At 47.8% G+C, this 68777-nt stretch overlaps 2 protein-coding genes across 2 annotated transcripts; both read right to left on the bottom strand.

The window, feature by feature from the left end:
- Nucleotides 1-12259: 12259 nt before the first annotated feature.
- LOC123153230 (uncharacterized) lies at nt 12260-13467 on the bottom strand. Its single transcript, XM_044572447.1, has one exon. It carries the CDS (start codon nt 13376-13378, stop codon nt 12260-12262), a length of 1119 nt encoding a protein of 372 aa, XP_044428382.1. The 5' UTR covers nt 13379-13467.
- A 27502-nt stretch (nt 13468-40969) lies between these two features.
- Nucleotides 40970-42129, bottom strand: LOC123153231 (protein NTM1-like 9). The gene has a single exon (XM_044572448.1). The coding sequence runs from the start codon at nt 42044-42046 to the stop codon at nt 40970-40972; it is 1077 nt and encodes a 358-aa protein (XP_044428383.1). The 5' UTR covers nt 42047-42129.
- Between the last annotated feature and the right edge of the window lie 26648 nt (nt 42130-68777).

Consider the following 68777-nt stretch of genomic DNA (forward strand, 5'->3'; position numbering starts at 1 on the left):
CACGTAAGCATCGCAACCCCAAACTTTCAGAAACGACAGCTTAGGTTTCTTGCTAAACCACAGTTCATACGGTGTCGTCTCAACGGATTTAGATGGTGCCCTTTTTAATGTGAATGCAGCTGTCTCTAATGCATAACCCCAGAATGATAGTGGTAAATCGGTAAGAGACATCATAGATTGCACTATATCAAAATAAAGTACGGTTATGACGTTCGGACACACCATTACGCTGTGGTGTTTCAGGTGGCATGAGTTTGTGAAACTATTCGACATTGTTTTAATTGAAGGCCAAACTCGTAACTCAAATATTTGCCTCTACGATCAGATCGTAGAAACTTTATTTTCTTGTTATGATGATTTTCCACTTTACTCTGAAATTCTTTGAACTTTTCAAATGTCTCAGACTTATGTTTCTTCAAGTAGATATACCCATATCTGCTCAAATCATCTGTGAAGGTCAGAAAATAACGATACCCGCCGCGAGCCTCAACACTCATCGGACTACATACATCAGTATGTATTATTTCCAACAAGTCTGTTGCTCGCCCCATTGTTCCGGAGAACGGAGTCTTAGTCATCTTACCCATGAGGCATGGTTCACAAGCATCAAAATGATTCATAATCAAGTGATTCCAAAAGCCCATCAACATGGAGTTTCTTCATGCTCTTTACACCAATATGACCTAAACGTCAGTGCCAAAAATAAGTTGCACTATCATTATTAAGTTTGCATCTTTTGGCTTCAATATTATGAATATGTGTATCACTACGATCGAGATCCAATGAACCATTCTCATTGGGTGTATGACCATAGAAGGTTTTATTCATGTAAACAGAACAACAATTATTCTCTATCTTAAATGAATAACCGTATTGCAATAAACATGATCAAATCATATTTATGCTCAACGCAAACACCAAATAACATTAGGTTTAAGACTAATCCCGAAAGTATAGGAAGTGTGCGATGATGATCATATCAATCTTGGAACCACTTCCAACACACATCGTCACTTCACCCTTAACTAGTCTCTGTTCATTCTGCAACTCCCGTTTCGAGTTACTACTCTTAGCAACTGAACTAGTATAAAATACCGAGGGGTTGCTATAAACACTAGTAAAGTACACATCAATAACATGTATATCAAATATAGCATTGTTCACTTTGCCATCCTTCTTATCCGCCAAATACTTGGGGCAGTTCCGCTTTCAGTGACCAGTCCCTTTGCAATAGAAGCACTTAGTCTCGGGCTTAGGTCTAGACTTGGGCTTCTTCACTTGAGCGGCAACTTGCTTGCCATTCTTCTTGAAGTTCCCTTTCTTTCCCTTTGCCCTTTTCTTGAAACTAGTGGTCTTGTTAATCATCAACACTTAATGCTCTTTCTTGATTTCTACCTTCATCGATTTCATCATCATGAAAAGCTCAGGAATTGTTTTCGTCATCCCTTGCATACTATAGTTCATCACGAAGTTCTACTAACTTGGTGATGGTGACTAGAGAATTCTGTCAATCACTATTTTATCTGGAAGATTAACTCCCACTTGATTCAAGCAATTGTAGTACCCAGACAATCTGAGCACATGCTCACTGCTTGAGCTATTCTCCTCCATCTTTTAGCTATAGAACTTGTTGGAGACTTCATATCTCTCAACTCGGGTATTTGCTCGAAATATTAACTTCACCTCCTGAAACATCTCATATGATCCATGATGTTCAAAACGTCTTTGACGTCCCGATTCTAAGCTGTTAAGCATGGTGCACTAAACTATCATGTAGTCATCATATTGAGCTAGCCAAACATTCATAACGTCTGCATCTGCTCCTGTAATAGGTCTGTCACCTAGCGGTGCATCAAGGACATAATTCTTCTGTGCAGCAATGAGGATAATCCTCAAATCACGGATCCAATCCGCATAATTGCTACTAACATCTTTCAACTTAGTTTTCTCTAGGAACATATCAAAAATAAAACAGAGGAGCTAAATGCGAGCTATTGATCTACAACATAGATATGCTAATACTACCAGGACTAATTTCATGATAAATTAAAGTTCAATTAATCATATTACTTAAGAACTCCCACTTAGATAGACATCCCTCTAATCATCTAAGTGATCACGTGATCCATATCAACTAAACCATGTCCGATAATCACTTGAGATGGAGTAGTTTCAATGGTGAACATTACTATGTTGATCATATCTACTATATGATTCACGCTCGACCTTTCGGTCTCAGTGTTCCGAGGTCATATATGCATATGCTAGGCTCGTCAAGTTTAATCTGAGTATTCCGCGTGTGCAACTGTTTTGTACCCCTTGTATTTGAACGTAGAGTCTATCACACCCGATCATCACGTGGTGTCTCAGCACGAAGAACTTTTGCAACGGTGCATACTCAGGGAGAACACTTATATCTTGAAATTTAGTGAGAGATCATCTTATAATGCTACCATCAATCAAAGCAAAATAAGATGCATAAAAGATAAACATCACATGCAATCAATATAAGTGATATGATATGGCTATCATCATCTTGTGCTTGTGATCTCCATCTCCGAAGCACCGTCATGATCACCATCGTCACCGGCGCGACACCTTTATCTCCATCGTAGCATCGTTGTCGTCTCGCCAACTATTTCTTCTACGACTATCGCTACCGCTTAGTGATAAAGTAAAGCAATTACAGGGCGATTGCATTGCATACAATAAAGCGACAATCATATGGCTCCTACCAGTTGCCGATAACTCGGTTACAAAACATGATCATCTCATACAATAAAATATAGCATCATGTCTTGACCATATCACATCGCAACATGCCCTGCAAAAACAAGTTAGACGTCCTCTACTTTGTTGTTGCAAGTTTTACGTGGCTGCAACGGGCTGAGCAAGAACCGTTCTTACCTACGCATCAAAACCACAACGATAGTTTGTCAAATTAGTGTTGTTTTAACCTTCTCAAGGACCGGGCGTAGCCACACTCGGTTCAACTAAAGTTGGAGAAACTGACACCCGCCAGCCACCTGTGTGCAAAGCACGTCGGTAGAACCAGTCTTGCGTAAGTGTACGCGTAATGTCGGTCCGGGCCGCTTCATCCAACAATACCGCCGAACCAAAGTATGACATGCTGGTAAGCAGTATGACTTGTATCGCCCACAACTCACTTGTGTTCTACTCATGCATATAATATCTACATATAAAACCTGGCTCGGATGCCACTGTTGGGGAACGTGGTAATTTCAAAATTTTCCTACACACACACATGATCATGGTGACGCATAGCAACGAGAGGGGAGAGTGTGTCCACGTACCCTCATAGACCGAAAGCGAAAGCGTTAGCACAACACAGTTGATGTTGTCATACATCTTCACGACCCGACCAATCCAGGTACCGAACGTACAATACCTCCGAGTTCAGCACACGTTCAGCTCGATGACGTCCCGCGAACTCCGATCCAGCAGAGCTTCGCGGGAGAGTTCCATTAGCACGACGGCGTGATAACAGTGATGATGTTGCTACCGACGCAGGGCTTCTCCTAAGCACCACTACGATATGATCGGGGTAGATTATGGTGGAGGGGGGCACCGCACACGGCTAAGGGATCAATGATCAACTTGTTGTGTCTATGGGGTGCCCCCTCCACCGTATATAAAGGGGGGAGGAGGAGGGGGCCGACCAAGGGGAGGAGGCGCGCCCAAGGGGGGGCAATCCTACTCCAAGTAGGTTTTGCCCCCCTTTCATACTCCAACTAGGAGAAGGGGGAAGGAGGAGGTGGAGAGAAGGAAGGAGAAGGGGGGCCGCCGCCCCCTTCCCTTTTCCAATTCAGATTGGGGCAAGGGGGGCCGCGCGCCACCTCCTGCCGCCTCTCCTCTTCCACCACTTGGGCCCATGAGGCCGGGGGGGGGGTTCCGGTAACCCCCTGGTACTCCGGTATATACCCGATAACCCCCGGAACCATTCCGGTGTCTGAATATAGTCGTCCAATATATCAATCTTCATGTCTCGACCATTTCGAGACTCCTCGTCATGTCCGTGATCACATCTGGGACTCCGAACTACCTTAGGTACACCAAAACACATAAACTCATAATATAACCATCATCGAACTTTAAGCATGCGGACCCTACGGGTTCGAGAACTATGTAGACATGACCGAGACACGTCTCCAGTCAATAACTAATAGCGGAACCTGGATGCTCATATTGGCTCCTACATATTCTACGAAGATCTTTATCGGTCAAACCGCATAACAACATACGTTGTTCACTTTGTCATCGGTATGTTACTTGCCCGAGATTCGATCGTCGGTATGTCAATACCTAGTTCAATCTCGTTACCGGCAGGTCTCTTTACTCGTTCCGTAATACATCATCCCGCAACTAACTCATTATTTACAATGCTTGCAAGGCTTGAGTGATGTGTATTATCGAGTGGGCCCAGAGATACCTCTCGGCAATCGGAGTGAGAAATCCTAATCTTGAAATACGCCAACCCAACAAGTACCTTTGGAGACACCTGTAGAGCACCTTTATAATCACCCAGTTACGTTGTGACGTTTGGTAGCACACAGAGTGTTGCTCCGGTAAACGGGAGTTGCATAATCTCATAGTCACAGGAACATGTATAAGTCATGAAGAAAGCAATAGCAACAAGCTAAACGATCAAGTGCTAAGCTAACGGAATGGGTCAAGTCAATCACATTATTCTCCCAATTATGTGATCCCGTTAATCAAATGACAACTCATGTCTATGGTTAGGAAACTTAACCATATTTGATTACGAGCTAGTCAAGTAGAGGCATACTAGTGACACTATGTTTGTCTATGTATTCACACATGTATTATGTTTCCAGTTAATACAATTCTAGCATGAATAATAAACATTTATCATGAAATAAGGAAATAAATAATAACTTTATTATTGCCTCTAGGGCATATTTCCTTCACTTCCTTGACCTTCGCCTAGATGGGAGAAGGGTTTCCCCTCTGGTCCATGGCCTCCATGGCATGGGAGGGGCGAGAGCCCCTCCGAGATTGGATCTGTCTCTCTATCTCTCTCTGTTTCTTCGTTTCATATTCTGTCTTTTCACCATTTCTTAAATTCCCGGAGATCCGTAACTCCGATTGGGATGAATTTTGGACATGATTTTTATCCGGATATTAGCTTTCTTGCGGCCAAAGAAGGGCACCAACCGCCTTACGGGGTGGGCACGAGGGCCCAGGGCGACCCCTGCCTCGTGGCCCCCTCGGGCATCGTCTTGCGTTGATTCTTCTTCCCAAAAATCACATATATTCCAAAAAAATCTCCGTCAGTTTTTATCCCGTTTGGACTCCGTTTGATATGGATTTTTTGCGAAACAAAAAACATGCAACAAACAGGAACCGACATTGGGAACTGGGTCAATATGTTAGTCCTAAAAATAGTATGAAAAATTGCCAAAAGTAAATGAAAGTTGTATAATACTGGCATGAAACAATCAAAAATTATAGATATGACGGAGACGTATCAGCAATTGCCCGGGCGACGACGATGACGGCAAGCTTGACTTCGTCATGCTGGACGGTGCAAGTGACGACGAGTAGATTGGTAGTTTTAAACAAGTTTTAGTTCAAATTTCATTCCAATCTTTGTAGAAAATCCTAAAACATGGATTATGTTCAAATTTGTCCATTTGACTTTTTTTGGAAAAAAAAATAGAAAATGGCCGCAGGTACCGTCCAATTCTCATTTGAAATCTCTATATGAAAAAAATGCCCGCCAAGCTAGCAGAAAGTTATAATTTGTGTAAAAACAGCCCACCCGAGTTGTCGGGCCCTACTAGTCCCATTCGGTATCATGCCTAAACAGGCGACAAGGGATGACCTTTCTAACTGGGCAACGCAGAGACATGTCCACAGGGGACGTCTGTAGGACATCACGTTTTGTTAGAGGAGCTCGACGTTTCGGGGCTCGCCTGACTATTTAAGTCGGTCGACGGACCCCTCGCGCTGCGAGGTGGTACTAAAGTACTGGGCGTTTCGTGTGGGGTTGGGGGATAGGAGACGTGGACGACGGGCGCTGGGCTGGCCCGTTAAGCGCGTTAGGCGCTGGCTTTGGGCCGCCCTAGTGTCGGTACAACACTTAACGCGACACACCGCACCCATGTTGAACACACCGTCTTAGCTGAGCTGGTCCAAGCGAGTCATATACATTGCATCGGTGTGGGTTTGAAACCCCGCTCGCACAAGCAAGGATGCACGCCCAATTTTTTGCTTAACTAATGGACCCGTTATGTCAAATGACACAGAGATTGTTGAATTCATGTGCACATTGGAAAGAAAATGCATGGTTTAATTGGTTTAGTTGTGGGCAAGCACATATGATAACAAATTTAACGCCCGTTGCACCAAATGGCACATAGTCCTATTTAAAAGCACGAGTGCTTTGAAAATATTTGTTTGTGTTGATAAAATTAGGTTTTAGCAACCAATTAGGATGCCAAATGCCACAAGTCATATTTCAAACCTGAAGTGTTTGAAAATGTTTGTCTTTGTCAACAAAATTTGGTTTTATGAACCACTGAAGTACCAATTCAAACCCTTTAAAACCCCCTTAGATGCCAAATGATGCAAAGTCCCAATTTAGACCAAGAGTTATCTAACATATTTTACAGTTATCCTTTAGATATAAGTGTTAGATACAATTTCACTGCACATAGAAATTTTCAAGCTAAAACAACGATATATTCAAAAGAAATAACTTGATATATAGGAAATTATGCCTATTGCTAAACCACGACTTGACAACATTAATGTAAACACATATGACCAAGTCATATTTTCATAAAACAAAATCAAGTAACTTGATAGGAAATTATGCCTATTGCTAAACCACAACTTGACAACATTAATGTAAATATATATATAGGGTCGCGCTATTCGTCATCCTGGGTGAGGAATAGTTATTCTTCACCCACCTCTATTTTACCATCAATGCACCGTAATTTTACGTTCCATAAGTTTTGTCTTATTTCCGACGCAAAAAGGGATCGTAAGAAAATATATAATCGACGTAAAAAATATTTTATATTATGTAAAATTACAAACGTAAAAATATAGTCTAAAATACACATAAACTGCAAATTTTCTTGTCTTATGACCTATATTTTTATTTTTCTTATGTCAAATTTTACATAGTGAATCAATAAGAATGTAACTATTTGAATTCGAAACGTAATTTAATTATGAAATGATCGTAAGATTACCTCGGGTGAAGAATAACCTATTCTGCACCCTGGGTGACCAAGTCATACTTTCATAATACAAAATCAAGTAAAATGGATCCATAAAAAGTTTTAGCTTCAGAGCATGATCCTTTTTTTTTGACACGTCAACGGCAGGCTCACGCTTGCCTGAACTTTATTACCAAGTGAAGAAGCCATTACAAGAGTTCAGAATTACATAAGGGGAGTGGAGGGATGAAGGGGAAGATTATAAGTTAAGGTACAGAAACTATAATCTCTCAGCAAGGTGGGTCAACATAGAGGACCAAGCATTGAGCAGAGTTCGTTTTGGAATAATTTTGCAGTGATGCGGCCAAAGGTGGAGGTCGTCTGCAGCCGCCCCGGTGATGGAGTGAAGGCCTTGGTGCTCGGCTCGAAATACCATTGTATTGCGTCATTTCCAGATGTTCAATAGAATGGCCATGAGCACCATGGAGCGGGTTTTATTTGTCAGCTGGCCATCCCAGGCGTGAACCAGCCGGCCATTCGTCTGCAGAATACTGATCTATCTTTATCTACATATCCTTTTTCTTCTCCGAACTCGAGTGTGATGCCTTTCTCCTATTCATGCCTCTTGACCGACAATTTTCGAACCATCATATTTAGCTTTTCATTCCATGAGAAATTTGTAATGGGTCTTCACCCATGTCATTACCAAGTTTATGAGGGAAAGAAAGCGTTGTAACTGGATTGTTGCTTGTTCAGTTTCAAGTTAGCATTTCTAGACTGTTATGGTAATTAAAGCTCGTATATTGTTTTCAAAAGCCAAGCTAAGAATGAAGTACACAGTACTATAACTGGGAAAGTAGGAAAATCATATCATATACTTTGACACATATTGCAGAAAGATAAGAGTGAACATTCATTTCTGTTGAGCCTGCTATTTATCTACGGAGGAGCATGGATAAGAAAAGACAGAAATTTAGAAAATGTATGCAAATTCACATATACCTTTTCTAAAATCCCATGGTAATGTGTTGGTCCACGGTGTATTCTCACATTACAGGGAATATGAAATTCATACAAAAAGAAAACATGGGACATAGATGGGGACTGTCTTTAAGGCAAAGAAAGTAACTAATCAAGAAAGAACCTTGCACATTCAATTTTCTGGGAGTAAACATTGCAAAGTCCCAGCTATTAAAGTTCCCATCTACTCCCTTCATTTCTAAATATAAGTCTTTTTAGACATCTCAAATAGACTACAACATACGGATGTATAGACATATTTTAGAGTGTAGATTCACTCATTTTGCTCCGTATGTAGTCACTTGTTGAAACCTCTAGAAAGACTTATATTTGGGAACGGAGGGAGTCTCTACTCCTAATGGAGCAGTTGGTAGTCTCGTTTCCAGGTTTTTTTTCGTCCCACCACTTTTGTCCGGGTTTTTTTCATAGGTTAACCGTCGTAGATTTTTTCGTCGCCTCCCCCACTTCATCGGTTTATTTTCACTTCACCCTCTCACACAACGAAAAAAACTGAACGGATCAAAACTTTCCATACTGACGCAAATTATTTAGTAATGTCTTTATGTAAAAGAATCAATCACAATCAATCTCTAAAGATCAAATCTAAATTAATTAATCTTCATAACGTTTGTTTCCTTTCGAATCACGTCCATAACTTTCCTTCCTTGTTTGGGCAGAAACTGTTTGGTAGCAGAGATTAGGAAGCTTCCTATGAGTGTAGTAATAGGAAGTATTCTTTTTCTTGATGATTTGTTTCCATGCATGATGATAGTAAATTAGGCCAACATTCACCACTATTTATCAACGTCATCAATCGTATCCATTCCTACCAGTTTTAAGGGAATCTGCTCGCTATATCTTTTTTAAGGGGATTCGCTCTTTAAGTCGTCGTCGCACGTTATTTTCACAAGCAATTCCCCTAAAAAAAGGCGTGGGTATTGGTAGTTGAACGCCCGCTAGGTTTTCCGCCTGTCCCATCCTCGGGCTGTGCCGCCGCCACCCGCCGAATTTCCAGCCGCCCGAGCCCGTTAACTTCGCCAGCCATCGGGTCGACTGCCCCCGCCCCAAACCCCCATCCCCGAGCACTAGCTATCGCCGCGTTGCCGCCCCAAGCTCCACGCCACCGGGAACGAATCAAGCGCCGTCCCGACACCGCCGTCGCCGGCCCAGCACCTCCACCCTTGCATGGACAGCTTCAATGTGCAGTCTCCCTTGCTGCCTCACCTTCTGCCAGCGCATGCAGCGGCGGGGTTGGACGCGTGCGTGCTTACTAGCTTGCTCTCCGTGCGTACGTACTTGCTCTGCGTGCGTTGCACCGGCCAATGCGCATGATGCGTGTGTGGCTGCTTTTCTGTATGCCAGCGTGATGCGTGTGTGCGTTGTTGTGTGTGTATGATATAGATGGCCCGAGTGTGTGCATGCTGTGCTCTGCTCTCTGCTGATCTATGTGTTGGTGCTCCTGCTATATGTTCATACCATATAAATGAAATTTATGTTAATCTTCTGACATGTTGAGTTGGTTCTCTTTGTCTTCTGAGGGGATGAATGCAAAGCAGTCTATTAAACCACGCACTATTGCTGAGCTAAATTGACAAAAAAATATTGGTAGCCATAGTTGTAGTTTAAGTAGTAGCGAGTTGTCTGATATGTATAAAGAGCCCGTTGCAACTGAGCCCGTTGCTAAATTGACAAAAAAGGTCGCCAGTGTCACTTGATATGTATGAGAATATTAAATGTATTATTAACATGATTAATATTGAACTCTTAAAGTTAATGTGGCCCCGTTGCAACGCACGGGCGTTCTTCTAGTAGTACTTAGTATTTGACAATGGGACAAAAAATTAGCAGACTGCACAAGCACCAACTTACATGTATGAGGCCCTATTAAGTAAACATGATTGAAGGTTATTTACCTGCGCTCGACCAAGTTAGAGACAGTTTTAGTCCCAGTCACCTTAAATAAATTTGTATGGAATTCTCTATAGATATCTGAGAAGTGTTTATTTGCTGAAATAGGTTAAGCGGTTTAAAAGCTATGAACAGAATAACAAGCGAGTCAGTAACTCAATTAAAGTTTCAGCTAAACTTATAACTGGTTATTTAGGTTTTTGCTTGAGGAAAAAATAATTTATTCATGAAATAGAGATTTAACCTTTTTTGTATGTAAGCTGATATAACTTTTATGTACTGCAGGCAGTTTGTTTAAATCCACAAAACAGTCCCTTCACTAGGTTAATGATGAAAGTTCTTTTTTGCGGGTATTTCAATGATGAAAATTAATGACTAATTATGGTGCAAAATATCAACGTTCCTTCACTCTTTTGAACTGCAGGGCGTAATTTGCCCATCCAAGTTCAAATTTGAATATGTGGGTTATGATAAAACACAATAAGGTTTTGTTTGTGTCCAAACATACTTTTTTATGATTGTACTTCTGAATCCCTGTATGAAAACCTTGCTCCACTTGCTACTTTGTCAGGCCCGAGTGGGTTGAGGCGCTAGCAATCGATCAAATCAAGAGATCAAATGAGGAAATCAGGCCTGAATCTGGATGTATTACTATAAAAGAGGAACTATAGTGTATATAGTGTATGTATTCATAGCCAGATAGGCAAACTTGGAGAATAAGCATGAATGACTAGCCAGCCACAACCCGGCTGTTAAGTAGGTGTGCTGTCCCCGGCAACGGAGTGAAAGGGAACAGTTACTACGCGGTAACGTTACAGTAGGGATCGGACGACTCGCGCGTTTTGTCTGAATCTTCAACAGTTAGCTGAAGAAAGCTACACTGCTTCAGTAGGCGTAACACACCTCACGTAGGCCTTTCAGATTATAAGTCGGCATTGCCATTGCAGTTATTGAAGATCTTCGCGTATAGCTTTTGTACCAAAGTCGAGCATTTCATATCGCCTTCACGTATACCAGTAAAAAATACAACTAAATCATGGGATTCATGCATAGTCAATGAAACTACAAAAGAAAGTCCGGAACTGTCAGAAAAGTTCAGACTTGAATGATCGACAAGTACAGAGTTTGCACTAAAAATACAACTACTACATTGGCAATGTAAACTATTATCATTTGTACTGTAAAAAAGGTTAGAGAGAAAAGTTAATAAAGATGAGTCACATAAAACCTAGTCAGATCACTCCCTCTACAGCATTGGCAATGCTCACTACATCTTTATAAACCTGGGTACTTGTTTGAGATAAAAATAACAAAAGGGATTTCAGAAAGGAGTTCCAAACATATAACATTGGAGGGTTAGGTTCAATTTAACCTCTTGTTCTTCCTGTACATGTGTGAATTAAGGAGTAAAAAGCACAGGAACAACAAAATTAAGGCACAAATTACACAGAACTATGGAGCTAAAGTACAACTAGCTAGATCAAGGCATTGTTCAAAAAGACAACATAGTTCAGTAAGTCATGAACATAAATACTGCAGAATTTGGAGATCACTTAGATACTGTAAATTCAGTTAGCAACAAGACAGACAGATTGCACTTAGATTTCAAGGAAAAATATGACTACACCACACTGTAAATCATGAACATTGACACTGTAATAACTGTTTACTCCACACTGTAAATAGACAGAACAAATTTTCTTTTTTGCCACAACTTGAATCTGCTCTGCAACTTATGAACTTGTAGGTGTTCTGCAAATTATCAAGAGTGGTGAAACAGTTTTGATTTACAAACATAGTTACTCCTACTACTTATCTGTGGTTGGCCAGATCATAAGTGCATCATGCTTGCTTATGTGAGCCTAATACAAAAAGATAAGAGCAGTTTTAACATGGTCCATCACAGGAAACAGAGCAGAAGTACTAGTGCAGGAGCGAATGCAAGGTTCAGAAATCCATCACAGGAGCAAGAAGAACAACAACAGTTTTACTAGCTTGCATGAACAAGTGGAGCAAATTGCTCAGAGGTACATCCGTGGCGATCGTACATGGACGAACTATTACATCAGCCAGTGAGTATCCTCGTATACACTTTGAAAGCAATTTCAACATCGGACTTAGTAGACACTTGCAGGCGAGAAGAAGTTGCTGTGCCCTCCAGCGTGAAGATTGGCCGCGGCATTGCAGCTCTTCTCCTTCTCCAGCGCCTCTTCGGCCTTCCACGCTGCTTCAAATGGATCATGGAAGATGATCGGCGGCGGCGGCTTGTAAGTCCCCACGTCTTGGGCAATGGATGACTTGTCGTTCGTCGACTCTTCTGCTTCTTCATCGAGGAAGGTCCTAAGGAACTCCAGCTCGTCAGCTTCGAGCGGGACGATTTCTTCTGCAGCATCAGCGAAAAGCCCCTCTGGTTCCAAGTAGAAGTTCTGTTCGATGCTGTTAGTAGCTCCGACCGGGAGATTTTCCTCCGCTTGTGACCCGAGAAGCTCATCGATTGTGCAACAGAACCGGGCCATGTCGTCGTCAGCTTCAGGTACGGATTCATCCGGCAAGAAAACCGGTGCTGCAGCGGTGAACGACGATGTGGCAGGTGCCGGGACCGGGACGGCACCGCGCATCCTCTTCTGAGGGCGCGCCGGATGAGGCTCGGCGGCGGCAGCGGTCGCTGGCCTCTTCTGCGCGTGCGTGCTCTGGGTCACGGCCTCCGGTTGCGGTTGTTGAAGCTTGTACGCCTCCGATTCCTGTCGGGCCGCGTCAGGGGCATGCTGAGCCAAGTGCATCTTGCAGAAGACCTTCACCCCGTCGCTGACGGTGGCCTCCGGCAGCAGGCACCGGTACTCCTCCATGACCCAGCCGGTGGACTTGCCCTTCTTCTTGAAGGACAGGTTCTTGACCTCGCCGACCTTGACTCCCGCGTGGCAAATCTCCGTGGTCTTCTGGATGGTCCAGGTGCCGGTGCCGGCGCCGCGCACGCTCTGGTGCTTGCTCCCGTTCTTGCTCTTGCACGTGGTGAAGAAGAACCGGTCGCCGCTGCTCACGGCCTGCGGCACGGGCGCGTACCGGGCGGCCAGATCCTTGGGCTCGCAGCCGGAGATGTTGGCGCGGTGGATGAGCTTGTCGACGCCGTGCAGCGTCTCGCCGGAGAGGAGGCGTGGTAGGTAGTAGGTGACGGCGTCCACTTCCGTAGGGCTCAGCCGGTAGTGGTGGAAGACGTCGTCGACGTCGAGCCCCTCCATCCCGGTCGGCGGCTGCCCGATCTACTGCTAGGGTTCTAGCTAGGAAAGGGTGCTGTCGATCGAGGGCGGGCGGGAGAGGTTTGTCTGCGGGATCGGGAAGGTGTTGTGGGACGCGCAGGTGGTCTTTGCTGATATTTAAAGACGCTGGCGCGTCAGATTTCTTTATCTGAATCCGAAAATGTCCCCAGTTCAGTTTGCCGCTTCCGTTTGCTTTCTTGATTCTTTTTTGAGTAATAGAACCCCTATTTCTTTTTTTGGCTTCATTTCTTTGAACCATACTCTCGGACCTTTCATCCATGGCAACATGTACTCACCAAAGCAGTCGAGGCCAGAAATAAGGCCAGAAATCTATGATCGTCACTCATCAGGGTACACTACCAAACACTACCAAACCCCTAACTTTTACAATGCACAATCTAAGCAAGACATGTCCGCGAAGAGCATCTCTAACAAATTCCATAGAAAGGTCCCGAAATTGTAAAATAACCACCGTTTTATGACAGTTTTGAGTGATAAAATGTCCATTCCAGATCCCGCAAAAACGGTCGGTCCTGTAAAAATTTATATAGCTCCCCCTAAGAAAAATCTTGTTCCCAAGATATGGAGTTTTGTAGGCAAAATTTTCAGCTCCATCTATACCAGAAAACCGTTGATGGGAGGGAAGTTTCATGTCAACCGCCACCGCCCCTGCCACCAGCTCCTGATTTCGGCCGTCCCTTCCTCGCGGCTCATTCCTGACGGCCATCGCTCCCCTCCGCTATGGATGTGGGCTCGAGGTCACCACCAAGGCCCGACGACCATCGCGCCCCTCAAGTTCTTGGGTGGCCGCGGTAGCTCGGCCATGGATGCGGGCTCGAGGTCGCCACTGGGGCCCGACGGCCATCGCGCCCCTGAGCTCTCGGGTGGCCGCGGTAGCTGCCATGGATGCGGGCTCGAAGTCGCTATTGACGCCGGATGGCCATCGCGCCCCTCAAGCTCTCGGGTGGCCGCGGTAGCTCTGCCATGGATGTGAGCTCGAGGTTGCCGCCGAGGCCCGACGGCCATCAAGCGGAGGAAGCGGTCGCGGCTCCTTGTGCGGGTGATTTGGGGAAGAAGATGGCCATGTAAATGTCGGGGTTGCAAATACGGGGTAGGCCCAAGTATACGAATGGCACATGACTCATATAAAGTACGACCCAGAAAGCAATGGGCTAGGGGGCTCCACAGTTATCCCACCAGAGACAAGGAGGGTGGCATGAGACCACACTAAGTCCCAACAGTCAGATGCCAGGCCGCCCGACTGTCGAATACTAGCACTCGGCCGGAGACAAAGGAAGCAGTCGGCTAGGCCATGAGACGACGGCTCCCTAGATTCCTCTCGGCCACGACGCCTTAATGATGGCAGTTACCTAATGGTGGTATAATCTAACTAAATACAGAAGTTACCAATAGTAAATGCCATGAAACAGTCAGCCACACCCGAGGCCATGAATAGCATTAATACCAACTCATTATGTACCCCCTACTTGGTGCACTCTATATAAGCTAGGAGAGAAGCCACAGGCTGATGGTTGAACATCCACACTTTATACCTTATATATGCCAAGAGCTAAGAGACCACAGGAGTAGGGTATTACCTCCATCGTAGAGGGCCCGAACCTGTATAATTCCTTGAGCATACTCCCAACTGCACTGTTCACTAGATACAATTGCCTCTACATTCATAACCCTTCTAGTATTGTTAGGATTATATCCACGACAGTTGGCTCCCACCGTGGGGCAAGCTTCTAACGATGATATGTTGCGTTTGGCTTTCATTATCGGTTCCCGCTGGCAGCATCCGCTTCAGAGTTCTCGAGTTCCCCATCGACGTGTCGGCATGGCATCTTGATGCCCGGTTGAATAGCGCTGACATGTCGGCTCGGGGGAGCACCCACTACCGAGCCAATGACTCGGGGGGGTCGGGCTTACATCTCCCATCGTCATACCGGTCGGCAGCTGGCGTCGCTGGAAGCAATTCGGCAAACCTCGTCCTTAGTTCGGTCATCCCGCAATTCGGCTCGTGGGGATGATGGACTCTGAGTCTATTTATCCTCTCTTGGAGTCCGTCTCTCAGGGAGAAGAGATCTGCGGATCATAGACATCTGTGGAAGAAGCCTTCATGGTTGTCACGTCACCACCCGAACCGAGTCACGGGAAGGCTACTGCCGACCCAACTACAACAATCGGTGGAAGCGCAACTGATGAGGACCCGGCCACCAGAGAACATCGTGAGGCGGCCGAGCGGGTCCTTCACACCCCCATTCCGGGTGATTCGCCGGCTGACAAGTCCCTTGAGGCCCACGCCAGGAGATTCTGGCGGAGCGTGCCCGGCTGGCTCAGACTGAGAACAACCTGATTGTTCGGGAGCATGATCTGCTGGACAGCAGTCGGCCGCGGCACCCCAACCCTTCGGTAATCCCACGAGGGCGGGACTTACACAACAATTTTGTACTCGGAGGCCCTGATGATCTCCAAATCCTTGGCACCCCGACTGACAATGTCCGGCCGGCGACCAAGCTGGCTGATGCTATCCAGCACCCTGCTAACGGGGTCGTCACAGAATGAGCTCATCTCACTGTCTCGTGACCGGCTGGCTTCACGCAGTCGGATCCTAGGAGGGACCAAGAGCCGAGTTCCCACAGTGGCTTCGTCACATCCTCGTCACACGGCTGGCCAGAGGACTGCAACTCGGATGGATACCCCGGTGAGAAGGCCGTCCTATTAGACCTGGCCATGGGCAGCCCGGCCCGAACGGCCCGACCCGACCCGGCCCGAAAATCTCGGGCCGAGCTGAGCCCGAACATGCCATCGGGCCGGGCTCGGGCCTGAAAATCAAGCCCGATGGGTTGATCAGGCCGGGCTCGGACCTGTGAAAAATGGATTTTTAGCCATGGTCGGGCCGGGCCAAACAGGCCGTGTCGGGCTTTTCTAGGTTCGGGCCAGGCTCGGGCCTGATTTAGTAGGCCCGATGGCCGGGCCGGGCCGGTCCCCAATTATCGAACTGGTCAGAGACACCCATCACCTTTGACCGGCCGGATCACCCAGCAGATATACCTTATCCCGGACGCCAGGCTCTCGTGGTGGACCCACTCGTCAATGGGGTCCGACTGCGAAACATGCTGATGGACAGAGGAGTTGGACTGAACATTTTGTACACAAGTATAATGGACAAAATAGGAATTCTCCTGTCGAAGCTTAATCCGACTGGGATGACCTTCCATGGGGTGGTCCCTGGCATGCGTGCCAAACCACCCGTTCAAATTTCCTTGCCAGTCGCATTCGGCGACGAGAAGAACTACCGCAAAGAGTCCTTGTCCTTCATGGTCGTCGACTTCAAGAGTGAGTATCACGCCATCTTTGGTCGGCCGGCCTACGCGAAGTTCATGGCCCGTCCATGCTACATGTACTTGAAGCTTAAAGTGCCAAGCCCCAAGGGTTGCGAATCTAAATGCCAGCATGGCAGATGCAAGCATTGCGGAGATGGATTTCGCTGCATATAAAGTCGTTGTTGATCCGACTGAGATGCCTTTGGCAAAGAAACCGGCTTCATAGTCAGCCTTGCAGTTGACGACCGGCACAAAGAAAACCAAGTGCACCCGGACGACCCTTCCAAGACGACAGATGGGGCATTACTTGACTTATTGGAGCTATCTTCATCATAGGCACTTATTCACCAGCCACCACATTCTCAGATACATTCTGCATTACAAATTTGCAACGATGAAAGTTAATGACTCCCTCCGTTCCAAAATAGATGACTCAACTTTGTACTAACTTTAGTACAAAGTTGGGTCATCTATTTTGGAACGGAGGGAGTAGTTGCAGTATAAACCATCACTGTCCTTCACTGTTTAGAAATGTAGGCCGTAGTTTGGCCATCCAAGTTTAATTTTGACCAACAACTAATCTGAGAATATGTGGATTATGTTGAGGCACAATAAGGTTATGTTTTTCCAGAAGTACTTTCTTGTGATTGTGATTTGTAATACTGTACTTCAAACTTGGATAATAAATTAACACCTTATAGATTTCCTACTGGAGGGAGTAGTTCCCACAGCGAGAATATTGACTCTTGTTTTTCTTTTCAGTCGGTAGCTTGTTGGTTCAGATACTGGGATCATTTCTTGATATTGATGTATCAGAGGACAGTTACCAGTTGAGCAGCTGATACATAAATCGTAAAAATACGATTAAATAGCTCAACAGTCTTGTCGGCGCCGACAAAGCAATTTTTCATATGATCACTACTGCGACGTAATATGCCAAATAACTAGTATGACACTGCAACAAGATATAACTACAATTACTGCCAGTTGCTACTGCCAGTTGCACAAGGAATGGAAAACTCACTAGGCTGACAAAAATAGGGGCGGCTCACTGGTGGCTTGAGCAACTGATGAAAACAAACTGTGGTGCGTTATGGCGTGGAGAACACAGCTACAGAAAATGGTGATGTGTATCACTTGACTAAACGCCTAGGGTAGCCTGATTTCGTATCAATAACATTCTAATCCCCTTTTCTCTCAATGTAAATCCATCTACATGATGTAGTATGTAATAGATTACTTCATGCTGATTCTGCATCAACCTTTGTTTTAGTACGTTATTGTTTATTGTCAACTAGATATATGTCCATAAAACTAGATTGTACCACTGACGCATAGCTTATAAATTCTCCATGGGATCAGAACTGCAGGAGTAGTATATATCTCGAAGCATATTCCAGCCCAATACACAAAAAAACAAGATTATACTCACACGAGTAGTATATATCTCAAAGCAGAACAGAAGTACCATTCCAGACTCACAGAGCAAGAAGTAGAGCAACAGTTTTAGCTTGCATGAACAAGTGGAGGTGGAGCAAATTTCTCAGAGGTACATCCGTGGCTACCCTTTACCCCTTTCAAGTTTCAACTCCTTCTATCAATGCAATGACACACAAGCTTTCACGTATTTGAGAAAAAAGTAATGCAAAATAATATAACAATTCAGGTAGCAAATACTTCTAGTTTCTAAATGCATAAGCACATAGTACCATTTATATACAACATTCAAATATAACAAGATGCATGCTAAAGATATTTCCAATAATCGAACTAAGAACAAGGAACCACGCCAAAACCAAACAACTGACCACAATGGAACTGACTGTACACATGATGGTCTAAACTTTTAGCAATCATGTCCGCTTATCTGACCTGAATTCTGCATTTGTGGAGTCTAAGTAAGCTAGTGGGACTAGAGCTCTAGACTATTGGGATATACGAAGCTGAATCTCAAATTCCATTCAGTGTAGCTTTCGTGAAAGCAGTCACGGTTCAGACCTCAGACTTTTTTTTAGGGGGTTCAGACTTCAGACATGGACTGGCGGAGCTATGTGTTAGGAAAATGGGCCATGGCCCCGCCCAGCCCATAGCAAACACAGTCTGGGACAGAGAGCAATTGACCCATGAGCCATGGCCCGCCCAGTCCATAGCCCGTACCACCACTTGCACCGTCCGCCCGGCAGGCCACCATGGATCTGCTTGTCACAGTCGCCAATACGAGGCAGGACAATCGATCTGGAAGTGCGGGTTAAGACTCAGCGGTCAGCACGAGACGAGACACCATCGATCGATCTGCTGTCACCGGAGTAGTCCTAAGTTAACTTCTGAATCCCTGCATGAAAAACTTGCTCCACTTGCCACTTCAGTAGGCCTTTCAGGTTATAAATCGGCATTGCCATTGCGGTTATTGAAGATCTTCGTGTATAGCTTTTGGATCAAAGACAAGCATTTCGTATCGCCCTCGTGTATACCAGTAAAAAATACAACTAAATGATGGGATTCATGCATAGTCAATAAAACTACAAAAGGAAGTCTGAAACTATCAGAAAAGTTCAGACTTAAATTATCAACAAAATCAGAGTTTGCACTAGAAAGACAGCTACTACAATCTGTAAACTATTATCATTTGTACTGTGAAAAAGGTTGGAGAGAAAAGTTAATGAGGATGAGTCACATAAACCAATTCAGATCACTCCCTCCCCAACATTGGCAATGCTCACTAGATCTTTATAAATCTGGGTACTTGTTTGAGTTAAAAATAACAAAAGGGAATTCAGAAAGGAGATCAAAACATATAATATTGGAGGGTTAGGTTCAGTATAACCTCTTGTACCTCCTGTGCATGTGTGAATTAAGGAGTAGCAAGCACAGGAACGGCAACGTTCAGAGATGACGGAAAATCAAGGCACAAATTACACATAACTATGGAGCTAAAATACAACTATTTAGATCAAGGCACTGTTAAGAAAGATAACATAGTTCAGTAAGTCATGAACATAAATGCTGCAGAATTTGGAGACCACTTAGATACTGTAAATTCAGTTAGCAACAAGACTGACAGATTGCACTTAGATTTCAATGAAAAATATGACTACTTCACACTGTAAATCATGAACATTGACACTGTAAGAAATGTTTTCACAGAAGAGTAAATGGTAAGAAGCGTTAAAGAAGGGGAACAGTGAGAGAACACAACATGTAGAGGCGCATAAAGGACTTTGGTGGATACACTAATTCCTTATTGTTCGACGATTCTTAGAGGAGAGGAAAAATGGCGAAGAATCCCTCAAAATTTGAAGTGTGGACAGAAATAGTAGGTGGAGGACGATTAAGGAGTTCCATTTATCAGTAAAAAATGACAATGTTGCTTGAAGGATCTTTTGTTAGCAAGGCGCAAGAGAATCCTAAGGATATATGTTTGTCGTGTTCGGTGTTGAGCCATTTAAATATTTATACCCCCATTGCAACACATGGGCAATTAACTAGTCACTACAAAAAGGTTAATCCACATGTTGCAATGTTGTAATGCGAAATAATAATAATTCAGATAACAAGTATTTCTAGTTTCTAAATGCATAATTACAGTGTACCATCAATATGCAACATTCAAATAACAAGATGCATGCTAGAGATAATTCCAATAGTCGAACTAAGAACAAGGATACACCAAGCCAAAACCAAACCGAACCAAACAACAGCCACAACTGACCACAATGGAACTGGCGGTACACAAGATGGTCTAAACTTGTACTCCCTCCATCCCAAAATGTAAGATCATTTTTTACACTATGATACTGTCAAAAATGATCTTATGTTTTGGGACGGAGGGAGTAGCAATTATGTGCGCTTACCTGACCTAAATTCTGCATTTGAGGAGTCTAAATAAGCTAATAGGCCTAGAGCTCTAGACTAATGGGACGAAGAGCTTAAACTCAAACTCCATTCACTGCTGCATTCCTAAAAGCAGTCATGGTTCAGACATGGACATGCGCCAGTCGTTGCATTGGAGGTCTGTATATGTTTCAACTGGCAAGTTACAAAATGATGATTGTCTGACCCCAAACATTTCGATGACTCATTGAAATTTTTAAATACTTTGGCATCTCCCAGAAGGATCAGGCTTTAGTTGATGATAAAAGACATGAATTCAGCGACGCAAAATAGACAGAACATTTTTTTGTTGTTGCCACAACTTGAATTTGCTCTGCAACTTATGAGCTTGAAGTTGTTCTGCAGATTATCAAGATCAGTGAAACAGTTTTGATTTACAAACGTAGTTACTCCTACTACTTACCTACGGTTGCCCAGATCATAACTGCTTATCTGAGCCTAATAAAACAAAAAGATAAGAACAGTTTTAACATGGTCCATCACAGGAAACAGAGCAGAAGAAGTACTGGTGCAGGAGCGAGTGCAAGGTTCAGAAAATCCATCACAGGAGCAAGAAGAACAACAACAGTTTTAGTACAGCTTGCATGAACAAGTGGAGCAAATTGCTCAGAGGTACATCCGTGGCGATCGTACATGGACGAACTAATACATCAGCCAGTGAGTATCCTCGTATACACTTTGAAAGCAATTTCAACATTGGACTTAGCGGAGCGGGTGGCGGAGGTGGCTGATGCGCTAGGGTTGGCGCCGCCCGCCCTGCCCTTGGGCCTGCTGGGGGCCTCTGGGCCTGGGTCGGCCCAGCCATGTCCTATGGCCGTCGGGCCTTCTGGTGGGGGGCCCCTGGTGATGGACCTGGCCCGTCAGCCCACGCGGTCGGCCTGCCCCGGGAGGGGCCCGGTGGCCCGCCTGCCAACGCTTTATATGGCTGCGCAGGGGCCTCCGCGACCCCTCGCTAGGGTTTCCGGCTCATTCCAGTGAGGTGCGGCGCCATCGTCTTCCCATTAGATCTCTCGTTCCCCTTCCCCCTCCTCCACCTCTCTCCCTGTCCTTTGCCGAGGTGACGGCCATGGGCGACCGGCACGCGGACAAGCCCCCGATGGAGCCCCCGCTCTCCGAGGAGGAATGGCGGCGCGAGAAAGCCCTACGGGCGCAGGCAAAGCATGGCCAGCGGGCCAAGGCGGCAGGGCGAGCGGACGGTGGCGGTGGATCTGAGCATGGTCAAGACGGCGGTGCTGGTCGGGGCTACGGTGGCTACCAGGGCCATGACACAGGATCTGGTTTCCACGGGCGCGAGGGGGATTGGGGTCCTCCTCCCCCCTGGTGGGGCCAGCAAGAGAAGAAGCAGAAGCGCAAGCATCGCGGGCGACGCCGCGAGCTGGAGCGCAAACCAGAGCACCCCCTGTGCGGCGGAGGTCATGAGGACCCGCTGGCAAAAAAGCCCCGGGCTTCGGCTACACCGCTTGCGGTGGTCACGCCCGATGCGCCGCAGGGCTCGGCGGACGCTCCCATTCCAGTTGAAGAGGAGGGTGGGGAGTGCTTCAAATGCGGACGGACCGGTCACTTTCAGGCCAAATGCACCTTTCCCCCCCTTTGTGTGATCTGCAAACAGGAGGGTCATGCCTCGGCGTACTGCCCTTCACGGGGCAAGCAGCCGCACCTCTAGATCATGGGCAGCGCCATTCCGGGCGAAGGTTTCTTTTGCATGGAGTTCGAAGAAGAGGAGATGGCGGAGGGCGATGACCTTAAAGCTGCCAATGGTGCCATACTGTCAGCAGAGCCGGGGAGGCTTTCGCTGCGTACGCTCACGCAGGAGCTGAAGCACATGGTGGCTGGAGACTGGGACTGGCAGATTGCGCAGGTTGGCGACAACGACTTTGCGGTGAGCTTCCCCTCTGCAGATCTTCTGCATATGGCCAAGACAAGTGGCAAGCTTTTCCTCTCCATCAATGACATTACGATGCTGGTTTGTGACTCGATCCATGAGACGATTGTGCCCCTCTCCATTCCGGAGGTGTGGCTTCGCCTTCATGGCATCCCCAAGAAACATCGTCGGGTCGATCGCCTGATGGAGGGGCTCAAGATGCTGGGCAGACCTATCGTGGTGGACGAGCTGTCCCTCATCTGGGTGGGACCGGTGAGGATGAAATTTGGATGCAGAGCCCCTGACAAGATGAATGGTTTTGTGCAAGTCTGGTTTAATCAAGAGGGCTACGACATACGGGTCAAGGTGGAGCGACTCCCAAAGCGCCCTGGAGACGGGCCGGCGGCACCTGGCCCTATCATTCCTCCCTCTCACCCGGGCGACAAGAGTGCTGGACCGTCTGGTCCGGGGACCGGAGGGTCAGCTGGGCAGCAGCAGAAAGATCCAGGGACCCAGGGCGGACACAACACTGAGAACGGGGACCGCGCTATGGATGTGGACATGGATGGTCGCGAGGATGAACCTGAGGATAGCATGCCCGACACGTCAATTGACACGGAGACCTGGAACCAATTGGGTATCAAAGAACGCGCGCTCAACGAGGGGAAGGAGAACGCGGAGCCTGGGGCGCTGGCGATCTCGGACATAGCTGGGAGCAGTCCGCACCCGTCCCGCGCTCTGGTGGGGGCTTTCAATATGGTGGGATCGATGGCGCCTCCTGTGGCTGTCGCCCCAGCCTCTCCCAGTCTGCTCGGCTCGGACTCGGGCGTGGTGCTCAATGAACATGCCATCCGCACCCCAGTGTCGAGCCGCCGCAGTTCGGGGGGCTCTGGGCGTGCCCCCAAGAAGACGGCTGGTCGGAAGCCTCCTCTCAAGCAAGCCGCCTTGGCGCTTCCTTTGCCGGTGGCGCCGGCGTGCGTGGACCTTCAGGCTGCGTTGGGCTTCGCGGGCACGGCAACCAAGGCTCGGCGCTCTCGGGCATCTCCGCGCCCCCAGCGGGCTCCCAGTGCCCGGGCCAAGGCGGCGCTGGGTGAATTGTCTTCCTTGGAGAGTGCTCAGCTTCGCCTGGCGGATAAGAACTTGGAGATTTCAGGTAACCCTCCCCCCTCCTTTAAGATTCTGAACGCGTTTACTGATCCGCAACTAGTTTCTATCCTAGACGACAGCGGTTTCGATTTAGGAATGGAACATGGTGAGCTTGTGTCCCTTATTCGTGCTCGCGAGGAGGCCCAAGCGGCTTTGGCAGAGGCCGCTGCTGCGGCTAAGGCCAGGGAGGCCGATTCCACGGCGTTGGCGGTCTCTGCTAACCCAGAGGTTTCGGGTAACCCCGCCACGCTTGTCCTGTCCGAGGGGGCTGTCGCAACCAGGGAGGTTGCCACAGCGCCGACAACAAGCCGCGCCCAGGCTAAGAAGCGAGTGGCAAAACCGGTGACCTCTAGAGGGGTTCGCCTACTGTTGGGGATATTCTGGGCGTAAACCGGCCTATCTGGGCCGGGTTAACTTCGTCAGTAGTTAAGTATGTTAAAGCCCAAGAAGACAGAGGAGGGCTCAAGGCCCATGGTCGGTTCAAGGCCTGTAGCCGTAAACCGGCGTTAGTAGTTAACCTATATTGTAAGTTAGGAATAAGTAGAGACCAAACCGGACACTTCTATGAGCCGGTATTGGGACTCCGTAAGCCGATGGGAGTCACCCGTGTATATAAGGGGACGACCCGGCGGCGGTTCAAGGACAACAGACAACAACTCGAGACATAGGCGAAGCTTGTTTGCTCCCTAGTCATCGAAAACCCCATCAATTCCATAACAACTAGACGTAGGCTTTTACCTTCATCGAATGGGCTGAAGTAGTATAAACTCTCTTGCGTCCTTGTGTCCGCTTTAACCCCTTCAAGCTAACCCATCGCGATGGCTCCACGACTAAGTCCTTTCTCTAGGACATCTGCCGTGACAAAACTACGATAGTTGGCGCCCACCGTGGGGCTATCGCATGATGGTTTCCAGTTCTTGGAGGGCCGCTTTGAAGGACTCGAGGGCTACGCTGTAGGCCGGATGACTAAGAGTCGTCGCAGCAAGCTCTACATCGACGACGCAGGCTGGGGCCCCGAGGCCGGCTCAATTGAGTACGGGTACCGGGTCCCCTTTGGTAGCATTCACGTTTTCATTGGCAAGATCGATGAACCGGGCCCTGAGCCGGACATCTGCACCGACCTCGTTGAGACGGCTCAGCGTGCACGATCCGCCCGGGTTAAACCGGCCATGAAGCGTGCCTTCATGGGAGTCATCCATGGAGGAAGTTATGAGGATGGATCGGAATTTTGCGGCACGACCGTCGTTTGTTCTGGTGACGAATCTTCGACCGGAGAAACCGAATCTCTTTATCAGCTACAAGATGGCCGTATTGGGAGTTGTTCCGATGGCGATAGTATTCCGGACCCCTCTGATCTGCCCAACCGGGTTGGAATATTCATGGCCGGAATGCAAGCAGCGCTTCATTCTTCGATAGCTGCGGCAACAATCTCCGGTTCAGCAACGGCGATGGCTGCCGGGGCAGGAGGCCCTGTGCGCCCGCCGGCTCAGATTCTATCAGAACTATTTGATGTGTTGGCTGTGCTTATGGCGGAAGTTAATCCGCCGGATCAGGACGTTCACAACGCGGAGATTGCAAAGGTAAAGGAACAGATCACCCAGGCCAAGGCGGATCTGGCGGCTGAGGACACCAGGATGGCCGCAGAGCGGGCCGCTTTAGACACCCATGCCTACAAGCTTATGTTGGACCAGACCGCGTCGCATGAAGTCATGAGGAGGAAGCACCGATCCCGCTTACCTCCGGTTTTCGAGGCCAGAGACCTTTTCAACACTCCAGGACCAAGAGCCGGCAATCCGCTGGAGGGAAACTGGGCAGACGCCCCTGGGACTGGTGCACCGGTTCAGCCTCGTCAGATGGACCCGCCTCGTCAAAACACCATGGTACCTCAGGCTGCTTTAACACCCCCGGGTCACTACTCCAACCCAATGGACAATCTTGTTGCCGCTGCTGCACGGCTGGAGGCCATTCCAATTGAGGGTGACTCGCCGCAGGCAATAGAGACGCGACGGGTCAAGGAACTTCTGAGGACAACTTTGGCCCAACAGGAAGCATACTCGTACAGCCGCAACCGGATCCACTCGACCCCTCGTCCAAGACGGAGCTATAGCAGACATATGGATGAACCGGCAGTGTCGAGTAATGAACGATATGGGGCACCCCGTGGCAACAATCCGGCGGGTGGTGCTGATGACGCTCAGGGAGTGGTGGACCGGGCCCGCGCACGCAGGGAGGCCGAGTTAGCCGCACAACATCAGGCTCGGCAGCTCACGCCGGTTCGTCCAACCACCCTGACTGAACCTGGTGTTACTTCTAGTTCTTTGGGGGTGCCTTGCCTTATCCCCGCTTTACGCAACGTGCGTTTGCCCAAGGATTTCAAAGGCCCATGCAAGGTACCAAATTACACGGCGGATCAACCTCCAGAGACATAGGTGGAGAGCTATGAGATGGCCATGGAGATGCTTGATGTGGATGACGCGGCGTGTGCGAAATACTTCACCATGATGCTCGAAGGAACGGCCCGTACTTGGTTAAAAAGTTTGCCGGCTAATTCTATCAGCTCATGGGCCCAATTACGAGCCCGGTTTATCAGCAATTTCAAAGACACCTGTAAACAGCCTATGTCGATAGTGGACTTAGCTGCATGCGTCCAGGAGGAAGGAGAATCAACGACTCATTGGGTGCGCCGGATTTCACAAGTGTTGCACTCCTCAGACCGCATCAACGTTGACACCGCAGTGTTAACCCTAGAAGGCAACTGCCGGTTTGGACCCCTGAAGCTGAAGTTGGGACGGATGAAGCGTCATTGCACCGACATGGGGACCCTCATGGCCGCTTTGGTGAAATATGCTGATTCTGATAGTACCAAGGATCCCGAATCTGATGATGACAAGACAGGGAAAGGGAAGAAGAACAGCAGCTCCAAAGGTCAGCAGCATCACTGGGCAGGCAATGGTGGAGGAGGCAAGCGTAAAGCGGATGATAACATGGACTTTGTGGCTAATACCAACGCACAGGACAATGGCCAGCGACGCAAGGGTAGGCCGAAAAATCGTAATGGAGCGCCCAACCCTAACCCAAACCGCCTAAACTACCTGCTAAGCCAGCCCTATCCAAGACATGGGACGAAGGAGGCGCCGGCAAACCACCTTTGGAAAGATTGCTTTATTATGCATGAGTTCAAAAATTCTAATAATTTCCGGTATGATCACGAATCTGGCGGTGGCTCGGGATCCGGGCCGGGTTACGGTGGAGGAAGTTCCGGTTCAGGATTCAATGGTAATCCGGGCGGACATAATGGTCAAAATAGTCAGAACAACCAGGGTGGTTACAACCAACAACAGCAACAGTCAGGTTACCAGAGCAACCCAAAGCAGTTGAGTAATGGGCAGTACCATGTCTTCACCACTAGCTTGGACAAGCGAGACCGGAAAGTTCAGAGGCGGGCGGTCAACTCTGTTGAACCGGCCATACCCCGTTATCTATGTTGGTCTGAACAACCAATCATATGGAGCAGAGAAGATCACCCTCCCCAGGTCGATAATCCCGGTCAGTTGGCTCTGGTGGTGGCGCCTCAGGTGGGAGGTTACAAGTTCACCAAGGTGCTCATGGATGGAGGGAGCAGCATTAACATCCTGTACTATGAGACCTTCCGTCGTATGGGACTAGCAGATAAGAATCTCAAACCATCTAATACAGTATTCCACGGTGTAGTGCCTGGCAGATCAGCATATCCCATTGGTAAGATAGCTCTGGAAGTGGCCTTTGGGGATGATCATGATTCCAGGTTGGAGACATTGACGTTTGAAGTGGTGAAAATCCAAAGTCCATATCATGCCCTGTTTGGGCGACCGGCCTACGCCAAGTTTATGGCTCGGCCCTGTTATGTGTATTTGCAGCTCAAGATGACGGGTCACAAGGGGACAATAACGGTTCACGGAAGCCGCAAAATCGCTTTGGAATGCGAGTAAGGAGATGCGGCTTATGCAGAGTCGGTTTGTGCCACCGAGGAGTTGAAGTACTATAAAGACAATGTTGATCCGGCGGACATGACTCCGTTGAAGAAGCCAACTACGGAGCATGATCCGTCCCTGAAATTCAAATCGGCAGCAGAAACTAAGCTTGTTGACTTCGTACCTGGTGATTCGTCCAAGTAGTTCAACATCAGTGCCAACTTGGATCCGAAATAGGAAAGCGCGCTCATCGACTTCATCCGTGAGAATCGGGACATTTTTGCATGGAAGCCCTCTGACATGCCAGGTGTACCGAGGCAACTCGCTGAGCACACACTTAATGTGGATCCTAAATATAAACCGGTGAAACAGTTCCTCCGCCGGTGTAATGAAGAAAGACGCAAGGCAATTAGAGAAGAGGTAGCCAGGCTCTTAGCAGCTGGCTTTATTGTTGAAGTTTTTCACCCTGAGTGGCTTGCCAATCCGGTGCTGGTCCTCAAGAAAAACGGCACCTGGCGCATGTGTGTGGATTACACAGATCTTAATAAGGCTTGTCCAGCAGATCCTTTTGCCCTCCCCCGTATTGATCAAATTATTGATGCTACGGCGGGTTGTGAGCGTTTAAGTTTTTTGGATGCGTATTCTGGCTATCATCAGATCAAAATGGCAGTTAAGGACCAGGAGAAGACGACATTTATAACTCCCTTTGGAGCCTTCTGCTATGTGTCTATGCCCTTCGGGCTCAAGAGTGCTCAAGCAACTTACCAACGGTGTGTACAAAATTGTCTTCACAAGCAAATTGGCCGTAATGTACATGCTTACGTGGATGATATCGTGGTTAAGTCCAGGGAGAATGAGACTCTGATTGATGATTTGAAGGAAACCTTTGATAACCTGAGAACATACAAGATGATGCTTAATCCGGACAAGTGTGTCTTTGGTGTACCGGCGGGCAAGTTATTAGGCTTCTTGGTGTCCAATAGGGGAATTGAGGCTAATCCGGAGAAGATCACAGCCATCACCTCCCTTGCTAAACCAAAGTGTATCAATGATGTTCAGCGCCTGGCAGGCCGGATTGCTGCGTTAAGCCGGTTTATCAGTCGCCTCGGTGAGAAGGCAATCCCTTTGTATCATATGTTGAAGAAGACGGATCAGTTTGTCTGGAGTTCTGCTGCTGATGAAGCACTCGAGGACTTAAAACGACAATTGGCCAATCCGCTTGTGCTCGCCGCTCCCATTGACAAGGAGCCGTTGCTGCTATATGTTGCTGCTAATGCTAGGGCGGTCAGCGTGGCTATTGTGGTAGAGCGAAAGGAGGCAGGTAAGGAGCATCCGGATCAACGTCCGGTCTATTATATCAGCGAGGTGCTCATTGAGTCCAAGCAAAGGTATCCGCATTGGCAGAAGCTGGTGTATGGAGTTTTTATGGCAAGCCGGAAGCTTAAACAATACTTCCAAGGGCATCCAATTACAGTGGTCAGTTCTGCTCCTTTGGGTGATATCATCCAGAACCGGGAAGCAACTGGCCGGATTGCAAAATGGGCCATAGAGCTGGGGCCGTATGGTTTGAAGTATGTGCCTCGGACAGCGGTTAAGTCTCAAGCACTTGTTGATTTCATCAATGATTGGACGGAAATGCAAGCACCTGAAGAAAGGCCGGATCATACGTATTGGACCATCCATTTTGACGGATCCAGGCAATTGGAAGGCTCGGGGGCTAGAGTCGTATTAACTTCCCCACGAGGTGATAAGTTTTGTTATGTTCTCCGCTTAATGTTCCCTTGTACTAACAATGCAGCTGAGTATGAAGCCTTGCTCCATGGTCTCCGGATGGCTAAGGAGATGAATCTAAGTCGAGTTAAGTGCTTCGATGACTCGGATCTTGTGGCTCAGCAGGTGTCTGGCACTTGGGACTCCAAGGACCCACTCATGGCAGCATATCGTCGTGAGGTGGATATTGTTGCAGGTTATTTCAGAGGCTATCAGGTGGACCACGTGGACCGGCGGAAAAATGAAGCGGCGGACACTTTAAGCCGGCTGGGCTCTCAGCGCAAACCGGTCCCGCCCAATATTTTTCTGGATGTGCTGCACAACCCATCGGTCAAGATCCCTAGTGAAGAGGATTTGGCTATTCCTGATCCGGAGGCTCAATTGGTGGCAGCTCTTCATGTTATTCCGGATTGGACGCTTCCTTACCTGGCGTACAAGAACCGGGGCGAGTTGCCAGAGGATGAGATTCTGGCCCGACAGATAATCCGGTGATCCAAGTCCATGGCTGTCATCAACGGCGAGTTGCATCATTGCAGTGTATCAGGAGCTTTTCAATGCTGCGTGTCTCCTGAAGAAGGCCGTGAAATTTTGCGTGAGATCCACAAAGGAGATTGTGGTCACCACGCCAGTTCAAAGTCTCTGGTGGCTAAAGCATTTCGCCATGGCTTCTATTGGTTGACTACTCATGCTGATGCGGAGGATCTGGTCAGATGATGTGATGGTTGCCAAAGGTTTTCAAGACGTGCTCATGTACCGGCTCAAGAATTGAGAATGATTCCAATTACTTGGCCGTTTGCGACTTGGGGTCTGGATATGGTTGGGCCTTTCAAAAGGTCCAAAGATAAGAGGACCCACCTCCTGGTGGCGGTTGATAAGTTTACAAAGTGGGTGGAGACAGAACCTGTTAGCAAGTGTGATGCGGCCACGGCGGTTCAGTTCATCAAAAAGGTGATTTTCCGGTTTGGTTTTCCGCACAGTATTATCACAGATAATGGTACCAATTTGTCCAAAGGTGCTATGAACGAGTTCTGCGAACGGGAGCACATCCGGCTTGACGTTTCATCAGTGGCACATCCACAGTCCAATGGTCAAGCAGAAAGAGCTAATCAAGAGATCTTGAGAGGCATCAAGCCCCGGCTCATGGTTCCTTTGCAGAGAACGCCGGGTTGTTGGGTAGAAGAATTACCATCTGTGTTATGGAGCATCAATACAACACCCAACAGATCAACATGATACACGCATTCTTCATGGTTTATGGAGCGGAGACGGTTCTCCCCAGTGATATCCGTCATGATTCACCTCGTGTAGCGGCTTATGTTGAAGCGGACAACAAGACAGCACGGCAAGATGCTTTAGACCGGTTGGATGAAGAGCGGGACATCGCAGCCGCCCGATCGGCGATTTACCAGCAGGATCTTCGTCGTTATCACAGTCGCCGGGTCAAAACTAGAACTTTTCAGGAGGGAGATTTGATGCTTCGGCTCATCCAAGATCAGACTGATATGCATAAGTTATCCCCACCTTGGGAGGGGCCTTTCGTGGTCAGCAAGAATCTGCACAACGGGTCATACTATCTGATCGATATTCGAGAACATAAGGACTCACGTACATCAGAGGAGGAGACCAACAGGCCGTGGAACATAGCTCATCTTCGGCCTTATTATACCTGAGCCATTGGTTCTACTTATGTACATATTACAATGATGTAAATATTAACTATAATAAACCGGAACCTTAGCTAAAGCGGGGTATCTGTTCTTTTGCATCATGTGTGGTTACACGGAGTTGTTCTAAAGTGGCTTCCGGTTTACCCCTTGAGTTCGCTTTGCTAAAAGCATCGTATTATATCACTTGGAGGATTGGTCGTGTCCGAACCAATACCATGCCTCTTGATAGGCGAGAGCCACCAGATCACTTGGGGACTTGGTCATGTCTGAACCAGTCATGCCTCTTGATCGGCCTAAGGCCACATAATCACTTGGGGGCTTGGTCGAACCCGAACCATGACCATGCCATTTGGTCGGCATAAATGCCACGGTTTCATTTGGGTACCTGGCTGACTAGAACCATAGTTACACCTAACGGGAGCTTGGTCGTGTTTGGCCATGGTAACGCCATTTGATCAGCTTAAATAAACCTTTTTTGGCAAATGGTTTTGTCATTGCTTTTGCTTCGCACTTTTCTTTGAAGTTTTTTTTTTGCTTTTTTTTGCGTTTTTTAAACCGACAAAGTTTTTTAACCAATCAATTGATGGAACACAGTTCACGTCAATCCGGAGACAATTTGCCCGGTTTGATCCTTGTTGTTAACATCCTCTTATGGAGTAGCACGGTGTTTATTATAACCCGGCACGGTTTACATGGTAAACCAACGTCATATATATATATATATATATATATATATATATATATATAGGAGCTGTTATCTCCTCCAACAGTGTGGGTTTGCAAAACTCCGCTTCAAGATTGGCCAAGCCAACTTCACACTCAACGATGTCAGAAGGTGTTTTGGAAAGTTCATTACCACAGGAAGAACAAATTATGCACGAAGGCATATCAACATCAAAGGTATCAGCTAGCCTATTACAAGGCAACATGGTGCCCATAATAATATAATTGTTTTTCACAAAGGAGAGGTAGTTTTAAAACCGGCTTCCGGTTCAAGCTTGGTCACCAGCCTGGCCTGATGGTTGTGGGTCATCCTACGCCGCTTCAGCCTCCGTTTCTCTACTCAGTGGCTGGAAATCCACAGTTGTCCAGTTGATTCCCATTAATGCTTGAAAAACAGCTTCATCATGGATCAGCAATGACGGGTCAATATCGGGAGCGTAAGTACGCTTACGGATTGGAGGGATCAGATTTTCCGATTCATGGATAGGTGCAGCTATTCGCTTGTTCTGACTGTCATATTGTGCTTGATAATGAGACAAGTCTGCTTCTTCAGCCAACTGACAAGCTAGCGGGCGTACCTCCCGGCTTATTGCTCGCAGATCTGGTTCACCAAATTCTGACCCGTCTTCCTTCAAGCTGGGATAGCCCTGAACCGCCTCAATAGGATCAAAATCCGGCACCCAGGCTTTTGCCCGGATTAAGGCATTGATTGCACTGGTTCGAGCAGCAGATTTCTTCAGCTCTTTAACCCGGGAAGGAAGCACTAACAGTTTCATCAGTGTAACTTGAATCAAAGTGGGCGCCGGTTTGTTATGAGATGCGGTACAGATGATCTGCTGGGCACCAGTATACAATTGTTCAACCAATGTATAGGCGGCTTTCAATTTCTTCCGCACATCTGACCCCAAGTGACCAATGCGTGTCCCTGAAATACCATAAAGGGTTAATAAACCGGCGACTCTGTAAGAAGGCAGAGCCAATTCAGAAGGCAAGCTGGCTTACCAAAGATAGCAGTGGTCATGGCATGCACGTGCTGCTTTATGCTGGTCAGTTCATTCGCCACTGGTTTTAGTGCAGCATCGGCATCCTCTGCTCGTTTGATCAAAGCGGACTTTTTAGTGGCCCAATCCGCCTGTTTCTTTTTGAAGTTCTCCTTAAGTTGTTCCATGGCGCTTAAAGCGCTGGCCAATTCCTCTTTTGCTTTGGAGGTTTCAGCCTGTTGGGTTTTCAGGTTTTCTTGGAGATCGGTGACTTGGTTTTCTTTCGTCTTCAGCTCCGCCTGCATGCATACAGATATATGCTTCAACAAATCGATATAAGGATTCAAGTACCAACCACATAACAAGTTATGCACTTAGCACTTGGGGGCTAATGCATATTCGATCTTCATCTTTCAATTGTTTACAAAGTCCCAAGATCAATACAAGTATTCAACTTGGCACTTGGGGGATAATGGCTATTTGCTCATATATATTCTGATGCGGCAGTTTCAATTACTTAAAGTACCGGTTTAACTACGCTAACTTGAACCTGCCCTTGGGGGCTACATCAGCGAATTTCAAAGCATCAAGATTTATAAAGTCCCGGTTTGAAAGAATATTGCAAACCGGCCCTTGGGGGCTAGGAGAGTCAGCAAGAATGGAAGCATACAAGCAGGAAGGAGCATATGGAAGTTACCTCATATTTATCTTTCATCATATTAACCAGACCGGCTTCATAGTCGCGACTGGTATACAGCCGGTTCAGATAGCCGGAATGGATATCTTGGGCGTTCAGAGCAGCATAAGTCGTCAGATCAGTGTTCCACTTTCCTTTGCCAAAGGCAGCAACTTCCTCCTTGGCAGAATGTTTGGATAAAGCGACATGATTGCTTGGCTCAGTATGGCCAGTGCTAGTAATGACAACCTCATCATCGTTGATACCGCCGGGTTGCACTGGAGCTGTTGGCTTGTCAGTAGGTTTTGCTGGACCGGTGGAGCTTTCAATCCGGATGGAACATGTGGGCTGATTGACAGGACCTGAGGTATCAGTAGGTCTCTCTTCAGCAATAGGATCATCATCCTGCTGCGGTGGATCGTTGGGAATATCCTCAGGAATAGCTGCTTCAACATTGGGTGTCTTGCCTGCTTCAAGAATGACATCTTCTTCGGGCGCTTTATCCAAACGGGCCTTCTTGCTTGGCCTAGGTTTGGCCCTGAGAATAATAATAAAATCAAATACGGCATATGTTCTAAGGCGATGTACTGCAAACATCACAAGAAGTATAGCTTACCCAAGCACCATTTTAAGCGGTGGGAGCTGAGTAGCCGATGACTCGACAGAAGAGGAGTGGGAAGTAACCTGGTAATCGGAGTCAGACGGATTAAGAGGTTGACGAAAGCAGCCCGCTTTAGGACAAGCACTAACAAGCAAATTAGAGACCTCTGAATGGCGTTTCCAAACCGGACTATTCGGTAAACCGGCGGAGGTAACTACCTAGCCGCTGTGCCGGGTTGTGCGACGAGCTTCGTGTTGTTGGGTCTTCATAAGAAATTTAGGATCCAAATAAGCAAGAGGATGAGAAAATTTAACTTTCCGGTTTGCCTGGCGGATTTTTTGTAAAGGCAAAGTTTCTGAATCGGAAGAGAGAATAATTACCTCTGCAACATCCGCGTGGCTGGCTTCAGCATCATCCTGACAAATATCATCATTAATAAGACGCATGAAAAATAAACCAAGTGAGTCAAGCTCTACCTCAAAGTCCGGATTATCCACATCATCATTAGGGGCCGGATTAGAAGATGCAGTGGTTCTTTTCCTGTGGGCAGTCTTCTTCACAACTTTAGTCTTTTGCCGAGTTGCTCTTTCCGGTTTGTCTGTTTTTTCTGGTTTCTCCTGTGACAGTTTTTTGCTCCAAAACGGATCATTGCCCTGATTACGCATACACTGATATTAAACAATGACCAGACATATCAATAACAGATTCAGCAAAGAGAAAAATTAAAGTCTTACAGCTGGCGGTTTATTGGTGGCGCAGAAGGGAAGCAGGACGGTTCTAGCGCAGACGTGTTCCGGTTCATTGAGCATCTTATTCACAGCCTCTGTGATTTCTTCATCGGAGAGCTGGATTTTTGAATGTCGCAGTGGGTCATCCACAGTGTCAGTATACTCGCACATCAAACCGGAGCGCTGACTAAGGGGTAGTATGCTCCATGATATCCAACAGCGAGCGAGATCAACCCCTGTTAAACCGTTGGCCATAAAGGCTCTGAGCTTTGACAGTTGGGGAGCATATTTGCTTCTCTCCTGGGCAGTCAATCTCTGAGGAAAAGGGTGTGTATTGCTGAGCCGCTCCGGACGAAAGCCAGGCAAGGGATTCTCACCAGCAGGGGAGGTGTCTTTGCAGTAGAACCATGTCTGATTCCACTCCTTGGGGTGACTGTGCAGCTTGGCGTGAGGGTATGTGACCTCTTTCCTTTTCTGAATCGCCACGCCACCCAACTCCGTATTAGAGCCATCAGTAAACTCGGTACGGCGGTTTAGATGGAAAAGGTCTCTGAACAATTCCACTGTGGGCTCCTCTTGAAAGAACACCTCACAGAGCACTTGGAAGTGACACATATTTGTAACAGAGTTGGGGCCAGTGTCTTGCGGATGGAGTTGGAAATCGGCTAAGACATCCCGGTAAAATTTAGAACCGGGCGGTTTAAAGCCCCGGGCTAAGTGATCTACGAAAACAACAACCTCTCCTTCTCGAGGTGTGGGAGGGAATTCTTTGCCAGGAGCCCTCCAATGGATGGTATCTTTGCTGCCTAAAGCGCCAATCAGGACTAAATCGTCCAGTTGATCCTCTGTGACGTGAGAAGGAACCCAATTGCACTCATATACTTTCTTGGCCATGATGGAATCTACAAGGTAGAAGATCCCGGTTCAAAAATGCATTTGATCAAGGTACGTTGGTATATGCACTGGTAAACCGGAGACAGAACTATCTGAACTAGAGTTTCATGAAGCAACCAACATCTGGCGGTTCAACAAGGGGACTAATGGCATATACCGGTTTGGAAAATTTTCTATAAGGTTAAACCGCCTGATCTAAGCATTAAAAAGCTGAGATTGCGGATGGACAGGTACGCAGAAACATGTTTCACAAGATTTCTTTACAACATTGGATCTGAAGCAAGTTCAGAAAAAAGATAAATACTTAGAGGTTCAAAGGAGCAGTACCGAACCAATGAGCAAAACATTCATATAGATCTATGGTTTGAGATGCATAAGTGAAGGCGAAGGTCAAACAACTATCATTGCACAGAGTAAAGACTTGCGGATTCATCCAAAGATCTATCGTATGAGCAAGAGGCAGACGATGAACACTAAAGAACTACGAAACCCTAGGCCAGATCTGCGGGGGAAAGGATAGAAGATTTACGGGAGCTGAGGAAGATGCGGAAGGTTGCCGCGGTGTTCTGGTGCGCTCAGGTTGATGCAGCGGCCAAGGATGAGGCAGAGGTCAACGGCGGCGGCGGAGCTCCGAGGCTGGCAACGCGAGGAAGACGAAGAAGGCACGGAAGGAGAAAAGAAATGACCCTTCTGTCCTATTTATAAGGCGAAAGAACATGAGTCAGGCGCGACAATCAAGGGGCCACAAAACGGAGCTGTCGCCTCGATTTTCGCCGATCTATTAAACAAAGAAACATAATGGATAGCTTCGTTATGACAGGTGACGTCACTCCGGCTTACAGCAATCAGAGAAGATGACATCATGGCGGTTTACCAATTTATAAGAAGATGTTGAAGGTGAAGCTTTTATTAAAGGATTGACATGAACCCGTTCAAATCAATCTGGGGCCTAATGTTGGGGATAATACTACTGGGCGTAAACCGGCCTATCTGGGCCGGGTTAACTTCGTCAGTAGTGAAGTATGTTAAAGCCTAAGAAGACAGAGGAGGGCTCAAGGCCCATGGTCGGTTCAAGGCCTGTAGCCGTAAATCGGCGTTAGTAGTTAACCTATATTGTAAGTTAGGAATAAGTAGAGACCAAACCGGACACATCTATGAGCCGGTATTGGGACTCCGTAAGCCGACGGGAGTCACCCGTGTATATAAGGGGACGACCCGGCGGCGGCTCAAGGACAACAGACAACAACTCGAGACATAGGCGAAGCTTGTTTGCTCCCTAGTCATCGAAAACCCAATCAATTCCATAACAACTAGACGTAGGCTTTTACCTTCATCGAAGGGGCCGAACTAATATAAACTCTCTTGCGTGCTTGTGTCCGCTTTAACCCCTTCAAGCTAACCCATCATGATGGCTCCACGACTAAGTCCTTTCTCTAGGACATCTGTCGTGACAAAACCACGACACCTACGCAACCGTATCATCTGATGCGCTACTTCTTTTGGAATATTAGAGGTTGCGGGCACTCGGGTCGTCGCACGCAACTTAGGGAGTATATCGCGCGCGAGAGGATTGACGTTGTGGCTCTTCAAGAAACGATCAAAGCGGATTTTACGTATCGCGATCTTGCAGCCTATGATCCTCTCCGCCGCTTCATGTGGGGCTGGGTCCCTTCCGCTGGCCATTCAGGCGGTCTTCTTCTGGGTTGTAATTCTGACGTATGTGATGTTGTAACCTGGGATGTGGGTGCGTTCTTCATTTCAGTCACCATTAAACATAGAGTCTCTCTCGCCTCCTGGGCGATCGTTTGTGTTTACAGGCCGGCCGATCACTCTCGCGCGGCCGATTTCCTAGGTGAAATCCAAGTCTTGGTCGGGGCCAAGCAAGCCTCTAACATCCCCATTGTCCTTGGGGGCGATTTTAACCTTATCCGATCGGACGCGGACAAAAATAACCGCAACATTGACTGGCCTAGGGTTTCCCTTTTTAACAATGCCATTGCAGCTTGCGCTCTTCGGGAAATTGCTAGGACAGGGGATAGATACACGTGGACTAACAAACAACTCAACCCGGTTCGGAGCGTCCTGGACCGTGTTTTCATTATGTCTGATTGGGAGATGCTTTTTCCCATGTGCACGCTGGTTGCTGAAACACACATTGGTTCTGATCATGTCCCATTGATCCTGGCCTCTGGGGAGGATAGGATCAAGCATAGTCCACGCTTCTACTTCAAAACAGGGTGGCTCGAGGTAGAGGGGTTCATTCCTATGCTCCTTGCGTGTTGGGAACAATCTAGGGCTGCGGCTGGGCGCTCCAGAGGTCCCCTGGAAATTTGGGTGAATGCTGCCAGGACCCTGCGTGGTTTCCTCCGAGGGTGGGGGGCAAACCATGATAGTGACGCTAAACGAGCTAGGGAAGCTCTTATCGAGGAAATCAAGGCACTTGACGCCCAGGCCGACTCTCGTTCCTTCTCGGAAGCAGAGTGGGCTAACCGTTACGCCCTTGAAAACCAAGTGCTTGCCATCCTCAGGGAAGAGGAGGAATATTGGCGCCGGAGGGGTGGCGTCAAGTGGATTACCAAGGGGGATGCTAACACGGGCTATTTCCATGCCTTCGCCAACGGCCGCAAGAGGAAATGTTCGATTCTGAGATTGCAATCGGACCAGGGGCTACTAGTCAGTCAAGCCAAAATCTCGCGGCACATCTACGACTTCTTCCTTAACCTGTTGGGAACAGCGGAAGAAAAGCCCCTGCGTCTCCGTGCAGACTTCTGGGGGGAAGAATCTCGTGTGTCGCAAGCCGAGAACGATGGCCTGGCCCTATCCTTCTCCACGAGGGAGATCGATGAGGCGCTTGGCTCGATGAAGACCGATACCGCGCCAAGGCCGGATGGCTGGCCGGTGTCTTTCTTCCGGCGGTTTTGGCCGGCGCTCAAGGACATTTTCTATGATATTATCAATGGGTTTGCGCTAGGCACAGTAGACATATCGCGCCTCAACTTCGGTGTCATTAGCCTCATCCCTAAAGTCAAGGGGGCGGACTCGATCAAGCAATACCGCCCCATCACCCTTATTAACGTGCCTTTCAAATTATGCTCCAAAGCTTACACTACGAGACTTGCCCCGGTTGCACAACGTGTGATCGACCATAGCCAGTCGGGTTTCCTCAAAGGCCGTAACATCCTAGAAGGTCTGGTAGTTTTGCAAAAGATCGTTCACGAGCTTAAGCGCACGCGTCAGCCGGCTGTGCTCTTCAAGCTCAATTTCGAGAAAGCGTACGACCGAGTGAACTGGGAGTTCATTCGCGAGGTGCTGACTCGGAAGGGATTCGAGTCGGGTTTCATTCATCGCATTATGCAACTTGTCTCGGGGGGACAGACTGCGATTGCAATCAACAGAGAAGTGGGGAACTTCTTTCGCAACAAACGAGGTCTCAGACAAGGAGATCCCTCCTCGCCATTGATTTTCAACTTTGTTGCCGATGCTCTCTCGGCCATGGTGAACAAGGCCAAGAACGCAGGCCATATTCGAGGTGTGGAGCCTCACCTTTGCCCTGGAGGGATCACCCACTTACAATATGCGGACAACACTCTGCTGCTCTTCGAGCCCGATGATCATAGCATAGCCTCGATTAAGCTCATCCTCCTCGCTTTCGAGATCATCTCCGGCTTGAAGATTAATTTTCTGAAGAGCGAGGTGATGGCCACTGGCATGGACAATCCCAGCGCCTCCCGCATTGCTAACCTACTTAACTGCAAACTAGGGAGTTTCCCAATTAAGTACCTAGGCCTTCCCATTTCGGACAAACACATTTCGACTCTCGAATGGGAACCACTATACGGCAAGGTGGCGAACCGGGCCAGCCCCTGGCGGGGCAGATTCCTTTTTCCGCGGCTAGGCTGATCCTGACGAACTCTAGTCTGTCCTCCCTGCCCTTGTTTACCATGGGCATGTTCCTGCTGGCTGATGGAGTTCACGCCAAGGTTGACACCCCTAGATCTAAGTTCTTTTGGGAAGGGACTGGGACAAAAAAGAAATACCACCTGATCAAGTGGGCGGCGCTTTGCCACCCCAAGAAATTCGGTAGCCTTGGGATCCTCAACTCCATACTCATGAATGTAGCTCTCCTTGTCAAGTGGATATGGAAACTCTCCCAGAATGAACAAGGGCTTTGGGCTGATATTCTTCGAGCCAAATACTTCCCCGATGGGAACTTTCTCACCTCCAAGGCGAAGGGATCGCCTTTCTGGAATGGGATTCAGGCGGTTAAGCCGGCCTTCACGCTTGGGGCCAAGTTCTGCGTTAAGAATGGGAACTCCATGAGATTCTGGCTCGACCATTGGCTTGGGGCGGAACCTTTATGGCGAAGCCACTTTGACATCTACCAACTAGCTATGGATGTTGAAATCCTGGTGGCCGACGCGCTTAGAACTAACCCTCCTGCCATAGCTTTCAAAAGACCACTCCTCGCCCATGAACGGTCAAGTTGGGATGGGCTCCTAACTGCCTTGCAGGGTGTCTCTCTCTGCCCTGAGGCTGACACGGTCTCCTGGTCCCTCTCAAGATCCGGCAAGTTCACGGTCCAATCGCTTTACAACAAGCTGACTGAGGGACCGACCCTTGACATAGCTAGGGGGCTATGGAAAGCGTCTATTCCTCTAAAGATCAAAGTGTTTCTTTGCCAATTATTCCGTGACCGCCTACCTTCGTCTAACAACATTGCCATTAGACACGGCCCTTCGGATGGGTCTTGTGCACTATGTGGAGCGCATGAAGATGCGAATCACATCTTCTTTCAATGTCACCTAGCACGGTTTGCTTGGAGTGCCGTCCGTGAGGCTTTTGCGCAAAACTGGAATCCCCAAACGGCTTCGGACCTACGTGGGATACTTCTCGCTCATAGAGGTAGCTTCGGGCGCGTGCTGTGGCGATGCGTAGGGGCGCTATGCTGGTCGCTGTGGACCACCCGTAATAAGATGACTATCGAACACAAGGTCCCTGCTCACCCTGCTGATATTATTTTCAAATGCCACTTGTTTCTTCGGACATGGACACCGTTGGGGAAACGGCGTGATGCAGACCGGATGATGGAGGCCATGGAGCGGATTCGCATGATTCAGATTGAAGCCGGACACTAATCCCCGCTCGTGGCGCTTTTTGGACTGGCTACCTCGTTCCTTTAGTTGCTATCTTTTCTATCAGGCTGAGGCCGGTTGCATGTTCCGTACTATGGGCTTCGATCCCTTTTAATTTCTGTTGAACTCTCTGTTTTTTTTCCCTGTTGGATGCTGCCTGTGGTGGGTTTTATTAATTTAAAGCCGGACGCATCGTGCATCTCCGTTCTAAAAAAACAAAAAAACTTAGTAGACACTTGCAGGCGAGAAGAAGTTGCTGTGCCCTCCAGCGTGAAGATTGGCCGCGGCATTGCACCTCTTCTCCTTCTCGAGCGCCTCTTCGGCCTTCCACGCTGCTTCAAATGGATCATGGAAGATGATCGGCGGCGGCGGCTTGTAAGTCCCCACGTCTTGGGCAATGGATGACTTGTCGTTCGTCGACTCTTCTGCTTCTTCATCGAGGAAGGTCCTAAGGAACTCCAGCTCGTCAGCTTCGAGCGGGACGATTTCTTCTGCAGCATCAGCGAAAAGCCCCTCTGGTTCCAAGTAGAAGTTCTGTTCGATGCTGTTAGTAGCTCCGACCGGGAGATTTTCCTCCGCTTGTGACCCGAGAAGCTCATCGATTGTGCAACAGAACCGGGCCATGTCGTCGTCAGCTTCAGGTACGGATTCATCCGGCAAGAAAACCGGTGCTGCAGCGGTGAACGACGATGTGGCAGGTGCCGGGTGAGGCTCGGCGGCGGCAGCGGTCGCTGGCCTCTTCTGCGCGTGCGTGCTCTGGGTCACGGCCTCCGGTTGCGGTTGTTGAAGCTTGTACGCCTCCGATTCCTGTCGGGCCGCGTCAGGGGCATGCTGAGCCAAGTGCATCTTGCAGAAGACCTTCACCCCGTCGCTGACGGTGGCCTCCGGCAGCAGGCACCGGTACTCCTCCATGACCCAGCCGGTGGACTTGCCCTTCTTCTTGAAGGACAGGTTCTTGACCTCGCCGACCTTGACTCCCGCGTGGCAAATCTCTTTGGTCTTCTGGATGGTCCATGTGCTGCCGCCGGCGCCGCGCACGCTCTGGAGCTTGCTCCCGTTCTTGCTCTTGCACGTGGTGAAGAAGAACCGGTCGCCGCTGCTGATGGCCTGCGGCACGGGCGCGTATCGGGCGGCCAAATCCTTGGGCTCGCAGCCGGAGATGTTGACGCGGTGGATGAGCTTGTCGACGCCGTGCAGCGTCTCGCCGGAGAGGAGGCGTGGCAGGTAGTAGGTGACGACCTCCACTTCCGTGGGGCTCAGCCGGTAGTGGTGGAAGACGTCGTCGACGTCGAGCCCCTCCATCCCGGCGGGCGGCAGCCCGATCTGCTGCTAGGGTTCTACGCTGGCTAGGAAAGGGCGGGCGACTGGGATTTGGGCGAGGTCGGAAGGTGTTGTGGGACGCGAAGGAGTTGTGTGCTGATATTTAAAGACGCTGCACTACGCGATGGAGGACGCGTCAGATTTCCCTTGTTCTGAATCCGACTATGTTCCCAGTTCAGTTTCCCGGCAGTTATCTGAAACTTGGCGTTCCCGTTTGCTTTCATTTTCTGAAAATTTGCGTCAATCCGATCTATGATAATCATTCACCGGGGTACACTATCAAAACCCCAGCTTTCCCATTCCATGATCTAAGTAAGACATGAGACTACTACACTTGTGCTTCAACGGCTGAAATTATCCCTTATCCCTTCATAAAGAATGACGTGATGGTCTTATCTTCTATATCTAAATAATTAGCCCCCACTAACTTATTCCACTTCTGAGCCCAGGCTTAGTTGTGCTCTCCTTGATGAAAAAAAAAATCAAAACAAATAATAGATAAATTCAAAAATTCCATTTTTTGTGTGTGGTAGATAATTTGATGCATGAGGTTCGCTTCAATGTTCAAATCATTTGAACATCTAAGAAACTCTCGGCAAAAAGACAAATTTGGGATATGTAAAAATGTTTACTGTTCACACACTGTTCTGATCTGATTTGTCTTTTTTTTTTGCTGAGAGCCGCTCAGATGTCCAAATGATCTAAAAATTAGAGCGAATCTCACGCATCAAATTATCTACCACACAATTTTTTCTGGATTTTTTTTAAAATTTCTAATATTTATTTTTATTTTTTTCTGGCCGGGTGCAAATGAGTGTGGGCACCGAAACGCCACACTCCTAACCGGTAATCCACTTCTGAGCTCAGGCTCGGCTGCACCCGCCCTGACGAAAAAATCAAAACAAATTCAAAAAATTCCATTTTTTGTGTGGTAGATAATTTGATGCATGAGGTTTGCTTCAATTTTCAAATCATTTGAACATCTGAGAAGCTCTCGGCAAAAAGGAAAAATTTGGGGTCTATAAAAATGTTTACTGTTCATGCACTGTTCTAACCCGATTTGTCTTTTTTCCTAAGAGCTGCTTAGATGTTCAAATGATCTAAAAATTAGAGCGAACCTCATGCATCAAATTATCTACCACAAAATAAAAATGAAAGTTCTTGATTTTTTTAGTATTTGTTTTGATTTCTTTTTACCAGGTGCAAATCCACTTCTGAGCACAGGCTCACTAACTATCTAAATAGTTAGCCCCCACTAACTATTGCTCTCAACATGCAAGCATGCCACATCATCACATTCATGCATGAGAAAAGGCATACCCTCACTACCATACCTCTCTCAACATGCAAGCATGCCACTTCAACATGACATGCATGAAACAAAGAGCCATCTCAGCATGCAAACATACATGAGAATTTTAATTTCATTATACAAATATAATAAAAAATATTACAACTATATAGTGATCAAATATAATAATAAGTTATAGCTTTTTATATTATTTCAAATATTTATGTTTCATACAACGAATCACATTGAAATATATTGCAAAATACCCCAGAACACTGTGTTGGGTATCATCTAGTTTATAAAAGACGCCGCACGTCCGTCCGCGGTGATACGCCCGCCGTGTATGTACGAATACGCGCACCCAACCCGCCGTATGCACGTCGGGTGATACGTCTCCAACGTATCTATAATTTTTTATTGTTCCATGCTACTATATTATCTATCTTGGATGTTTTATATGCATTTATGTGCTATTTTATATGATTTTTGGGTCTAACCTATTAACCTAGAGCCCACTGCCAGTTTCTGTTTTTTCCGAATTTCGCAGAAAAGGAATATCAAACGGAGTCCAATTGACCTGAAAATTTACGGAGATTATTTTTGGAAAATATAAAAAATACTGGAACGAAAAGATACCGGAGAAGTGTCTCGAGGCCACCACAAGGGTTGTCGTGATGGGCGCACGTCAGATGCCAAGGGATGACTAAAGAGAGGAGGAGGCTCGAGGGCACTGGTGGGCTCTAGAGGCGAGGTCGGCATGAACGAGCGTAGGACGCAAGACATACCCAGGTTCAGGGCTCTCCGGAAAGATAACACCCCTAGTCCTGGCAAGTGTGCTTTATACGTAACAGTACAGAGTTGCTCCTATAGCTGTATGGGAGAAGAGAGGGAAGGCAAGCCAAGGCTTAGGCTGTTCCCTCTCCTGAGGTGTGGCTAGTATGGTGGATCTGATGCGTGCTCTTGTTCTCGTCGTGCCCGTATGCATGAGGGCTCTAGGGGTTTTTTATAGGGCAACCCCCCAGGGGCACAATGGTAATATTACAAGGTCGTGGGGCCGGGTTGTCATCGTCCGAGAAGCCGGTGCTGGGACCTGTCGGGTGTCAGGGCTCGCCGGGTTCGGGCCCCATAGGCCTAGGGGCACTGTTTGCCATCTTGTCGATCGTCAGGGAGTGGCCGGGTTGAGTCTGCTACAGTGGCGCTCCGTCAGGTCACCGCTTGCTGACATCAGTAGTGACGACGGGTGTACTGTAGCCACGCCAGCCCTGGTCAGCGGGTAGGTGGTGCACTGTTGACACGCCCCGGCTGACTAGAGGCATGGGGGGCACTGTTGCCTTGTTCATCCTTGAATGAAGACTCGTCCCATCGTACGGCCGGGATGGGACAGGAGCTGACCTGCGGCCGGGTTGAGGAACACGCCAAAGGGGGAGCTGGATTGTTGGAGAAGTCTTGGCGTGCCTAGTTCGGCCGTCTTGTGCTAGCTGTTGGGGTCGGGTCGAGGAGTTCGGCCGTGTCGAGGGGCTTTGCCGGGTGGAGCAACCCGGCCAAGCGCGAGCCGGCTTGAGGGGCGTTGCTGGCCCCGTTGTTTTGAAAAGGATCCGGATTCCGTTGCCTGCCTGGGGTTCATCCCCCCGATAGTAGTCCCCGAAGCAGTGAAGGTCCGCCGTCTTCGGGTGGGAGGGCCTTTGCAGTCCCCCCCTGAGGAGGCGAATTTTGTGACCGTCGGGTCCGGCAACACCCACTGTGTGCCGGCTTCCAAAGCCGAATCGCGGCATCCTGGCTGGGGCGGGAAACCGAAGAGCCCGTCGAATCTTGAGGCAATCTTTTGGGCTTCACGCGGGCGCCACGTGGCGCCTGGAAGCCGGAGGGGCCTGACAGGCCACACGAGCGACAGGATAGGGCTACGCACTGGGGCCTGCCGCCGCGTGCCCTCAGCCCACGCGCGTGGATTTATTGTGGTGTCCGCAAGTCGGTTGCCATTCTCGAGGCAGTTATTGCGTGCGTACGTGCGCACTTATTGCGGGGAAGTGGGAGGGGCGAGCGCAAACAATCCCACTTCCCCATGTTTTGAATCGTGGCTTATAAATCAGGGGGAGGGGAGCGGTGAAAATCATTCTCGCTTGCGCTCCCCTGCCTCTTCATTCTCTCTCTGCTCCTTGCGGCCGCCGCGCGCTGCGATGCCCGCCGCTTCGAGCAAAGCTTCGTCACCACTCTTCTTGTCTCTTCTCCTGCTTCGTCTTGCCGATGGCACGGAAGGTGCTTCCTTCAGGCTCATGGATGGGCTCGGCCATCACCGAGGAGGACATCACGTACCTCCGCTCCACCAGGCGCTTGCCGAGGGAGACAGAGATCGCAGCATGCCTGCCGAGGGGCGAGCGGGAGACGCGGCCGGAGGGGAGGGAGCGCGTGGTGTTCTACCCGCACTTCAAGCGCGGGTTTGGCCTTCCCGCGAGCAGCTTCTTCCGCAACTTCCTGGAGTTCTTGAGGCTCCAGCCCCATCATCTTGGCGCGGGCGCCATTCTGCAGCTCTCCGGCTTCATTACCCTCTGCGAGGGGTACCTGGGGGTCGAGCCCTCAATTTATCTTTGGAGGCGCTTCTTTGCGTTGAAGCAGCATGGACCGAAGTGTTGGAAATATGCCCTAGAGGCAATAATAAATTAGTTATTATTATTATATTTCATTGTTCATGATAATCGTTTATTATCCATGCTAGAATTGTATTGATAGGAAACTTAGATACATGTGTGGATACATAGACAACACCATGTCCCTAGTAAGCCTCTAGTTGACTAGCTCGTTGATCAATAGATGGTTACAGTTTCCTGACCATGGACATTGGATGTCGTTGATAACGGGATCACATCATTAGGAGAATGATGTGATGGACAAGACCCAATCCTAAGCCTAGCACAAGATCGTGTAGTTCGTTTGCTAAAGCTTTTCTAATGTCAAGTATCATTTCCTTAGACCATGAGATTGTGCAACTCCCGGATACCGTAGGAGTGCTTTGGGTGTGCCAAACGTCACAACGTAACTGGGTGGCTATAAAGGTTCACTACAGGTATCTCCGAAAGTGTCTGTTGGGTTGGCACGAATCGAGACTGGGATTTGTCACTCCGTGCAAACGGAGAGGTATCTCTGGGCCCACTCGGTAGGACATCATCATAATGTGCACAATGTGATCAAGGAGTTGATCAACGGAACGAGTAAAGAGACTTGCCGGTAACGAGATTGAACAAGGTATCGGGATACCGACGATCGAATCTCGGGCAAGTATCGTACCGCTAGACAAAGGGAATTGAATACGGGATTGATTGAATCCTCGACATCGTGGTTCATCCGATGAGATCATCGTGGAACATGTGGGAGCCAACATGGGTATCCAGATCCCGCTGTTGGTTATTGGCCGAAGAGGTGTCTCGGTCATGTCTGCATGGTTCCCGAACCCGTAGGGTCTACACACTTAAGGTTCGATGACGCTAGGGTTATAGGGAAAGTATGTACGCGGTTACCGAATGTTGTTCGGAGTCCCGGATGAGATCCCAGACGTCACGAGGAGTTCCGGAATGGTCCGGAGGTAAAGATTAATATATAGGAAGTATGGTTTTGGCCACCGGAAGTGTTCCGGACATCATCGGTAGTGTACCGGGACCACCGGAGGGGTCCGGGGGTCCACCAGGTGGGGCCACCAGCCCCGGAGGCCTACATGGGCCAATAGTGGGAAGGGACCAGCCCCTATGTGGGCTGGGGCGCCTCCCACCAAGGCCCAAGGCGCCTCCAAGAGGGGAAGGGGGCAAACCCTAGGGCAGATGGGCCCTAAGGCCCACCTCAGGTGCGCCTCCCCCTCTCCCCCTTGTGGCCGCCACCCTAGATGGGATCTAGGGCTGCCGCCACCCCTAGGGAGGAAACCCTAGGTGGGGGCGCAGCCCTCCCTCTCCCCCTATATATAGTGGAGGCAAAGGGGCAGCCCAACACATGAAGTTCCTCCCCTGTTGGCGTAGCCCTACCCCTCTCCCTTCTCGTCTCTCGTAGTGCTTGGCAAAGTCCTGCTGGAGTCCCGCGCTCCTCCACCACCAACATGCCGCCGTGCTGCTGTTGGATGGAGTTTTACCCAACCTCTCCTTCTCCCCTTGCTGGATCAAGGCGTAGGAGACGTCACCGGGCTGTACGTGTGTTGAACGCGGAGGTGCCGTCCGTTCGGCACTAGGATCATCGGTGATTTGGATCACGACGAGTATGAATCCATCAACCCCGTTCACTTGAATGCTTCCGCTTAGCGATCTACAAGGGTATGTAGATGCACTCTCCTTCCCCTCGTTGCTAGATTACTCCATAGATTGATCTTGGTGATGCGTAGAAAATTTTAAATTTCTGCTACGATCCCCAACAGTGGCATCATGAGCTAGGTCTATGCGTAGTTTCTATGCACGAGTAGAACACAAGTTGTTGTGGGCGTCGATTTTGTCAATTCACTTGCCGTTACTAGTCTTATCTTGATTCGGCGGCATCGTGGGATGAAGCGGCCCGGACCGACCTTACACGTACTCTTACGTGAGACTGGTTCCACCGACTGACATGCACTAGTTGCATAAGGTGGCTAGCGGGTGTCTGTCTCTCCCACTTTAGTCGGATCGGATTCGATGAAAAGGGTCCTTATGAAGGGTAAATAGAAATTGGCATATCACGTTGTGGTTTTCGCGTAGGTAAGAAACATTCTTGCTAGAAACCTATAGCAGCCACGTAAAAACTTGCAACAACAATTAGAGGACGTCTAACTTGTTTTTGCAGCATATGCCTTGTGATGTGATATGGCCAAAAGGATGTGATGAATGATATATGTGATGTATGAGATTGATCATGTTCTTGTAATAGGAATCACGACTTGCATGTCGATGAGTATGACAACCGGCAGGAGCCATAAGAGTTGTCTTTATTTATTTATGACCTGCGTGTCAACATAAACGTCATGTAATTACTTTACTTTATTGCTAAAGCGTTAGCCATAGTAGTAGAAGTAATAGATGACGAGACAACTTCAAGAAGACACGATGATGGAGATCATGATGATGGAGATCATGGTGTCATGCCGGTGACAACGATGATCATGGAGCCCCGAAGATGGAGATCGAGAGGAGCAAAATGATATTGTCCATATCATGTCACTATTTGATTGCATGTGATGTTTATCATGTTTTACATCTTATTTGCTTAGAACGACGGTAGCTTAAATAAGATGATCCCTCACTAAAATTTCAAGAAAGGTGTTCCCCCTAACTGTGCACCGTTGCGAAGGTTCGTTGTTTCGAAGCACCACGTGATGATCGGGTGTGATAGATTCTAACGTTTGAATACAACGGGTGTAAGCCAGATTTACACAGCAAAAACACTTAGGTTGACTTGATGAGCCTAGCATGTACAAACATGGCCTCGGAACACGAAAGACCGAAAGCTCGAGCATGAGTCGTATAGAAGATACGATCAACATGAAGATGTTCACCGATGTTGACTAGTCCGTCTCACGTGATGATCGGACACGGCCTAGTTGACTCGGATCATGTTTCACTTAGATGACTAGAGGGATGTCTATCTGAGTGGGAGTTCATTAGATGAACTCAATTATCATGAACATAGTCTAAATTGTCTTTGCAAATATGTTGTAGATAAATAGCTCATGTTGTAGCTCCCTGTTTCAATACGTTCCTAGAGAAAGACCAAGTTGAGAGATATTGTAAGCACTGATGCGGGTTTGGTCCGTAGTCCGAGGAGTGTCCTCACTGCTACGCAGAAGGCTTACGTCTTTGATGCACCGCTCGATGTGCAAACCCCTACAACGTCGTCTGTGGATGTTGTGAACACCAGACAGACACATCTTGATGACCACTTGATAGTTTAGTGCACCATACTTTACAGCTTAGAATCGGGATTCCAATGACGTTTTGAACGCCATAGAACATATGAGATGTTCCAAGAGCTGAAATTGGGATTTCAGGCTCATGCCCGTGTTGAGAGGTGTGAGACCTCTGACAAGTTCTTTTGCCAACAAGATGGAGGAAAATAGCTCAGCTAGTGAGCATGTGCTCAGAATGTCTGGGTGCTACAATCACTTAAATCAAGTGGGAGTTAAACTTCCAGATAAGATAGTGATTGATAGACTTCTCTAGCCACTATCACTAAGCTACTAGATCTTCGTGATGAACTATGACATGCAAGGGATGGAGTTGATCCCGGAGCTGTTCACGGTGCTTAAGACCACAAAAGGTAGAAATCAAGAAGGAGCATCAAGTGTTGGTGGTTTAATAAGACCACTGGTTTCAAGAAGGGCAAGGGCTAGAAGGGAAACTTCATGGATGGCAAATCAGTTGCCGCTCCAGTGAAGGAACCCAAGGTTGAACCCAAACCCGAGACTAAGTGCTTCTATTGTAAGGGGAACGGTCACTGGTAGCGGAATTACCCCAAATGCATGGTAGATAAGAAGGCTGGCAACTTCAACAAAGTATATACGTGTTATTAATGTGTACCTCGCTAGTACTCCTGGTAGCACCTGGGTATTGGATACCGGTTCAGTTGCTATTACTGTTGACTTGAAGCAAAAGCTACGGACTAAACGGAGACTGGCTAAGGGCAAGGTGATGATGTGTGTTGTAAGTGTTTCCCAAGTTGATGAGATCACCATCGCACGCTCCATCTGCCTTCGGGATTAGTATTGAACCTAGATAAATGTTATCAGGTGTCTATGTTGAGCATGAATATGATTAGATCATGTTCATTGCAATACGGTCATTCATTTAAGTTAGAGAATAATGGTTATTCTGTTTACATGAATGATACCTTTCATGGTCATGCACCCTATGTGAATGGTTCATTGAATCTCGGTCGTGGTAATACGCATGTTCACGCCAAAAGATGTAGAGTTAATAATGATAGTACCACTTTCTCGTGGCACTGCCGCTTAGGTCATATTGGCGTAAGATGCATGAAGAAACTCCATGTCAATGGATGTTTGGAGTCACTTGATTTTGAATCACTTGACACATGCGAGCCATGCCTCATGGGCAGGATGACTAAGACCCCGTTTTCAGGTACAATGAAACGGGCAAGTGACTTGTTGGAAATCATGCATGCTGATGCGTGTGATCCAATGAGAATTGAAGCGTGCGGTGGATATCGCTATTTTCTCATCTTCACTGACGATTTGGGTAGATATAGGTATATCTACCTAATGAAGCACAAGTCTGAAACGTTTGAAAAGTTTAAGCGATTTCAGAGTGAAGTTAAGAATCATCATAACAAAGAAGATCATGTTCCTACGATCTGATCAAAAGGGGATTTTCTAAGTTATGAGTTTGGCAAATCACTTAAGACATTGTGGAATTGTTTCACAGTTGAAGCCACCTGGAACACCACAGGGTAATGGTGTGTCCGGACGTCGTAATCGAACATTATGAGATATGGTGCGATCTATGATGTCTCTTACCGATCTACCGTTTTCATTTTGGGGTTATGCGTTAGAGACAGCTGCATTCACTTTAGATAGGACACCATCTAAGTCCGTTGAGACGACATTGTATGAACATTGGTTTGGCAAGAAACCAAAGTTGTCATTTCTTAATGTTTGGTGCTGCGATGCTTAAGGCTTCAGCCAGAGAAGCTCGAACCCAAAGCGGACAAACACATCTTCATAGGATACCCAAAGGTGACAATTGGGTATACCTTCTATCTCAGATCCGAGGGAAAATTGTTTGTCGCTAAGAACGGGTCCTTTCTCGAGAAGGAGTTTCTCTTGAAAGAATTGAGTGGGAGGAAGATAGAACTTGATGAGGTTGTCGAACCTTTATTTCAACCAGAGAATGATGCAACACAAAAAGATGTTTTCTGTGGCACCTACGTCTGTTGAATAGGAAGTTAATGATAGTGATCATGAAGCTTCGGATCAAGTTGCTATCGAACCTCGTAGGTCGACAAGGATATGTACTACTCCTAAGTGGTACGGTAATCTTGTCTTAGATATCATGTTGTTAGACAACAATGAACCTACGAGCTATGGAGAAGCAATGGTGGGCCCATATTCCGACAAATGGTTAGAAGCCATGAAATCCGAGATAGGATCCATATATCAAAACAAAGTATGGACTTTGGTGGACTTGCCCGATGATCGGCAAGCCATTGAGATAAATGGATCTTTAAGAAGAAGACAGACGTGGGCGGTAATTTTACCGTCTATGAAGCTCGACTTGTGGGAAAGAGTCTTTTCACAAGTTCAAGGAGTTGACTACGATGAGAATTTCTCACCCGTAGCAATACTTAAGTCCGTCAGAATCATGTTAGCATTAGCTGTATTTTTCGATTATGAAATCTAACAGATGGATGTCAAAGTAAGTTTTCTTACCAGTTTTCGTAAGAAAAAGTTGTATGTGATACAATAAAAGGTTTTGTCGATCCTAAGGATGCTAAAAGGTATGCTGGCTCCAGCGATCCTTCTATGGACTAGAGCAAGCATCTCGGAATCGGAATATATGCTTTGATGGAGTGATCAAAGCTTTTAGGTTTATACAATGTTTGCTAGAAAGTTGTATTTACAAGAAAGTGAGTGGGAGCACTACAACATTTCTGATAAGTATATGTGGATGACATATTTTTGATCCGAAATAATGTAGAATTTCTGGAAAGCATAAATGGTTGTTTGAAGAGTATTTTTTCAAAGGAAGACCTGGATAAAGCTGCTTACATACTGGGCATCAAGATCTATAGAGATAGATCAAGATGCCTGATGATACTTTCAAAGAACGCACACCTTGACATGTTTTTGAAGGAGTTCAGAATAGATCAGTCAAAGAAGGGGTTCTTACCTGAGTTGTAAGGTGTGAAGTTGAGTAAGACTCAAAGCTTGACCACGGCAGAAGAAAGAGGAAGGACGAAGGTCATCCCCTATGCTCTTGTCATAGGCTCTATACGGTATGCCATGCTGAGTACCATACCTGATGTGTGCCTTGCCACATGTCTGGCAAGAGGGTACAAAGGTGATCTAGGACTGGATCACCAGATAGCGGTCAAAATTGTCCTTAGAGGAATAAGGAAATGTTTCTCGGTTATGCAGGTGATAAAGAGTTCGACGTAAAGAGTTACGTCAATGCAAGCTTAACACCTATCCGGATAGCTCTGAGTGGAGATACCGGATACGGATAATGGAGCAATAATTTGGAATAGCTCCAAGTGGAACGTGGTAGCAGCATCTACGATACGACATAAAGTTTTGCAAAATACATAGGGATCTGAATATGGCAAGACCCGTTGACTACAACCTCTCTCACAAACATAACATGATGAAACCCAGAACTCTTTGAGTGTTTATCACATAGTGATGTGAACTAGATCATTGAGTCTAGTAGACTCTTGGATGTTGGTCACATGGCGATGTGACCTGTGAGTGTTAATCACATGGCGATGTGAACTAGATTATTGACTCTAGTGCAAGTGGGAGACTGTTCGAAATATGCCCTAGAGGCAATAATAAATTAGTTATTATTATTATATTTCATTGTTCATGATAATCGTTTATTATCCATGCTAGAATTGTATTGATAGGAAACTCAGATACATGTGTGGATACATAGACAACACCATGTCCCTAGTAAGCCTCTAGTTGACTACCTCGTTGATCAATAGATGGTTACAGTTTCCTGACCATGGACATTGGATGTCGTTCATAACGGGATCACATTATTAGGAGAATGATGTGATGGACAAGACCCAATCCTAAGCCTAGCACAAGATCGTGTAGTTCGTTTGCTAAAGCTTTTCTAATGTCAAGTATCATTTCCTTAGACCATGAGATTGTGAAACTCCCGGATACCGTAGGAGTGCTTTGGGTGTGCCAAACATCACAACGTAACTGGGTGGCTATAAAGGTTCACTACAGGTATCTCCAAAAGTGTCTATTGGGTTGGCACGAATCGAGACTGGGATTTGTCACTCCGTGTAAACGGAGAGGTATCTCTGGGCCCACTCGGTAGGACATCATCATAATGTGCACAATGTGATCAAGGATTTGATCACGGGATGATGTGTTACAGAACGAGTAAAGAGACTTGCCGGTAACGCGATTGAACAAGGTATCGGGATACCGACGATCGAATCTCGGGCAAGTATCGTACCGCTAGACAAAGGGAATTGAATACGGGATTGATTAAATCCTCGACATCATGGTTCATCCGATGAGATCATCGTGGAACATGTGGGAGCCAACATGGGTATCCAGATCCCGCTGTTGGTTATTGGCCGGAGAGGTGTCTCGGTCATGTCTGCATGATTCCCGAACCCGTAGGGTCTTCACACTTAAGGTTCGATGACGCTAGGGTTATACGGAAAGTATGTACGTGGTTACCGAATGTTGTTTGGAGTCCCAAATGATATCCCGGACGTCACGAGGAGTTCCGGAATGGTCCGGAGGTAAAGATTAATATATAGGAAGTATGGTTTTGGCCACCGAAAGTGTTCCGGACATCATCGGTAGTGTACCGGGACCACCGGAGGGGTCCGGGCGTCCACCAGGTGGGGCCACCAGCCCCGGAGGCCTACATGGGCCAATAGTGGGAAGGGACCAGTCCCTATGTGGGCTAGGGCGCCTCCCACCAAGGTCCAATGCGCCTCCAAGAGGGGAAGGGGCAAACCCTAGGGCAGATGGGCCCTAAGGCCCACCTCAGGTGCGCCTCCCCCTCTCCCCCTTGTGGCCGCCACCCTAGATGGGATCTAGGGCTGCTGCCACCCCTAGGGAGGAAACCCTAGGTGGGGGCGCAGCCCTCCCTCTCCCCCTATATATAGTGGAGGCAAAGGGGCAGCCCAACACATGAAGTTCCTCCCCTGTTGGCGCAGCCCTACCCCTCTCCCTCCTTGTCTCTCGTAGTGCTTGGCGAAGCCCTGCTGGAGTCCCGCGCTCCTCCACCACCACCATGCCGTCGTGCTGCTGCTGGATGGAGTTTTACCCAACCTCTCCTTCTCCCCTTGCTGGATCAAGGCGTAGGAGACGTCACCGGGCTGTACGTGTGTTGAACGCGGAGGTGCCGTCCGTTCGGCACTAGGATCATCGGTGATTTGGATCACGATGAGTACGACTGCATCAACCCCGTTCACTTGAACGCTTCCGCTTAGCGATCTACAAGGGTATGTAGATGCACTCTCCTTCCCCTCGTTGCTAGATTACTCCATAGATTGATCTTGGTGATGCGTAGAAAATTTTAAATTTCTGCTACGATCCCCAACACGAAGGCCGGGGAGATGTCCGACTACGGGGCGGGCGTCATCTACAAGCGGACGGGCGGGGGATTCCCCAAGATGTCATTGGAGGATTCTGCCAAGAAATGGCAGAACTCCTTCTTCTACGCCGCAACCTTGGCGCGGACCGCATCAACCTGCCGCCCTTTGTCGACGCACCATCGAGGGCGAAGGAGAACTGGAACTACTACCCCCGGCACCCGTCGCAGGAGATCCTCAACCTGTGCCAGCGGGTGTCGGAGATGAGGGAGCGGGAAGGGCTCACCAGCACCGACCTCATTATTGCTTTCATTAGGCACCGGGTGCTGCCGCTGCAGCAGCGCACCCACATCATCGGTCAGATGACCGGCCTCCAAGACCCCAACCGCATGTTGAACTTGCGCCTGGGGGCAGACCAGGTCGCCCGCCGGGTTAATGACATCTCCACGGCCAGGCTGCGAGGGGATTGGGAGTTCGGAAAACCTCCATACAGCCAGGCGAACCCGGCACCCGTGGTGAGTCCCTGGTCTCCGTACTTCTCCGCTGCACATCTTCTTGTTCGTCCCGACGCAACGCGGGAGGTGCTCCTGAACGCCATCCGGCATCCGTATGACCAGGCGCCAACGCAGGTGGTGCGTGCTACATCTTGAGCATGCGTTGGTTTTCCCTTGAAGAGGAAAGGGTGATGCAGCAAAGTAGCATGATTATTTCCCTCAGTTTTTGAGAACCAAGGTATCAATCCAGTAGGAGACTACACGCAAGTCCCCTAGTACCTGCACCAAAAAACAATAACCTCGAAACCAACGCGATAAAGGGGTTGTCAATCCCTTCACGGTCACTTACGAAAGTGAGTTCTGATAGAGATAATAAGATAAATATTTTTGGTATTTTTGTGGTATAGATTGGAAAATAAAGATTGCAAAATAGATAGTAAACTAGAATTGTAGATTGGAAACTTACATGATGTAAAGTAGACCCGGGGGCCATAGGTTTCACTAGTGGCTTCTCTCAAGATAGCATGTATTACGGTGGGTGAACAAATTACTGCCGAGCAATTGATAGAAAAGCGCATAGTTACGATGATATCTAAGGCAATGATCATGAATATAGGCATCATGTCCATGACAAGTAGACCGAAATGATTCTGCATCTACTACTATTACTCCACACATCGACCGCTATCCAGCATGCATCTAGAGTATTAAGTTCATAAGAACGAAGTAACGCATTAGGCAAGATGACATGATGTAGAGGGATAAACTCAAGGAATATGATATAAACCCCATCTTTTTAGACTCGATGGCAACAATACAATACGTGTCGTTTCCCTTTCTGTCACTGGGATCGAGCACTCCAAGATTGAACCCAAAGCTAATCACTTCTCCCGTTGTAAGAAAGATCAATCTAGTAGGCCAAACTAAACCGATAATTCGAAGAGACTTGCAAAGATACCAAATCATGCATATAATAATTCAGAGAAGAATCAAATAATATTCATAGATAATCAAGTTCATAAACCCATAATTCATCGAATCTCAACAAACACACTGCAAAAAGAGTTACATCGAATAGATCTCCAAGAATATCAAGGAGAACTTTGTATTGAGATCCAAAGAGAGAGAAGAAGCCATCTAGCTAATAACTATGGACCCAAAGGTCTGTGGTAAACTACTCACACATCATTGGAGAGGCTATGGTGTTGATGTAGAAGCCCTCCATGATCGAATCCCCCTCTGGCAGATCGCCGGAAAAGGCCCCAAGATGGGATCTCCCGGGTACATAAGGTTGCGGCAGTGGAAATGGTGTTTCGTGGCTCTCCCCGAAGGTTTCAGGGTATACGAGTATATATAGGCGAAAGAAGTAGGTCGGTGGAGTTGTGAGGGGCCCACGAGGGTGGGGGGCACGCCCTCCTATCTTGTGGCCGCCTCGCTGCTTCCTTGACGTCGACTCCAAGTCTCATGGATCACGTTTGTTCCAAAAATGATCCTCGCGAAGGTTTCATTCCGTTTGGATTCCGTTTGATATTTTCTGCGAAACACCGAAATAGGCAAAAAACAGCAATTTGCATTGGGCTTTCGGTTAATAGGTTAGTCCCAAAAATAAGATAAAAATGTATAATAAATCCCATTAAACATCCAAGACAGATAATATAATAGCATTGAACAATCAAAAATTATAGATACGTTGGAGACGTATCAGTGCGGGCCAGCTCGGAGGAGCTCGTGGCCCACGAGGAGGAAGTGGAGGAGGAGGCGGCCGCCGATGCCGGCGCAGGGCACCTTGCGGGTAAGTTCGTCTTCCATATTTCTTGAATTGCCGGGCGCGAGGCAGCGCGGGGGGTGCTGACGCGAGTTGTTGATGTAGTGGCGGGGAAGGCGGCGGCGCGTCTGGCGCCGAGTCGTCCTGTGGGGCGACGGCGGCGAGTCAGCCGCATGGGAAGGACAACATCGTGCCCCGAGCCCCGGCCGTGAAGCGCGCGGCGAACCCAGCCGCCGGCGCGAAGTCGCCCACCAAGAGGAGGCGCGACGCTCCACAGGCGAGGCCGGCGAGACCCACCGTTCCGGTGGTGCCTGGGTAAGTTCCCTCTTTGTTGAATTTGAATGGCTGAGCGGCTCTGGTTGCTTCTTGTTTGTTTACTGCATTGGGCTTCAGGTCGCCGATCTCACTGGCGCTAGCGTCTACGGACTCTGCGTCCACCGAGGGTGCCGTGTTTCGGACGACCCGAACCAGTGTCGTTGATCGGGACGAGGAGGTGGCTGACCCGGACCTCGGCCTGGACCCGGCCGACACCGAAGGCCTGGCCTGGAGGGACCGGAACAAGGCCGAGGAGGAGCTGGAGGCGGCATCGGCCCAGGCCTGGGTCAATGTTGTGGTGACGTGGGCGTGAGCCAGCATGGCCCGAGATGCCGGCGGTGATGGTCTTCATGCCATCGTCGGAGGGGGAGTGCAGCCGAGGTGGCCGTGCGGACACGATGGACCTCGACCGGGAGGTCGTGGTAGTTGGGGATGACACCCCACCGCGGACCGACGAGGTCGAGCGGGCGGGGGCCGAGGGAGGCGACAGTGACGTCATCTTGGAGGTGGTGTTGCGGACGGCACCGGAAGGAGCGCCTCGGGCGCCAACGGGCGGGGCACCACTAGTGGCGGCACCACAGGCTACTCCGGTTGTTGAGCCATAGAGGGTGCAGGAGAGGGCGCCGGAGAAGGCACCAGCCGCGGGAGAGGTGGTAAGCGGAGAGTGCGCCCTGGTGCCCAGACCAGGGGGCGCCGGGCCGTCGGGTTGCAATCGGCTCAGGGCGGGACCAACGAGATCTTCATCGGGCCCCCGACCCAGGAGGAGGCGGCGATGGCCGCCGTGAGCCGGCGCCTACGGGGGCGGATGGACAGGATCCAGGCCTTCGCCCAGGCCGAGGTGGAGCAAACGCGGGAGCTGGAGCGCACCGTGTTCGTAAGTTCTCCCTTGTCTTGTGTTTTCTTTTTTCTACTTCTTCTGGGTGGGGGCACGCTAGCGCACTCACTAGTTGTAGCCCCCGAGATTCGGGCCAACTGTGTAACAGTTGGGTCAAATCTTCAATGATGTCTTGTGCTGATCGTTGCTCCTTACAGCAACTGGACTCCTTTCCGGGTCAGCGTCTTCAACCGGCTTCTGGAGAAGCACCGGCAGCTCAAAGAGCAGCTTGCCGCCAAGGAGGAGGAGCTCCGCGTTTCCGCGGGTATTTTAATCATATGTTCTTTTTAGTGGGGGCACGCTAGCGCACCCACTGGGTGTAGCCCCTGAGATTCGGGCCAACTATGTAGTAGTTGGATCGAATCTTAAAGTGGTTCTTTGTTTCTGAGTCTTTCTTTTGCAGCCGAGGTGTCGTCTTGGAGGACCCGGCTGATCCGACCCGGCTTCTATTACGACCGGCTCATTGCCGACGCCGGTCGGCTTGGGACCGAGGTGGCGGAGGCGAAGGCGGAGGCGATAGGAGCCCGGCAGGCGCTTGATGAAGCCGGTCGGCTGCAGGAGCGGCTGGAGGGCGACAAGAGCCTGCCTGAGGCCGAGGTGGAGCGCCTCAAGGCGGAGGCCACCAAGGTCGTGGAGGCACAACGGGCCCTTGCCGAGGCCGACCAGCAACGCGGCAAGCTAGCCAACGACAAGGGCTAGCTCCAGGCCAAGGTGGAACGTCTGAAGGCACTAGGGGCCGCGACGGAGGAGGCCCATCAGGCGGAAACCCGTCGCCGCAAGGATCCCGAGAAGGCAGCTGAGGCTAAGGATGCTGAGCTGAAGGTGGCCCCCAAGGTCGCCGACTTGGAGAAGACGCTCCAGGAGCGTGACCACACCATTGCCCGGGAGTGGCGCGGTACGTTGCTTGAAGCTCAGCACCTGGAAGAGTCCTTCTCCAGTAAGTGCTTTCCTTGGGTTCTGCCGGGCTGGGATGCCGGCTTCTTCCTCTTGGTGACTGATCTGACTTGCTCTTATTTTCGACAGGAGCCTTCCCGGAGACGCGCCAGCTGGCGGAGGAGGCTGTCCACTTTCAGTGAGACCCGCAAGGAGTTATGGGCTCCAGGACCGACCCGGAGGTGGCTTGGACCTTCCCGGAGATCGTGACCGCCGCCGAAGCTCGTCTGCGAGTCTTGACAGAAGATAGGGCGGCTCTCTGAGTCCGGCACGGCGATGACGGCGTCCCTTTGGCTGGGCTCCATTGCACCGAACAGCTTCACGCGGTTGGCACGGTGGTTGGAGGTGGGCCCAGACCGGCTCCACGAGTGGCGTGTTTCTGCCGCCCGTGCCGGTGCTAAGATGGCGCTCAGGTTCATGATGCCTTGGTGTCCGGATCTGGCGCTGGACGTGCTGATGGGCCAGTGAGCCGGCGCGGAGAACTAGCTGCGGGCGGAGGCCAGGAGGATCGCAGCCCGCGCCAGCTATATTGTTGGGTTCGCCATTCACGATGAGTTCCAACCGGAGCGGATGGAAGATGGCAGAGTTGTTCCTGCTGACGACTTTGGCCTGCTTCTGAACGACCCGGAGGGCGGCTCCGAGGAGACGGGCATCTACGGCGATGTGGATGCTGGGAAGGAAGACGCCGGCACCTCGGCGAACCCAGAGGCCACCGAGGGGAGCCGGCAGCTGCGCGATGATACGTCTCCGTCGTATCTATACTTTTTGATTGTTCCATGCCAATATTCTACAACTTTCATATACTTTTGGCAACTTTTTATACTATTTTTGGGACTAACATATTGATCCAGTGCCCAGTGCCAGTTCCTGTTTGTTGCATGTTTTTTGTTTCACAGAATATCCATATCAAACGGAGTCCAAACGGAATAAAAACTGACGGAGATTTTTTTTGGAATATATATGATTTTGGGGAAGAAGAATCCACGTGAGACGATGCTCGAGGGGCCCACGAGGTAGGGGGAAGCACCCCAGGGTGTCAGACGTGCCCCTGACCCTCGTGGCCACCCTGTAAGGCGGTTGGTGCCCTTCTTTCGCCGCAAGAAAGCTAATATCCGGATAGAGATCGTGTTAAAATTTCAGCCCAATCGGAGTTACGGATCTCCGGGAATATAAGAAACGGTGAAAGGGAAGAATCTGAGAACGCAAAGACAGAGAGAGACAGAGAGACAGATCGAATCTCGGAGGGGCTCTCGCCCCTCCCACGCCATGGAGGCCATGGACCAGAGGGGAAACCCTTCTCCCATCTAGGGAGAAGGTCAAGAAAGAAGAAGAAGGAGGGGGGCTCTCTCCCCCTCGCTTCCGATGGCACTGGAACGCCGCCGGGGGGCCATCATCATCACTGCGATCTACACCAACACCTCCGCCATCTTCACCAACATCTCCATCACCTTCCCCCCTCTATCTACAGCGGTCCACTCTCCCGCAACCCACTGTACCCTCTACTTGAACATTGTGCTTTATGCTTCATATTATTATCCAATGATGTGTTGCCATCCTATGATGTCTGAGTAGATTTTCGTTGTCCTATCGGTGGTTGATGAATTGCTATGATTGATTTAATTTGCTTGTGGTTATGTTGCTGTCCTTTGGTGCCCATCATATGATTGCGCGCGTGGATCACACCCTAGGGTTAGTTGTATGTTGATAGGACTATGTATTGGAGGGCAAGAGTGACAGAAGCTTCAACCTAGCATAGAAATTGATGCATACGGGATTGAAGGGGGACCAATATATCTTAAAGCTATGGTTGGGTTTTACCTTAATGAACATTAGTAGTTGCGGATGCTTGCTAATAGTTCCAATCATAAGTGCATAGAATTCCAAGTCAGGGATGGCATGCTAGCAGTGGCCTCTCCCACATAATACTTGCTATCGGTCTAGTAAAGTAGTCAATTGCTTAGGGGCAATTTCACAACTCCTACCACCACTTTTCCACACTCGCTATATTTACTTTGTTGTTTCTTTACTGAAACAGCCCCTACTTTTTATTTGCGTACTCTTTATTATCTTGCAAACCTATCCAACAACACCTACAAAGTACTTCTAGTTTCATACTTGTTCTAGGTAAAGCGAACGTCAAGCGTGCGTAGAGTTGTATCGGTGGTCGATAGAACTTGAGGGAATATTTGTTCTACCTTTAGCTCCTCGTTGGGTTCGACACTCTTACTTATCGAAAACTGTTGCGATCCCCTATACTTGTGGGTTATCAAGACCTTTTTCTGACGCCGTTGCCGGTGAGCAATAGCGTGGGGTGAATATTCTCGTGTGTGCTTGTTTTGTTTATCACTAAGTAATTTTTATTTGCTGTTCTTAGTTGTTCTTTATCTTTATTTATGGATATGAAACACGAAATACCAAAAAAATTAGGTGTACTTGCTACTCATGGAGATGGGGTAAGTCCTAAAACCCTCGATCCTCGTTATGTGAAAGATATTAAGTACTACTTTGATAATACTGAGAAAACCCCATTCAAATTTATAATGGGAGACACGTTGGATCAACGTGAATACTTTAGGGATTATCGTTTGACACAAAAAGGGAAACTATTATGGGATCAATTTATTATGTTGCGTTGGTATGCCTGGAGTCTATGCTTGAGATATGATTATACTTGTTGCTCTAGGATGAATTCTCCACACCTCCCATTTTCATGCAAATTTAATGATAATGAAACCTTGGCTTCTTATGCTAGAGGTATTTATGATTACTATGATGTGGAACAAATAGAAGAATTTGTTGCTTTTATGGGTGCTTATGAAATTGAATCTATGTTTAAAGAGTTTGATGATATTGATGATGCTTGTTATAGATCTGAAAATTTGGCTATCCTCAAATATTGCTATGATAATTATGAATACAATTATGAAATTAATGCACTTATTAAGAAAGTCTCCGCTGTCCAAGAAGAGACTAATATTTTGCAGGAATCTATGGAAGAAGAAATTGATGAAACTATGAGCTCATTGGATGAAAAAGATGATGAGGAGAGCGAAGAACAAAAGGAGGAAGAGCAGATTGATCACCCGTGCCCACCTTCTAATGAGAGTAACTCTTAAACTCATTCATTGTTTAATTCCCCTTCGTGCTTACCGAAGGATGATTGCTATGATGACTGTTATGATCCCTATGATTCTTTTGAAATATCCCTTTTTGGTGATGCTTGTGGCCAAGATGCCAATATGAATTATGCTTATGGAGATGAACTTGCTATAGTTCCTTATGTAAAACATGAAATTGTTGCTATTGCACCCACACATGATAGTCCTATTATCTTTTTGAATTCTCCAAACTACACTATATCGGAGAAGTTTGCCCTTATTAAGGATTATATTGATGGGTTGCCTTTTACTGTTACACATGATGATTTCAATGAATATAATATGCATGTGCTTGCTGCTCCTACTTGCAATTATTATGAGAGAGGAACTATATCTCCACCTCTCTATGCTTCCCACATGATAAAATTGCAAGAAACTGTTTATACTATGCATTGGCCTTTACTAGGTGTGCATGGATTGTTCTTTTATGACATGCCGATGCATAGGAAGAGAGTTAGACTTCGTCATTACATGATATATGTTACCTTGTGCTCACCACTAAATTACAAATCATTGCTAATTAAAATTGGCTTTGATATACCTTGGGATCCGGGTGGATTCATTACTTGAGCACTATATGCCTAGCTTAATGGCTTTAAAGAAAGCGCTGCCAGGGAGACAACCCGGAAGTTTTAGAGAGTCATTTATTTCTGTTGTGTGCTTTTATAAAGTTTAGAAATAAAAATAATGTGCCAAGGTTTGCCTTTAGGATGTTTACATTTGCTTGATGGTTTGTATGGTGCAGGACAGAAACTTTAGCTGTAGTGAGCGATCTTACATTTTTAGCTGGAACGTCAAATGGTTCTGATTCTTTTAGAAATGTCTTCCTGTACAAATTGTTTATTTTCCTAATTTTGGCAGAATTTTTCAAGTATCATAAGTATGGTGAATGTTCAGATTGCTACAGACTGTTCTGTTTTAGACAGATTCTGTTTTTGATGCATAGTTTGCTTGTTTTGATGAAACTATCAATTTATATCAGTGGATTAAGCCATGAAAAAGTTATATTACAGTAGACACAATGCAAAAACAAAATATGAATTGGTTTGCAATAGTACTTAGAGTAGTGATTTGCTTTATTATACTAACGGATCTTACCGAGTTTTCTGTTGAAGTTTTGTGTGGATGAAGTGTTCGATGATCGAGAAGGTCTCGATGTGAGAAGAAGGAAGAGAGGAAAGAGCTCAATCTTGGGGATGCCCGAGGCACCCCAAGTAAATATTCAAGGAGACTCAAGCGTCTAAGCTTGGGGATGCTGGGAAGACATCCCCTCTTTCTTCAACAAGTATCGGTATGTTTTCGGATTCGTTTCGTTCATGCGATATGTGCAATCTTGGAGCGTCTTTTGCATTTAGTTTTTTCATTTTTCTTTTATGCACCGTGCTGTTATGAGATAGTCCTTGGTTGATTTATAGAATGCTCTTTGCACTTCACTTATATCTTTTGAGTATGGCTTTATAGAATGCTTCATGTGCTTCACTTATATCATTTGAAGTTTGGATTGCATGTTTCTCTTTACATAGACAACCGCCATTTGTAGAATGCTCTTTTGCTTCACTTATATTTGTTAGAGAACGGGCATATCTTTTTTAGAAAGAATTAAACTCTCTTGCTTCACTTATATCTATTTAGAGAGATGACAGGAATTGGTCATTCACATGGTTAGTCATAAAGTCCTACATAAAACTTGTAGATCACTGAATATGATATGTTTGATTCCTTGCAATAGTTTTGCGATATAAAGATGGTGATATTAGAGTCACGCTAGTCGATTAATTGTGAAATTGAGAAATACTTGTGTTTAGGTTTGTGATTCCCGTAGCATGCATGTATGGTGAACCGTTATGTAACGAAGTCAGAGCATGATTTATTTATTGATTGTCTTCCTTATGAGTGGCGGTCGGGGACGAGCGATGGTCTTTTCTTACCAATCTATCCCCCTAGGAGCATGCGCATAATACTTTGTTTCGATGACTAATAGATTTTTGCAGTAAGTATGTGAGTTCTTTATGACTAATGTTGAGTCCATGGATTATACACACTCTCACCCTTCCACCATTGCTAGCCTCTCTAGTACCGCGCAACTTTCATCGGTACCATAAACCCACCATATACCTTCCTCAAAACAGCCACCATACCTACCTATTATGGCATTTCCATAGCCATTCCGAGATATATTGCCATGCAACTTCCATCATCATAATATACATGACTTGAGCATCATTGTCATATTGCTTTGCATGATCGTAAGATAGCTAGCATGATGTTTTCATGGCTTGTACATTTTTTGATGTCATTGCTACGCTAGATCATTGCACATCTTGGTACACCGCCGGAGGCATCCATATAGAGTCATATCTTTGTTCTAGTATCGAGTTGTAATATCGAGTTGTAAGTAAATAAAAGTGTGATGATCATCATTATTAGAGCATTGCCCCGGTGAGGAAAGGATGATGGAGACTATGATTCCCTCATAAGTTGGGATGAGACTCCGGACTTTACAAAAAAAAAGAGGCCAAAGAAGCCCACCAAAAAAATAAAAAATAGAAAATAAAAAAATAAAAAAATGAGAGAAAAAGAGAGAAGGGGCAGTGCTACTATCCTTTTTCCACACTTGTGCTTCAAAGTAGCACCATGTTCCTCATATAGAGAGTCTCTTGAGTTATCACTTTCATATACTAGTGGGAATTTTCATTATAGAACTTGGCTTGTATCTTCCGATGATGGGCTTCCTCAAATGCTCGAGGTCTTCATGAGCAAGCAAGTTGGATGCACGCCCACTTAGTTTCAGTTAGAGCTTTCATACACTTATAGCTCTAGTGCATCCGTTGCATGGCAATCCCTACTCACTCACATTGATATCTATTGATGGGCATCTCCATAGCCTGTTGATATGCCTAGTTGATGTGAGACTATCTTCTCCTTTTTGTCTTCTCCACCATCATATTCTATTCCACCTATAGTGCTATGTCCATGGCTCACGCTCATGTATTGCGTGAAAGTTGAAAAGGTTTGAGAACGTCAAAAATATGAAACAATTGCTTGGCTTGTCATCGGGGTTGTGCATGATGTGAATATTTTGTGTGGTGAAGATGGAGCATAGGGATGGCAATGGGGATAATCCCCTATGGGGATACCTAGAACATCCCCATCCCCATCCATTTCCTATCATCCCATCCCCATCCCCGTTTACATGACTGGGGATGAAATTTCCCCATACCCATGCCCCACTGGGGAACAGGGCCCCATTAGGGTCCCCATCCCCATAAACAAATACTCATATACATAATATGACACCCTATGATCAACATACATACATGGTGTTGTCCTTGTCCTGCTAATGCCTATCTAGGTCGTATTGACTTCTTGGTCATGGTGGCAGCTGAGGTGATGATGTGAGATAGGTTTGAGGTTTTTTAGAGCTTTTTTGTTTTTGCAAGTTTGTTTCTGAATATTTTAAGGTTGACCGTAGTATCACAGTTACTAACCGGGTCCCCGATGGGTATTGGGTCTGGGGAATAGGATATCATCTCCATCCCCGTTGTACCCTATGGGGAATAAAATAGTTTGGTTAATATCCCCATGGGGATGTTTTTCGCCCATCCCCACCCCCTAATAGATGAAATCCCCATGGGTTTGGCGGGTATGGGGCCCCGTTGCCATCCCTAATGGAGCATAGTCAGACTATATGATTTTGTAGGGATAACCTTCTTTGGCCATGTTATTTTAAAAGACATGATTGCTTTATTAGTAGGCTTGAAGTATTATTGTTTTTATGTCAAATGATATACTATTGCTTTGAATCACTCGTGTCTTAATATCCATGCCATGATTAGATTACATGATCAAGATTATGCTAGGTAGCATTCCACATCAAAAATTATCTTTTTATCATTTACCTACTCGAGGACGAGCAGGAATTAAGCTTGGGGATGCTGATACATCTCCATCGTATCTATAATTTTTGATTGTTCCATGCCGATATTCTACAACTTTCATATACTTTTGGCAACTTTTTATACTATTTTTGGGACTAACATATTGATCCAGTGCCCAGTGCCAGTTCCTGTTTGTTGCATGTTTTTTGTTTCGCAGAATATCCATATCAAACGGAGTCCAAACGGAATAAAAAATGACAGAGATTTTTTTTGGAATATATATGATTTTGGGGAAGAAGAATCCATGCCAGACGATGCTTGAGGGGTCCACGAGGTAGGGGGCGCGCCCCAGGGTGTCAGGCGCGCCCCTGACCCTCGTGGCCACCCTGTAAGGCGCTTGGTGCCCTTCTTTCGCTACAAGAAAGCTAATATCCTGATAGATATCGTGTTAAAATTTCAGCCCAATCGGAGTTACGGATATCCGGGAATATAAGAAACGGTGAAAGGGAAGAATCTGAGAACGCAAAAACAAAGAGAGACAGAGAGACAGATCCAATCTCGGAGGGGCTCTCGCCCCTCCCACGCCATGGAGGCCATGGACCAGAGGGGAAACCCTTCTCCCATCTAGGGAGAAGGTCAAGGAAGAAGAAGAAGAAGGAGGGGGCTCTCTCCCCCTCGCTTCCGGTGGCGTCGGAACGCCGCCGGGGGGCCATCATCATCACTGCGATCTACACCAACACCTCCGCCATCTTCACCAACATCTCCATCACCTTCCCCCCTCTATCTACAGCGGTCCACTCTCCCGTAACCCACTGTACCCTCTACTTGAACATGGTGCTTTATGCTTCATATTATTATCCAATGATGTGTTGCCATCCTATGATGTCTGAGTAGATTTTCGTTGTCCTATCGATGGTTGATGAATTGCTATGATTGATTTAATTTGCTTGTGGTTATGTTGCTGTCCTTTGGTGCCCATCATATGATTGCGCGTGTGAATCACACCCTTGGGTTAGTTGTATGTTGATAGGACTATGTATTGGAGGGCAAGAGTGATAGAAGCTTCAACCTAGCATAGAAATTGATGCATACGGGATTGAAGGGGGGCCAATATATCTTAATGCTATGGTTGGGTTTTACCTTAATGAACATTAGTAGTTGCGGATGCTTGCTAATAGTTCCAATCATAAGTGCATAGAATTCCAAGTCAGGGATGACATGCTAGCAGTGGCCTCTCCCACATAATACTTGCTATCGGTCTAGTAAAGTAGTCAATTGCTTAGGGGCAATTTCACAACTCCTACCACCACTTTTCCACACTCGCTATATTTACTTTGTTGTTTCTTTACTTAAATAGCCCCTACTTTTTATTTGCGTACTCTTTATTATCTTGCAAACCTATCCAACAACACCTACAAAGTACTTCTAGTTTCATACTTGTTCTAGGTAAAGCGAACGTCAAGCGTGCGTAGAGTTGTATCGGTGGTCGATAGAACTTGAGGGAATATTTGTTCTACCTTTAGCTCCTCGTTGGGTTCGACACTCTTACTTATCAAAAACTGTTGCGATCCCCTATACTTGTGGGTTATCACGCGACCCGGCGCTGGGGATGCTTGAGGCTGCCCTGTTTATCTCAATAGAAATTTCTGCTAGGTAGCAGGTCCACCCACCCACTGGGGGTTTTTGGGTGTAATGAACTTTGGCGTTGGGCCTATTTTAAATTTGTGATGTATACATTTCGTGAATGTTTGCACCTTTGCTTTTCGTCTTTTGAGTCGTTTTCTTGCGACCTTCCCCTCTTGGGCCTCCCTCCCGCGAGTCTGACGGCCGAGGCTCCGGTCCGTGACAAGGAGTTCGGCCATTGAGAGGAGTGCGCGGTACTTAGGAGTTTGAAACGTTGAGCGCGAGCGAAACACCCACTGGGCCGGCTAGCGGCAATCCGCAAAGCCGGTTGGCGAGCAACCGATCGTGCGGCAACTTGAAGTGTCGGGGCCGGGTTGTGCAGTCCGGCGGTCCTTGACTTAGTATTCGTGACGCGCTGGTGCTTTGGCCCATTTTGCTTGCCGGACGACAGCCAAAGCCGGTTCTGAGCCCCAAGAAGTGCTAAGGAAGGCGGCGGGTGGTGACCAAGCTGGCAAGCCCCTGAGCCCCCAGGTCGAGCAAGTCGAACGGGTGGTGGGGTTGGTTTAAGAGAAGAAAATGCATAAGTGTGGGAGACACAATAGCTTGGTCGGGAAGGGCATCCCCCGAGTGTCGTTCGGGGACTCCATAGTTTTCATATGATTACAAAAGACAGCGATACATATGTGCACACGGCTAACTGTAAAACGGGCGGATGAGTGCTGCGTTCCATGGCCGGATTGTTTCTTCGCCGGTGGTGTCTCTCTTGCGCTTGTTTGACTTGCAGGCATCAATGAGGTAGCAGGCGTTGCAGTCGCACAAGGCCTTGCTGAAGATGAAAGGGCCTTCCCATGGGGGAGACAGCTTGTGCTGGCCGGCTTGCTGCTGGACGAGTCAGAGGACGAGGTCTCCCTCACGGAATGCGAGGGGCTTGATCTTCTTGCTGTGGTAGTGCCTCAGGCCTTCCTGGTAGATGGACGGCCGGCTAAGTGCCAAGAGGCGTGCTTCTTCGAGTAGGTAGACACCGTCTTCATGGGCTTCTTTGGCTTGAGCTTTAGTGTACATCACGAAGCGCGGTGAGTCGAACTCGACGTCGGTCGGGATTACGACTTTGGCTCCATAGACAAGGAAGAATGGGGTG

The sequence above is a fragment of the Triticum aestivum genome, chromosome 7A, assembly GCF_018294505.1.
Source record: "Triticum aestivum cultivar Chinese Spring chromosome 7A, IWGSC CS RefSeq v2.1, whole genome shotgun sequence".
NCBI lineage: Eukaryota > Viridiplantae > Streptophyta > Magnoliopsida > Poales > Poaceae > Triticum > Triticum aestivum.

Bases quoted from the DNA above. Each gene is read 5' to 3' on its own strand.
- LOC123153230 (XM_044572447.1), bottom strand. From the start codon at position 13,378: ATGGAGGGGCTCGACGTCGACGACGTCTTCCACCACTACCGGCTGAGC.
- LOC123153231 (XM_044572448.1), bottom strand. From the start codon at position 42,046: ATGGAGGGGCTCGACGTCGACGACGTCTTCCACCACTACCGGCTGAGC.